This window comes from Ptiloglossa arizonensis, chromosome 3 (assembly GCF_051014685.1).
Source record: "Ptiloglossa arizonensis isolate GNS036 chromosome 3, iyPtiAriz1_principal, whole genome shotgun sequence".
NCBI classification, from domain to species: domain Eukaryota; kingdom Metazoa; phylum Arthropoda; class Insecta; order Hymenoptera; family Colletidae; genus Ptiloglossa; species Ptiloglossa arizonensis.
Genome location: NC_135050.1, coordinates 17,027,686 through 17,085,478, shown reverse-complemented (window position 1 = coordinate 17,085,478; position 57,793 = coordinate 17,027,686). Strand labels below are relative to the sequence as shown.

At 33.9% G+C, this 57,793-nt stretch overlaps 8 protein-coding genes across 16 annotated transcripts; 4 read left to right on the top strand and 4 right to left on the bottom strand.

Annotated features, from left to right (window-relative positions):
- Positions 1-11,757: 11,757 nt before the first annotated feature.
- LOC143144736 (NADH-cytochrome b5 reductase-like) lies at positions 11,758-13,472 on the top strand. The gene is made up of 4 exons (XM_076307457.1): positions 11,758-12,280; positions 12,420-12,729; positions 12,762-12,973; positions 13,081-13,472. The coding sequence occupies exons 1-4, from the start codon at positions 11,953-11,955 to the stop codon at positions 13,266-13,268; spliced, it is 1,038 nt and encodes a 345-aa protein (XP_076163572.1). The 5' UTR covers positions 11,758-11,952; the 3' UTR covers positions 13,269-13,472.
- Positions 11,946-15,926, bottom strand: Fancl (E3 ubiquitin-protein ligase Fancl). The gene is made up of 6 exons (XM_076307452.1): positions 14,722-15,926; positions 14,465-14,572; positions 14,112-14,359; positions 13,840-14,029; positions 13,520-13,747; positions 11,946-13,438 (listed from the first exon to the last, which is right to left on the bottom strand). Exons 1-6 carry the CDS (start codon positions 15,022-15,024, stop codon positions 13,340-13,342), a joined length of 1,176 nt encoding a protein of 391 aa, XP_076163567.1. The 5' UTR covers positions 15,025-15,926; the 3' UTR covers positions 11,946-13,339.
- Positions 15,448-19,768, top strand: Mfs16 (major facilitator superfamily transporter 16). The gene is made up of 9 exons (XM_076307443.1): positions 15,448-16,134; positions 16,218-16,729; positions 16,833-16,911; positions 16,993-17,128; positions 17,191-17,556; positions 18,397-18,598; positions 18,664-18,812; positions 19,071-19,373; positions 19,452-19,768. The coding sequence occupies exons 2-9, from the start codon at positions 16,453-16,455 to the stop codon at positions 19,512-19,514; spliced, it is 1,575 nt and encodes a 524-aa protein (XP_076163558.1). The 5' UTR covers positions 15,448-16,134; positions 16,218-16,452; the 3' UTR covers positions 19,515-19,768.
- A 736-nt stretch (positions 19,769-20,504) lies between these two features.
- Pen-2 (presenilin enhancer, gamma-secretase subunit) lies at positions 20,505-22,405 on the bottom strand. The gene is made up of 4 exons (XM_076307456.1): positions 22,006-22,405; positions 21,276-21,582; positions 21,096-21,200; positions 20,505-20,768 (listed from the first exon to the last, which is right to left on the bottom strand). Exons 2-4 carry the CDS (start codon positions 21,334-21,336, stop codon positions 20,629-20,631), a joined length of 306 nt encoding a protein of 101 aa, XP_076163571.1. The 5' UTR covers positions 21,337-21,582; positions 22,006-22,405; the 3' UTR covers positions 20,505-20,628.
- Positions 21,885-25,164, top strand: LOC143144731 (transcription factor YY2). Of its 2 annotated transcripts, none has more exons than XM_076307451.1 (3): positions 21,885-22,386; positions 23,957-24,512; positions 24,604-25,164. In XM_076307451.1, the coding sequence occupies exons 1-3, from the start codon at positions 21,900-21,902 to the stop codon at positions 24,716-24,718; spliced, it is 1,158 nt and encodes a 385-aa protein (XP_076163566.1). In that variant the 5' UTR covers positions 21,885-21,899; the 3' UTR covers positions 24,719-25,164. The 2 variants fall into 2 exon arrangements, with proteins under 2 accessions (XP_076163566.1, XP_076163565.1); XM_076307450.1 differs by having other exon boundaries at positions 23,918-24,512.
- Positions 25,165-26,722: 1,558 nt separating this feature from the next.
- On the bottom strand, positions 26,723-28,987 carry U2af38 (U2 small nuclear riboprotein auxiliary factor 38). 3 transcript variants are annotated; one of them, XM_076307453.1, is made up of 7 exons: positions 28,862-28,987; positions 28,693-28,776; positions 28,165-28,487; positions 27,996-28,083; positions 27,737-27,803; positions 27,339-27,627; positions 26,723-27,209 (listed from the first exon to the last, which is right to left on the bottom strand). In XM_076307453.1, exons 3-7 carry the CDS (start codon positions 28,206-28,208, stop codon positions 26,972-26,974), a joined length of 726 nt encoding a protein of 241 aa, XP_076163568.1. In that variant the 5' UTR covers positions 28,209-28,487; positions 28,693-28,776; positions 28,862-28,987; the 3' UTR covers positions 26,723-26,971. The 3 variants fall into 3 exon arrangements, with proteins under 3 accessions (XP_076163568.1, XP_076163570.1, XP_076163569.1); XM_076307455.1 differs by having other exon boundaries at positions 28,165-28,392; XM_076307454.1 differs by having other exon boundaries at positions 28,165-28,776.
- Pll (serine/threonine-protein kinase pelle) lies at positions 28,366-31,917 on the top strand. Of its 6 annotated transcripts, XM_076307448.1 has the most exons (7): positions 28,408-28,537; positions 28,660-28,764; positions 29,085-29,289; positions 29,358-29,491; positions 29,617-30,234; positions 30,318-30,757; positions 31,102-31,917. In XM_076307448.1, exons 4-7 carry the CDS (start codon positions 29,377-29,379, stop codon positions 31,441-31,443), a joined length of 1,515 nt encoding a protein of 504 aa, XP_076163563.1. In that variant the 5' UTR covers positions 28,408-28,537; positions 28,660-28,764; positions 29,085-29,289; positions 29,358-29,376; the 3' UTR covers positions 31,444-31,917. The 6 variants fall into 6 exon arrangements, with proteins under 6 accessions (XP_076163561.1, XP_076163560.1, XP_076163559.1 ...); XM_076307447.1 differs by having other exon boundaries at positions 28,660-29,289; XM_076307446.1 differs by lacking the exon at positions 29,085-29,289 and having other exon boundaries at positions 28,366-28,764.
- A 438-nt stretch (positions 31,918-32,355) lies between these two features.
- Positions 32,356-57,240, bottom strand: LOC143144728 (scavenger receptor class B member 1). The gene is made up of 11 exons (XM_076307441.1): positions 56,944-57,240; positions 53,458-53,550; positions 47,348-47,439; positions 46,998-47,158; positions 46,572-46,716; positions 44,768-44,968; positions 40,930-41,090; positions 39,910-40,196; positions 38,534-38,652; positions 36,282-36,407; positions 32,356-34,327 (listed from the first exon to the last, which is right to left on the bottom strand). Exons 2-11 carry the CDS (start codon positions 53,489-53,491, stop codon positions 34,037-34,039), a joined length of 1,617 nt encoding a protein of 538 aa, XP_076163556.1. The 5' UTR covers positions 53,492-53,550; positions 56,944-57,240; the 3' UTR covers positions 32,356-34,036.
- Between the last annotated feature and the right edge of the window lie 553 nt (positions 57,241-57,793).

Below are 57,793 nucleotides of genomic sequence, written 5' to 3'. Positions count from 1 at the left end.
CTCCTTATAGAAGAAAAAGTAATATTATTGAATATTTGGCGGCCGTTAAATTAAAGTATGTTAGAAAGGAGTGAACGGAAATATAAGGAAGTGGGGATAAGCGTTTCATCCCGGGCCTGCTAGTGGACTCGTCAGTAAGGCATCCTAGCAGGCCCTGCCTTATACGCCGGGACATTGGAAGATCGGTAAGAGGTCGTATATATAGTGATCGGAGCAGGTACGGGAACTTGCGGGAAACGGTTGGTGGTGAGTTTCCCTCTGGTGGCAAGCGTGGGTAGTGCCGCCACATAACCCCCTTGCCAGTGGTAAACGATACTTTGAAGTTCCGTCCTGATGTCCCAGTGGCGTAGGTATTTGTTCCGTTGTTCGGTGGCACAACAAGGCACAGGAGGAGGTTGTCTAGAGTAGTGGACGAGAGGAATGGTTCTTTTTCGTAGTAAGACCCAGCTGCTGTCGATTACGAACTACGCATGGCGAGCCTTGTATGCTCAAGCCGCGATTTTTGCTTGTTGTCCGACGTTGATGCGTGAGCGCGTACCGGTACTTATGAAACGCATCCGTGTGGTCGGTGAATAATGTCGACTAAAGCTGCCTGCTGTCCTCCTGGGGTTGATCCTGATGGTTAGCCGGAAGTATAGCGTCATATCGTCGCTGGCAGGTAAAGGAGTCAACCCTCGGAGAGGGGGATTTACGAAAAATCGGCCTTTACACGTTGCGTTCCATCCATCGTCTTGTGCTGCACCTCTACTGCTGCTGTGCTGTTGTCCAGAAGGTTGCGTTGGTTCTTAGACGGGGTCACCACTTTGGCGGCCGTTAAATTAAAGTATGTGAGGAAGGAGCGAACGGAAATATAAGGAAGTGGGGATAAGCGTTTCATCCCGGGCCTGCTAGTGGACTCGTCAGTAAGGCATCCTAGCAGGCCCTGCCTTATACGCCGGGACATTGGAAGATCGGTAAGAGGTCGTATATATAGCGATCGGAGCAGGTACGGGAACTTGCGGGAAACGGTTGGTGGTGAGTTTCCCTCTGGTGGCAAGCGTGGGTAGTGCCGCCACAAATATTTAAAATACGTTTATTTATCGGAACATAAAAACAATCTTCATCGAGAATTTACTTCCAATTGTATTCATCTCCAAACGTAAATAACGGTAACATAATAAATTACTATTATCTTTGTGAATTCCGTACTGTGTATTCAACAACTAAGTACCGTTTTATTTTATTATACAACAAACAACATCAACCGTATACTTTCTATTACTCTTCCTAAATTTCATATCTAAACCCTTCTATAAAGAATTAACGCTTTCTATTTTACTCGTACAAAGGGTTAAAGCGTTCTATTTAACTCGTACAAAGTGTCAAAGCGTTCCGTTCTCCCTATATAGAATATCAAAGCTTTCAGTTTAACCCCAATAACAGAATAATCTCTAATAAATATTCCTACTCTCTATAAAAAATTCTACCGTCCGATTGTTCGGAAAAATTAATTATCCAAACATCGTCTTCCTCGACTGATCCGTGCAACCGAGGTTCCACTGTGCCCTACGTTTTTCGTTAGTAAAGTAATTTCAGCGAAATGTTGTAAACGAGGGAAAATGACGATCGTACGTCGCATGTGATGTACCGTGTGAAGTCGCTTGGTTAGACGGTCTAACTAAGTTGGCACCTCGGACGGACGCCAAACGACCTTTTCCTCTCTGTCTCCCATCACTGCACCTTGACTCCTACTCGACCACGGTTTCGCATTAAGTATTCACGTTGAACCCAATTTGCGTGCAAGGAGCGTTCTAGGAAACTGAGACCACGGTACCATTTCGAATTCGACGTATTTCGAAGAAGAGAAGTTTCCGAAAGCCTTTTTGGAAACCGTCTACCGTTTGTTCCGGCACGGACAAACGACTATCGGAAAATTCACCGTTAAATATCGACCGAGTCTTCTTCGACCCTTTCGCAGCGGAGTATAATCATCGGAGAGTCTCGCGAGATATCGCGCGTTTCGAAGCCTCGATTTATTAAACGATAATTGCAAGAAAATATTTCGAGCACGAGGGTCCGTGATTTTTTTTCGTAGATCGTTGCAACAGCAATTTCGTACCTCTTGCAAGCGATTACAATTGGAACAAATAATACTGTACTATAGTCAATGTTTACAGCTCGAACGAATCGTACTCAATCACACGTGTACTCGACGTGAATTTTCAAGATCGATTTTCTCTACTAAAATTTTATTCGTTATTTTCACACCCATCGTGACAGTACGACAAATTTCAGACCTTGTATCATCGTTCAATTTTCATCGTTCCTTTCGTTCGTATTACGTTTCACTGCGTATTTTCCTAATTGTATGTGTTTCTCGAGAAAAGTTCACGATGAGAATTGAAAAGTTAATATTAATTCAATAGTTTTTAAATGTTCGAACAGTTTGCTCTCGAAACTGTTAATAAAACCTTTCGCGATTGTTTCGCGAGGTTTTGTAACAATAGGACCAAATTTCTAAACACGGTTCGACGTATGTTTAAAACTGGTCTCTCGAAGTGATATTCGTCGATGTAAAAACACTATCGTTTTACTATTACAAATATTACGGAGAATTGAATTTCGCGTCAATACATAGTAGATAATCCTGTATAACGTCTGATGGAGACTGGTAACATTTTCCGTCTCCTAAAATGATATCCAGCTGCAATTTTAGTCTGATTTCTGATGCGAGAGGGTTCGAGAGCTGGGATTTTCCTCGCTCATCCCACTCGAGTCTGCACTCGAAGAACATCCCTAATGGGAACAGGCAATGGGTTGGGATGGGTTGACAATCCTCTAATTACTTTAAAGTAGTTCTCGATTCTCCAAGCCCCGTCACGGTTATCGAGGATTGCAAGCCAGGAATTTTAGTATCCTTTGAACGAAGTCTTACGCGCACAACCAACGATCCCCCGTAGTTATATTCTCGACTCTGATAATCGAGTTTTTCCAATTTCCATCGGTCTCTGTCTTTCCGTGGTACTCGATTCTCCGGCCACGATCGCCACATCGCAACAAAATTCAAATACGTTTACCAACGACAAACACAATTATTACAGAAAATGAAATTGAATTATTGAAAATTTTATACAGATCGATCAATTTTCGTAGCTTTGTTACTTCGTAAGTAAACATCCCAAGGGTCGAATATTAGATCGATTTACGTGAAATAATATTTACACCGTGTACGCGCGATGGAGAATTGAAAATTATGCGAAACAAAGTATCGGAATTTTGTCGTGGTGAATGTAAAAAAAAAAAAAAAAAAAAAATAAAAAACAACAACCATTCACAGCGATGATAAACTTGTTCCAGGATAGAAAGAAACATGGTCGAGCTGCTCTCGTATTTTCAAAACGTACACATCTTGGTAATTGATAACGGGATGTATTTGAAAAAGTTGAACGGTAAAGTCGGGTAATACAACCGCATAATAAATGAAATTGAATAAAGCGAATTATCCGTTTCCGAGTTATCGACATAATATCTTTTATTTGCCTTCCCGAGATGTGAGCACCGCATAAATTTATGCTTAACGGGAGCATAAAGGTCTGACAAGGAATGAGTACCGAGACCTTGACTTAAATGGAGGCGAGCGTACGGGTAGTTGCTGCTACTCGTTGATTATTTATTCAAAGGGTATTACGGGCTCCACTAATTATAATTTATATCGTGGCAGTAACAACATCACATTGACCATACAGCTTCAGAGGTGGCACCATATACGCGAAAGTGCTGGGAAAACTTTAGAAGCACCATACACGTAAACTATACCTTTGTTTATAAACATCTTTGCAAACAATGCTCTACAAATTCGCATAACAAATTCGTTATCATATTTTATGCGTATTATTTATTTTAATATTCGAATATTTTCATGGAAAAATTTTCAAACATTTAGTATTTAATAATTCCAATTCGTATTTGATCGTTGGGGTTTTGTTATCGAGCTTGTGTTAAGAAATTTTCAGATATTTTCTCTACGGACAGGTAAACGCGATATAGAACACCGTAAAATGTCTACAAATAAATAACCAACTCTGTCTGCAACCATGTAAACTACTTTCTTATAGATAGAAGGCAGCCATATTGACTTTCAAGCTTCGGTTGAAAATCCCCCGTTGAGAGGGAAATATTTTTATTTTCGAACGTGCGAGAAGTTACCAAAAGGAGAGTTAAGTAGCAGAATTTTCTTGGCGAAGGTAAGTTCAAAAGTATTACTTTCCCACGATTTATCGTTAAATACGCTTCTTTTTCGTTGTTCAAGAATAATGATCACCGTCTAATTTATTTTCTCTTCGATATAATATATTCTTCGAAACAAAATAAATGTATAGGTCTGAAATTTTGTAAATTTTAATTCCCTATGTATTCCATACAATATACCATTTTTTTCGAATCACCGAAATTATCTTTAGAAATAATTATTGAGGCGATAAAAATTTGTAGGATCTTTCTCTGACTAAATCGTCGTATAAATTTCATAGATATTTTATATTTTTACTACGAGCTATGAGGTAACACACGGTCCACGATAAACCCCAATATCATACGTTGCTTTTTATATCAAATACTTTCACACTCCGATACCTCTGCTCTTCCTTCGATCTTCTATATTAAATTTCTGATCAATTCTTCTCGGATAATTTCTACCTTAACAATTCTCCGTACGAAACACTTTGTTCTAAGGACGTGGAATTTAAAAATACATAATCCAACGTAAGAAATATTTAAATATACCAATTTCTTCCGTACAAACTAACATTTCAATTTTAAATCTACTATCTTTCACACCATCGACATCTTTCGGTGACTCAGTTCATTACGTTTACTAATATTCATCGAAATAACTAACACCTGTACTTACAATTAATATGTTGTTCAATAAGTTTGGTCGTTCGATGAAACTTATTGAACAGTACTGTTCAATGTAGTACTGTTCGATAAGTGTTATTGAGCAACCTAGTACTATACTGTTCAATAAATTTTATCGAACGACAAAACTTATTGAGCAACTTAATACTATACTGTTCAATTTCTTATATTATACTCTCGACAAAACTTAACCAACAACCTAGTACTATACTATTCGATAAGTTTTATCGAACGACAAAACTTATTGAGCAACTCAATACTATACTGTTTAATAAGATTTATCCCACGACAAAACTTATCGAGCAACTCAATACTATACTGTTGAATAAGCTTTATCGAACGACAAAACTTATCAAACAACGTAGTGTATCTCAACCGATAAAAATAATTGAATATAATCCATTCCACGTACCGAAGCTTCCTCGAAAGCTATCCCGAGACTTTCGAGCGAGTGGTTAGAAATATTGGTATCGAAGGCACGGTAAACGCAGGGGTTTCCATTGAAACGGGAATGGTCACCGCGACACCCGTAAAACACCCGTACCTTGAGAAACATTTCGCTATTCAATCTCCAGATGTAAGATTTCGGTCTCGCTGGAACGCCATAAAACGTCAACGTCGGTTCCGGACAAACACTTTCGACCGGCTCCGAAAGCATTTCGGTCTCCGAACGATTGAGCCCGATGATAGAGAATATTTGAAAAGAAGCCGGGAATTCAACAAATTCACCTTCAACTCCCCCACCCGGCCACCCACCCACCCATCCCACGAACCACGAAAATCAGCCACGGTGTGCAGCTTGATTTCGATCGAACCCCACATAGGTAGACACAGAGAATGTGACAGGCACGAGAGCCAGGAGCATGTACAGCCAATCAGCGGTTTTTCCTAGACTGGCTGTCATTCAGTCAGCCAAGTGGAAGGACAGGAACGGCTTGTGGTTCGGCTTTGGCATTATTCATTATGCAGCTCACAACACGCCGTCACCTGCCACCGCAGTCCTGCATACACAGTCAGCCTGCCATTGACCACATACGTGTATCCGCGTCTCTGTACGTGTCCCTGCTATATCAGCTACGTCTAACAAGAATTTTTTTTTAGACGACAACTCCGATTTCCCGAACGATCCGTGACAGTTTGCGTCGTTTACGGTCCGCGAACCTCGTCACGAACCACGGATTTCGGTCAAAATCGGTTAAATAGATTACTGGGCTTTTTACCGTGGATATTGTTCGCGTGGGTTTCGTCTCGTTCATACCGCGATTCAACGCTTCAAAAATAGCTTGTTAAGCATCACGTGGTTATCGACTCACGGTCTTCTCACCCGTCCGTGAAATATTAATCATCCGTCGGGATTCTTGCGGTTGTTTTTTTTGTTTTTCTTTTTTTTTTTTCTTTTGCAAACCCAGAACAGAGATTTTAAAACGATCGATGCGACGGTTCTCACCGTACGGGTACCAGAATAGTTCGACGACGTAACCGAGAATCCTTTGCGCGATTTAGGTACGGGGATTCCCCGTTTCCCCGTGAAGAATCACCGTTCGAACCTCCTTGGAATATTTTCCAAATATTTTCCACGCACCTTTCGTGTAAATCGTCTGTTGCAAGACTTTCGCGCGATCGTTCGAGAACAAACGTTTCATCGCATCGACACAACCATTGTGCTTAAAGCAACAATCCCCGAATTGTCTTTCGCTCGATTTCCGTTCGAAGTTCGATCGTTCTGATCGGAAAAAATCGATTACCCCTCGCTGGATCAATACACGACCATCGTTCCGTAAGAAACATCCACCGAAACACGTCCAAGCTCGGTGGTTGCTCGCCAACGCGCGAAACGGATGGGGCAATCGTTGTTCGAGTTGACCGAATCGCAATTTTCCATAAGCTGATTGACGCACAAAAGAATGGTAAGCCATGGAACAGATACCGGGAGGCCCGAGGAGAGGCTGGATAATAGGTAGGTAGACGAGTCGTACTGGTAACGTTGCATCCGCCACTGACAGCGTCTCCCCCTGCACACCCGATTATAGTGGCAATATGTTTATACTAGACTGATAATGAATTCATGCTGTGCACAGGGCAACCTCTACTTGTGAACAGGTTGCAGCAGCATTACGGATCCGATCGCGCAGATGCTCTTTTGTCGGCAGATGAGTGAGAGCCCTAGGGATGGCGGTGGATGATATCAGATCTGTCGGGGTCGAAGTAAGAATCAAGGGAATCGGAGGATTCCCGCGTGTGTACAGTTCGTGTGACCGTGGCACGTACGTGTACGTGTACGGGAAACGCAACCGGGGGATCCCACGGATCCCAATGGGGACACCGTCCACGGGGCTTAATGACAATTCTGACCATTCTATAACGCTCAAACGCTCGTTTGCGCTTGTTTGTATGTATTACGATCATTTGTACTTAAGCGGGTGTAGCCGCGCGCGGCGTAATCGCGCAGAGGAGGTTTGAGTCTCCGAGCGGAACGAGGCATCGCGAGAAAGCATACGTCGTACGCGAAACGATACCACTCGACACCAACGACGACAAACGGGGTTCGACGAGACTCGTACGGGTCACGGAGGTAACGATCTGTCGTACAACAAGTCGCACAGTTATCTCATGGGGTAAGTCGAAGGTGAGTACGTTTTATGTATTATAATCATTTGTACTTAAGCGAGTGTAACCGCGCATAGTGTAATCGCACGGAGATTTCTTTCGTTGAGTCTTCGAGCGGAACGAGGCATCGACAAACGAGGTTCGACGTGATTCTCCGATAGCGAACGTGGAAGATGAATCAGGGATCTTCTCGCAGCGATGATACTCGAGGATTTCGATGTCGAAGATCGCAGATTTACGGGAAACGGAGCGAGGTTAGACGATGGGAACGATACGGTAGCGATTTTTCCAGAATTCTGGGAATCTCCGATCGTCAGAAGGATTGCAAACTCCTTGAAGCGTTGTTAATTCGCGTAGTTGCTCCATGGCTACGGTAATGTACGCTACGTGACTTTTCGTAACTACAATGAAGTGTATACGTTACGTATAATTGTGCGTTTGTTATATTGAGTTAGGTCTGGGTTAGGTCTGGGTTAGGTCTGGGTTAGCCGATTATCTAGCACCTGGTAGATGCAAAACGTTCGTTGAGAAATATTTCGCAATTTTTCTCGTCCGTTTTAGCTGGAACTATTAAATTGTTTGGAGTCATTCTCCATTTCGTTTTCCAAAATGGAGAATATTTAATTTAATCAAATGTTTACACACTCTGGAAAAATCGTGTTTCATTCTCACCGATAAGAACGAAATGACTTTTCGAACAACCTAACACAATTTATAAATTTGATCTATAAAAACAGATCCCTGATAAAGTAGCGTTAAATGTTCACGTATGACGGTACGTTACGATCGTGTGAACGATAATTGCAAAGTGTGCAGGGTTGGCGCAAAACATTGAGTAATGTTTTACTCAAACGCTCGTTTGCGCTTGTTTGTATGTACAATGATCATTTGTGCTTAAGCGGGTGTAATCGCACCGAGGTTTCCTTGATGGTGTCCTCGAGCTGAACATCGCGAAAAAACATAGGGGAGGGTCCGCCATTACCTACCATTCTACATTTCGTTGCAACTCGAGCCAGATGCGTAACTTTCGAGAATTATTTGTAGCGTAAATACTCGATGAAGGAAGGGAAATTTGTGCTTGGTGATTCAATAAGAAAGATTTAATTGTACGCAGAAATGAAAACGTGATTCAGCACCAGTTACTTGATTTTGGATGTCGAGGAGTTAACAATACCGGAAAGTGTGTTAACGAACGATACTCGATGCGAAATTGTGTCGTTGGAAATGATTAAAATTATTATTTTCACAAATACAGAATCGATTGATATTTTCCTGGTTCGACGTTCGTTGAATTATTCCTTAGAAATAATACATTTCTTACGTGACTTCTTTCTCGCTTATTGATTTCTCTACATTATCAACTAATCTTCCTTTCTTATTCTTTTTTTTATTTCTCTTTGATTATTCGATGGTGGAGGTGAGAATTAGTTTTGGTTGGTATCGTGGAATACCATTTTACCCTACGTTCTCAACTACCGAATGAAATAATATTATTCGTAAAGGGAATGGTGTACGACAATTTAATTTGATAAACCTAGAGAAGTAACGATCTATCGCAAAATAAGTTCTAAGACCGTTCGAATGATGCGAAACTTATCGTATCAAGAGTTTAATATACAAATTGGAACGTGTCTGGTTGCACTGCAGCCAAGTGAAAAGATTTTGGGCAAGAATTTACCTTCTAAACAAAAGAGTCCAAAGGTAAGTGCAATAGTGCCAGATTTATGGTCAATTTTTATCTCTGTAAATTCTAAAAACAGGCTTAGCTGCGCGTAGCCCCTCGATACTATCAATTTAAAATAAATAAACGTATCGAGTGTCATTACCCTTGCACTCAATATTTCTCACTCGAGTTTAACCATCTCGAGATAAACGAAAGTATAAAATTTATTTTATCAGTCAAAAACTGAGACTATTCTAAACCGAAAGAAGCGAGAAAATGATTGCTGAATATATAATATTCTCTCGTTCGTAATTTATATTTAAAAGATTGAAAAAAGGAATACAGTGCACTTTATTCGTATCTTAACTTCGCACTTTAAATATCGAACGGTCATATTCGACCATTGATAAAACATAACGACAATTTGGTTTACATTCCGTGGAAAATTACTTTATTATTTACGTATAATTGAAATTTGATTAACACATTCGAAACTACATATTTTAAAGTACACGACACATTTTTAATAGATGAAATAACGTTTAAACTCGATGTAATCCGTTTCATACGGTGTGCCTATAAAATATTCAATAATATAAATCAGATCGAGATTTCGTTTTCATATGTATGCGGTCTCGACTACTTAAAAGTGTGTTTCTTGTATTTTCAACTCTTGGATAATATATACGACTACAGAATCAGTAGGTCAAAGCCATCGGCGATAAAACAGAAATAGACTTGAGTAAAAGATTTCACGGTAAAATGAAATAGGAGCGGGCGTAAAATTAGTTATAGTATATTCTTATAAATATAGAACTTATTTCCGACAATTCGGAATCATAAAATATTCGGATTAAAGAATTGTTTCAAACGAGCCTGAAATACTCTTCGAGCACCAGCGTCTTTGATCATGGAATTCGGAAAATATGCATCGATAAATACAACTTGAATAAACGACATGTTTCGTTTATTTAAAGCTGAAAATAATGACGATCAAAAACTCAGTGACCGATAAGACGACCACTCGCATTCGACGAATACAAGATTCAACTCTAATGATATATCATAACGTAATATATTATATTTGTTTTTTTTTTTACTAAATACATTAAATAGAAAAATACATGGGAAGTGCCTTGTGCGATCGAATTAAATGTTCGCGTATTCGAGAATATATTCACAGGAAGAAAGTATCCACTCAAGCTATTGTAATAACAAAATTTATAAAATGGAATTCGCATAATTCGTTTTACGTATTCCATACGGAAGAAATGGTATTTTTTTTCATAGATGAAAAAAATATAATAATCAGTGAATATTACTAACTAACGATACAGATAATTGGAAAGAAATATATACAGTTCGGAAAACAGCTTCTATATTTATCGTATATGGTTCTAATTAAGCAATTTATATTCGGTGAATCACTATAAGATGTTAACTATCGCATCAGACTTTTGAAATAAAATTATATGCATATTACGAATTTTCATATGCAATTTCAGTAGAAAATTATTAAACCGATAAATCGGTCTATTACCGATTGTAGATCATAGCCGCGTAAAAATCAAAACAACGCAATACGTGATAAAATACCATCTGTCGGTACTGAGTATAGATTACCATCAATTGTATATAAATACGATTGAAAATATTCGTGATTCGCCTTACCGTTACCGGAATTAAAATTGAACAGAAACAGAATAATTTTGATAGCAATTAAAATAACAGATGAGGCACAACATAAACAATGAGATGTAGAAATATCGACCTTGTAATATAGCAGTCGTATTGGAGCGACACCTTCGTTAGGAATAGTGATACTGAGAACCATATTTAACTAAGTCGATAAATGTAGTAAATTCAGAATAACCATTCCTGTACACTGTGATGCTATTAAACCATTCAATCTCGGAAAATATTGTAATAATAAATTCCATTCTACACTGCATGTTCAAAATGTTAGCACTACAATGTGCATCTTATTTATACATTATAAATCGTTAATTTACCTACAGAAATAAGTTTCGATTGAATTTCAAAGTAAAAGATGTTTCGTAAAAATAAGATGTTTCGTATAAGTTAATCTAATATTTGTTTAATTCTTATAAATGACAGAATATCACGGTTATAAATTACATTGGAATATGTCAAGCTCCATCTGTGGAAATGAATGAAATCTAGTGTTACAATATTTTCTGAGCCTGAAAGGTTTGATAGAACCTCGTATGATATACAAGAAAAATTTTCTACAGTTATCAATTTAACTACTTCGTTGGTTATTATTATTATCCACGGACTAGTTATGCCCAAAATCTCATCATATCTTGATATGATAATATAGAAATCAAATGTGAAGTTTCATTGAAATCCATGCAACCATTTAGATATAATGGTATTAGTATATTCAAAACAAAATTTTGTTTTAATAGTTAAAATGTGTATAAGGAATCTTAAAAGAAGTCTCAATTTCCTTCTTTCTCGACTATCCGAAGTTGCAAAGTACAAAGCTCGCAAACACGTGGCTCCTACACAACGTGAAGTGGTGGGAGAAATTCAATATGACGTATAGCCTATAACGTGCGATCTAGCAATCATGGTCGAGATTAGTTTCGACATGCTTACACTACATGGATGTAGTTATGTAAAGCCTAGCACGTGCTTATATGTGGTGAAATGACAGCGAAGAATTTACAAAGTTTATGCAAAGTATATGAATCCATAAAAGTAATTTATTTAATAATTAAGTAAATTAAACAGCATAAAAATGATTATTAATTATAATAATGTGTATTTATTTAATTTTTTGGAGAGCTTATTTTATTTTTGTACATAAAATTGTTTTATACAACATGAATATTGATAGCTCCAGCAACAGTGAAGATAGTAGGCCAGTAACACCTTCAAAAGAAGATTGCTGTCATAATGCATGTGATCCTTGCATCTTTGATGTACATAAAAAGTTACTTGAAGAATATGAAAGAAAAAAGAAACAGAATATTAAAATACAAAATAAAAAAAATATTTTGTGTCCACTTTCATACAAAAACTTTGTAGTTGCTAATATAAAGGAAGCTTCTGAATGTTATGTACTAATCCTTTTGAAATACCAAGGTAGACTTCTTACATTGTCAAAAGAAAACCCCCAGACAAATTTTATCACTTAGAATTATTTTTAATGTAACGATTAATTTGAGTGCATTATTGAATATTGTTATGAATATTGTTAATAACAATTATCCATTGTTTACAGAAAATGAATTACAAAACGATATGAGTTTATTAATTAATTCAGGCCAACACGTTATGTTACATTTACAGAATACAACCAAACCATTTACACCGATCTTTTGGACAAATGATAGTATACAATTTTTAATTAGACTTTATCGTAATGGAAAGTTTAGTACATATTTAAGAAATATAAAAATAGGTGATACAATTCGTGTCAGGGGACCATATGGGAACTTTAAATATAAAAGTAACAGGTTTGCAATATATAAAAACATTAAAAACATAATTTATTTGTATGATAATATCGCTATTGATAAACAAATGGCAAAGTTATTTAAAAAATATTAATAGCATTTCTTAGTTTTCAGAACATAATTATGTTTAGTATGGGATCTGGAATAACTGCAGTTTATCCTATAGCAAAATCAATCGTAGATAATGAACTCGAAGAGACAAAAATTCATCTTATTGGGGGATTTCGCAATATATTACAGATACCTTTGAAAAAAGAACTACAAATCTTATCAGATTATTGGAATTTCAAATGTACCCTGTATCTCTCAGAATTGCACAGTGAGTTACATGCTTTAAGTACTTAATGATAAATTCAATTTAAAAAATATTAATTAGTCATGAGTTAATATAACTTTCATTCCAATAATATCTTTCTTATGTTTCAGGTGTTTACAGTCTTCATGGTATAAACATAAAATCTGGTAGATTAAATAAACTATCGATCTCTGAAATACTTGAAAACAATATACATAATACAACACTAATTTTAATATGTGGTACTTATAAATTCAATAGGTTTGTTGAACACTGGACTCGGTACCTGAATTATACATACATACATGTATTTGAATAATAAGTTAATGAAAAAATTGTTATGTTAAATATAGTATAATTTATTTTAAATGTAATTAATGTAAATAAATTTTACGGGTTAATAGAACATGATATACTTTCCTGGCAGTATGGACAGGTACCATGAATATGATCAAATATAATATGATTACCAGCAACATTTTGCAACCACTAAAATATAAAATATTTGAAAATATTACCTTAATATCTAATACTTTGATTATAAAATTACCTAATCTTTTTTATACATACTTCTAAGAGACAAAGTGTATGAAAATGCCTCCTACATTTTTCATTACTACAAATCTTTTTAGGTATAATTTCACTGTCTAATTTTATAGAGAAACAAATACAACATTCTTCATCAGTGACAATAACATTCTTATCTTCTATACATACTTTCTTTTCTTTTTTAAGAAATGTATCTATATTTAATAACATCATTAAATTATCTATGATATTACATTCCAGATTCCAATACTGAAAAAATATCACAGTACACAATATTGCTGCATTCTACAATAGAACTATCAATTATAGCTTAAGTATAAATTTTTACAAATATAATTTACATGCAAATTCTTAGAAACGAGGTCCTCTTTCAATTTAACTTCATCCTCACTACCTGCAAATTTAATTATTGGCAAGTCCATTGGATTCAAGGGATCTACTTCAATAAACATAGATAAGCATGGTGTTAAATAAATTTCTCGATAAAGGTGGAAAGGTTTTGGTTCCTGTGGATTTAATATCCAACATTTCCTAATAATTAAAAAATGATAGACTCTTCAGATTCAAAATTTAAAAAGAAATATTTGTTAAAATTAAATGACTTTATGTTTACTCATCAATTTGCCTCAGATTTGTCCAAGCATTTTGAAGAATTTCCACTTGTAACTTGAATTTATTTCTTGCAATGCTCAATGTCGATATATTTTTCTCAAAAGGTCCAAAGCTATGTATTTCAGGCAAATCTGAATAGATAACTGTCCAAGGATATATTCTATCCTTTGTTCTTTGTAATTTTAAAGACACATTTTTGATAGATAATTGGATTGTGTTTAAATTACTGTCAGATGATAAATGTACTTCCTTTAACAATATAATTACAATGATGATATTGTTTAACTCTTTCTAAAGACTTAAAAATATCAACATATTACAAAACAAAGTAACAAACATAGATTTAATACATACTGACGGAATCTCAAGTATATCTTTTAATTCTTGCAATACTTCCACTGCTTTGTTATCTGTTATTTCATATATATCATCTTCAATATGAATAGGATTGATGAAACTACTCTATTTAAAAACATTCTTTTTATTCATTATAATATCAAATATATATTAAAGAATAGATAATAAATTATTATATATAATGTGTATATAATTTGTTCCTTACATCAATATTATTAATATCATAGAAATGTATAAAATGTTCTTATACTTACTATAAGTGATTGTAATTGCCTTAAAAACGAAGATACTTTCGTTGTGTTTTGCATTAAATTTTTTACCTTTCGACTAAACTCTAAATTACGTATAAGTGTAATTTTTTTACCAAAAGTAACATTTGCATCGTGTAATGATGGATAATTCGGTACAATTATTTTTAATTTTACTCGGATATTTCGTCCTGAATTAGATCGACAAGAAACCGTTAAAAATCCTTGCCATGTAACTGGAATTTCGGAAATTAATACCATTTCTGGATGGCATTGTACAATAACTTCGTAATCATCAACGACCATCATAAAATACAAACATTGATAATAATAAAATTTTAGTCAAGGCAAAATTTGACATTCTTTTGATAACTACATATTTGTTCGTCCGATTGGTCGCTAGATGGCTTTTACAAAATATCATATGCTCTTTCTCTCTTTCTCTCTCATGTGTACGTACACATGTATGTATGTATATACCTACTTTTCTATTATCAAAAAATCATTATCAAACTTAGTTTTGCTTTATGCTAATAAAATTTGTTTATCATAATCATAACTCATTACATTTTCCTAAAATGATATCAAAATATTAAATAGTGTTAAATTCATTAACTAAAACAAAATAAGTACAACTCCATTTACCTAAAACAAAATTACAATATGTTATTCAAGTTCTCAAGGCTTAAACTTATACTTTTTTGTCTTTAGAAGGTAATTCAAAGTTTAAATATAAACATTAACAAAATGCTATTTTTATTAATATATTCTACTTTCGAGTTTTCTGTAGCTAATTTATTTAAACAAAATTTTGTTTACATATCTGTTCACTAAGTATGAATACACATATGTACAACCTTGGATGGAGATCGGCATTATATCTCAGTCATGTATTAGATAAAAGTGTTTATACATACATATGTGTTGAGTTTACTGCACACATAGCAACTATCGTCTGTTACTTGCGATAGTAAACATTCCACTAAATCTAAAATAGAGTTGCATTTCTTATAGTTCTTTTACGGACAGTGAAAGAAGTGACAATGTTGTATCATGACACATATGCAGTAAACTATTTTTCTTTGCCTCGGTTTTGTGTTAGTCTTCTTTGTTGTAGGTTATGAGTCATAGCCTGTTCCTTCATCAAATTCAACATTTGTAGCTACTGTATTAAAGCTGTTTCCTTTATTTTTAACTTAAAACCTCAAATGTGATAGAAATATCAGTGTGAAAGGAAAGTACAAGAAATAAATTATACACGTGACATTAAGCAGATTGAAGAGAAAGATATACAAAGTATACAAATTAATGTTATATCTGTTGTGTATATAAAGAGATGTTCATAGTATGTTAATGAAACAGAATTATTATAAAGTATTCTTATGAATAGTATTGTAAGAAGTGTGCATTATCAATTGTGTATGTATTGAAATGATTACATATTATGATTAATAGAATTGTATGTGAATGAGAATATAAATAGTTAATTTTGTAAATTCTAGCAATTCTTAAAAAGAGATATAGTATTGTTTGGACATTCTGCCCAAAGTATTAAAATAAATTATTTTAAATGATATGGACAAAAACTGATATAGTGGTTCATAAAAAGATAAAAATCAAACTGAAGAAGTACAAACAAATGTATAAAATATTACTTATGTAGTGAACCCTGCAATTCATTGTTTACAATATCTCAGTTAATAAAAGAAAAAAAAGAGAAAATATTCTTTATTGAATATGACTAACATAGTAAGAGATCAACCATGGGGACTACAAGTATTAGAATCTGCAATTTGCAAATGCTGCCGTCATCGCAATTGCAATCGAATAGCATGGCATCAAGGAAGCATTTTGGTTCTTACATATTTGGCATATACCTGTTACCATATGACACGAAAACCTATATCTGTTGTGAAAAACATATGGGTTTTGAATTGTAGCGGTCTAATACCACCTCAGAATATTTTAATTGATAGTGAAAATAAAAATACATGGTGTGATTGGGCTCCATTTGGTAAATACAAATTCACCATAAAAAATAATTATTTTGAAAAAAATAACTTAAAAATGATTTTTATAAGAGAGAATCATGTTTGAGTAATATATTTTATTTACAGATACTGCTGATGCATCAGCAGTACTTGGCATGTTAGACTCAACATTTTTATTTACATATGCAGCGGCTATGTTTCTCAGGTGACATATCGAAGTGAGCTTAATTATGATGTAAAGATTACAAAGCCTACTCTGATAATAATTTTATATTTGTTTGTTCAGCGGCTTCATAGCAGAAAGGGTAAATCTACGGTATTTTCTTACATTTGGTATGCTTGCATCAGGCATATCTTGTTACCTTATGGGTATTGCTCAGGTGTATAATATCCATAATTTATGGTATTTTATTCTGGTTCAAGTAAGTGTACAAATGGGAATTTATTGTTTACAGAAATATGTTTCATTATTAATTCTATTTAGGCAATGGGTGGTGTCTTCCAAACGTCAGGTTGGCCAGGTGTAGTCACAGTTGTAGGAAATTGGTTTGGAAAAGGAAAACGAGGTTTAATCTTTGGAATATGGAATTCTCATACATCATTAGGAAACATTTTGGGTACTTTAGTAGCTGCTCAATTTGTGGAATCTAATTGGGGTTTTAGTTTTATGGTACCTGGAGTTATAATGGGCTTGGCAGGATTCATAATATTCCTATTTCTAGCACCCAATCCTATTGATATAGGATGTGTTCCACCTATTCCTCCTAGGTATAGAAAAGTTGATGCTACTGACAGTTCAGATGAGCACAGTGGTGCAGATTGTGAAAATTATAGTTCTGATATTGAAGATGTAAGTTAAAAATATTTTTTACTATTTAATAGGATTTTTGTATGACTATCAGCATGAAGTGTCTTAATAGATGTACTACATAACCACTGTTTTGTTAATTTGCATTTAGCACTGGAATGTAGATTAATTTTTTTTCTAAATATTGTATAGGCGGCATCTATACTGTGTTATGAGGCTTATGGAGAGAAGGAATCGTTGATAGCTTGGAAAGCTTAGGTCGGAATCAGTTGAGAAGAAAAAAATGTTCATTATTTTGATGCTCACCTGATTCCGGCCAACTTAGTAGTTAGTGCATCCGTCCGTAAATAAAAAATCCGGATTCGAATTTCGGTCCAATAATCCAAGTGACCGATTCTTTTTCTCCTACATTTTTATGCATATAATTTAATGTATTTTGAAATGTTATCAGCACAAATTCAATATTTCTTTTTTCTAATACTTATGTTACTCGCTTTTCACTTTTATATTTTTCTTAACTCTTTAATTCCATAACATACAACTAGTTTTTTAGTATGCTGTATAAACTTTTACATTAGAACATTTTCATATTTTTTTTTTGCACATGTTATGTGCTCACTAAAGATAACCCATTTGCTGTACTTAGCGTCTCATCTATCGCTGTGTCTACCGCGAACAGGTCGGTGTTGAAGTAAGTGCATGCTTTGTTTTCTACATAATTAATATTGCACTTTATATAATTGAATTAACAAAAGTTGCATTCTATTATTTGTATTACTTAAATATTTTCATTATCACTTCAGTATTTCTTGCAATAAATTAAAGCTTTAAATATTTTTCTATCTATTTCTATTAACATTAATAAAAAATTTACTTTTAAAGGATTTGGCAAGTTTACGGTCTGAAACTAGTCCAATATTAGCAAGGCATAGACGTGAACAAGAACTTCATACAAGAAATGTAATTGGATTTGCAAGAGCTATGCGTATACCTGGAGTCCTAGAATATTCTTTTTCTTTATTCTTTGCAAAGCTTGTGAGCTACACATTTATATACTGGTTACCATTGTATATTGCAGCATCAAGTTAGTATCCATTATATCATAATTATGTGTTAGAATGCATTACAAATACTTCTATCTTTTTTTAGCTACATATAGTACAAGCATTAGTGCGGATGTCTCGATTTTATTTGATGTTGGTGGTATTGCGGGTGCAATTATAGCCGGTTCTATATCCGATCATAGTGGTATGAGTGCACTAACATGTGCAGTTATGTTTGGGTTTGCAATTCCTGTGGTATGTACTACTTTGTGTTGTGATTCCAATGGTAATACTATTTTGTGTACTAAATATTGGAAATATTATAAGTAATTTTCCCTGTTCAACTAATGAATTAAAATAGCAAGAAATATAAAATATACAAAACAAAATAGTTAAGCAAGAAAAATATAGAATAATGTTTAGTGCACACTTTCAAAGTATAAACTATATATATATTATTTGGTTAGTAATTTTTTACCTCTTTAATTTTTGTTTATATGATTCATTGTATAGTTATTTATGTATGACTACATTGGAAGCACTGGCTTAGCCATCAACATTGTGTTATTACTAATAGCAGGACTATTAGTTAATGGACCTTATGCTTTGATAACAACTGCCGTGTCTGCTGAGCTAGGAACTCATCCTAGTCTAGGAAATAATTCTAAGGCTTTATCTACAGTTACTGCTATCATTGATGGAACAGGCAGTATCGGTGCTGCTCTTGGTCCATTATTAGCAGGCTTAGTATCACATTGGGCTGGTTGGCATAATGTATTCTATATGCTTATGATTGCAAGCATGCTGGTATTATTGGTAAATTTACTTTATATTAAGTGTTTAAGTAACAATAAATATTTCTAAATATAATTAAATTTTCATTATTTATTTCAGTTTTTATCAAGATTAGTTTACAGGGATATACAAGTATACAGACAACGAAGGAGAGTTATCTAGCTTCATTCTTTTATGTCAAATAATGAATGATGAATAAATATGAAAATAAATCAATTTTCAGATTTTGCATTTGCAATTTTAGTTTTTTTTACAAACATTATAAAGTATACATATATATAAAACCAATGTGTTATTATGTTTTAGAAATATTTCATTTCAATACTCTAAAATAAACGATTTATTTTTTATAACATTGAGTATTGTGATTTATTTATATATCAAATAAAAGTTTTATTTTTATAATCTGTATATTAAAAATATATTATAATAAAATAAACGCCAGTTACATTGGACTGTCGAAGTCACTTTCCCGCTCGCGGCGTTATATTTTACTTCCTCTCTTATGCTATCACCGCGGACCTCGGCTTTCTTATTATGTGTGGGAGCACGATTGGATTTATAGGAGCACAGTCCACCTTCAATCAATCGTTTTATATTTATTTTTTCGTTCTTGCTTGGTCCAAGCAAACTTTTGCTGATATGTGTTCAATGGTTGTCAACAGAATTATATTTAGTAATGAAAACTTTAACTGTTATATTATTCATTGAATCTCTTTGTACCTGTTACTAATAAATAGGTGAGATTTTTCGTATGAAAATAAATTTAAACACAACCTCATTCTTATTAATTTTAATTATATGTAATATAAATCACTTTTAAATTTTGTAAACACATGTGCCTTAGAATGCAATCATGTTCTGAATTAGCATTATCGGCAAAACCTCATTAATGCATTAATATTATATAAAAAAGTATAATCAAAAATGTTTACTTTCATTAATGAATAAAATCTGATCCACATTCATGAATTATCACTTCCAGCTGTCAACCCTTGAACACAAGTAGACAGACCTATATTCTCCATTGTTTTACCTCACTCATTCTTGGTATATCCTACTTACTTTCTAAGTTTAATTCTTTCAACTATAATACTCTGTTGTGTGGTACAATCACGTCAGCCAATATATTGATATTTGATACAAAGATAATGTGCTTTTAAGTTTATATTTTCTGTTTTTTAAGTAAACAATCTGATGGAATACCTCACCAATTTAATCAGAGCTTACTTTAGTTATTAATTAATAACTAAATAAAGATAATTGTATCACAATGTTATGGAATACCCATAGGAATGATGTAACTAATAGAATCTGCAAATTCATCCCATGCTGCTCTTTGTGTTTGAAATGTAATAATCCATGCTAAAAGAGCAGCAGACCATAAAGCTGCTCCTATGGCAGAGAATATCACATCTGAAAAGTGTTGTTTAACAAAATAGCCATTATATACATATAGATAGATATAAACTTACTTGTGAAATGTAAACATGTCAATTTAAATATAAAATATAATTTACAAGAATTAAATAAACCAATATTTTTTTTTAATCATACAATGTAAGATTATCAAGACACATCCTATACTTAAAACCAATTTGATAAAAAACAGATTGCTAAAATAAATTTAAAATGCAAAGTAAAAATGCAACACAAAGCTTCGTTTTAAACTTGTACAAATTGCGCCATTCAAAGAAGTAACTCTACAAACTTAAATTAAATAATAATAAATTAAAAACTTACATCTTTTGATTTGTTTTTGTTCTTCATAATGCGGTGCAATAAAAGCTTCTTTGGCAAACCAAACAGCATTCACAGCCCAAAGAAATGGCAGAAAAACAAACCCAGCTATGAAACAAGCAAAATATTTATATATTTTTATGTATACAATTAAAATATCGTTATTAAACACATGTCACTTACCACGAAAATACCATTTACAAAGATATAATTTTTTGTCATTCGGAATTTTTGCTAAATCCATCGTGATAACAGCAATCTCAAATTAATAACCTATATTTTTATTTTAAATATTCGAACTTATGCATGCAATATTATTCTCTATATTATAAGGATATATTTGTGTATGTCTAAAATAACCAATTAAGACGTTAGGAAAAATTCTGGAATAATGCACAAAATACATTTATGATGTGTCAAAGTAAAACCTAGCATTTTCTTCTGCAGTGAAAATGTTACTCACATTTCCCGGAAGATGGCATACAATGTACTAAAAAGAAGAGAAAGGGTACACTTTAATGGTTCTCATAAGGAACATACTAAACGTGTAATGGATTCAAAGCAATAAGCTATATTATATAATGCAGTTATTAGCATTATGTTTCTATACGTCGTAAACAAAATTTATAATCCGTGTATCAAATTGAAAAAAAAATTTCAAAAAGAAAATTGCTTTAAAAAAGTAGATGGAATTCTGAATGAACACCACTTTAGTGATCGTAATGGTGGGAGTGAATCACGTGATCAGCTAACTTGCCGCCCCGCTTGTCGCGCGAGTATCCGGGGCCAGCCATTTTGATTAGTAACATGGCGTCAGCGGAGATTAATATGGCGTCCTCGGACATAATAACCGAAGTGGAGATTCAACCAGATATCCAAGAGGTTGAAATAGAAACAATACCGGTGGAAATACCTTGCGAGACCGTGGAAACTACCATCGAGGGAGAGGATGGGCAGCCGATGATAGCTCTACAACCACTTCCAGAGCCAGGACGCGAAGAAATCATACTACAGACGCAAGAGGAAATCGTCGGCAGTGATCCGCTAAGCGTATACGATCAGATCCCGGTCCCAGAGAACGATATTTATGTCGAATCGAGTCCCGGTCCATCGCGGAAGGGTCCTAAGAAGGCCAGAAAGGGCGGTGCATCGAGATTCAGAACGTCCGATCATACGATTTTTGGGGAAATGGGTTCGGAAACGAAGGCTAGAAAGTGGGAGCAGAAGCAAGTGCAAATCAAGACGCTCGAAGGTGAATTCTCGGTGACGATGTGGGCTTCAGGTACCGACGACGGTAAGTCTTATGTTTGTTTCTAACCTTTTGATAACTTAAATGACACACACAAAAGTACTTCGATGAAAATCTTTGCAATGAGTATCTCTCCGTGTACACTGTTGGTACGCACTTCCGGTGGGCTTGAATCAATACCGTGGTTTTCTTATAGGATTGTCAAATAAATCTACAGTATGCTTTCGGATTTTTTTTATTACCGATGATTTCGTTGACAGTTTGCGTTGTTTGTTTTGATCGAGAGAACGCCATTATGCTGCCAGGGGGCAGCCATATTTTGAAAATGGCTTCTTTTACGTGATCTATCCTCTCGAATGATAATGGCGGAGATGTGCTTATAGCAGAACGTATAGAACTCTTACGCTCGCGTTATCTTTCTTTTGCTAAATATGCTCCTTTATTTAATTTTTTGCTTGTTTTCACTACCTGTATTAGTTTTTGCACATTTCTATTGAATAAAATACCTAATTCTTTGTTTGATGAAGCAAGTTATTTAAAAACTTAGATTTATTCTTTCAAATATAAAGCGTGTTTTGACTTCTTACGTCATTCAATGTAAAATCCATAATTTTTGTCGAGTATTCGCAGATACATAAATGACCTTAAAAATTAAATTAAATTTTATGTTTCTTTTTACGAAATTATACAATAAATACTTGAATTATAATAGATATGAAATACCATTTAAAAATAAATTTATAATATAAATTCATAGGTACATAAATCGACTTCATCTTTGTCGCGCCTCTTTATTATATAAATGAATGATTGGTTTATGCAATAAATATATCCTAATACTTCTGTGATATAATAATACAGTAGAATTTACAGATCATATTCGTACGAATTTTCACTTAAAAGTTTATTTTTGCATTTGATTTTTAACAATTCTGATTTTTCAATAATTACAGTACTGAAATATTTATATTTTTTCTATCGCGTATTACGTATTTGATTGAAACTTAATATTAAAATTAATAATTAAATACATTTTTAATTAATTTTTCGTATATAAATAGTATTTATTACATTAACTCTTCTTGTAGATAATACTTCTAAATTCAAATTATTGTAATCAATTTTTCAACATTTGTGTAAATTTTATATTCCTTAATTATTCATATTCTTTGTAGAGTATCGCGCGCGCGGTGTTGCGTCTACGCGCGCGCGCACACAAACTTAATGTGCGCGCGTGTGTATATATATGTATATATATAATGTGTATACATATTATGTATATATATATAATAAACGCAATAAAAATAAGTTCTTTCCTTTTTCTGTGTAAAATGTACATTAAATTGGTGGTAAATAAAAAAAAAATTAGACTGTTAAATTTATATATTTTGCTGTTTGTTTTATTATATTAGATACAATATTACCTATTGCTTTCTGTAGTTAATAAAAGTAATATTTATGTTATTATGTGATAAAAGTTTTTATTAATAAGTACAAATAAAAAATATACAATTTTCGTAACCAAAAATAAATACAGTAGCTTTTGTTTGGGACTGCTTGTTTGTTATTGTTAAAGGGAGTGTCCTATTAGCTCCTCACCTGGTGGATGTTCCAGATGAAGGCTCAAATCCAGAGCCTGATCCAGACTACACAGAATACATGACTGGTAAATCGAATGCCAAATTCAATCATTCTGGAAGCTCCATTTCTGATGGAATGCCAGGTCTTGACCTTTCGGATCCAAAACAGCTGGCAGAATTTGCTAGGCCTGGTCACAAATTGAAAGTACGCAAGCCACCTGTTTTAGATGGTGTTGAGCGTACTATAGCCTGTCCACACAAAGGATGCACAAAAATGTTCAGAGACAACAGTGCGATGCGTAAACATTTGCACACTCATGGGCCAAGAGTACATGTGTGTGCAGAATGTGGAAAAGCTTTTGTTGAAAGTTCAAAATTAAAGAGGCACCAGCTGGTTCATACAGGAGAAAAACCTTTCCAATGTACATTTGAAGGATGTGGCAAAAGGTTTAGTCTCGATTTCAATCTTCGTACGCATGTTAGAATTCACACTGGAGATAGACCATATGTTTGCCCATTTGATGGATGCAGCAAAAAATTTGCACAATCAACGAATTTAAAGTCACATATATTAACACATGCAAAGGCCAAGTAAGTATATATTTTTATTTTATAAATAAAAGGTGGAGTATTTTTCATATAAAAAGTGATTGTGTAATATCATACAAATATTAATTTGCAGGTCGCGCAATGCAATTGGAAGACAAGTACAACAAATACAACTTCAACAACCTCAGTTTGTTCAAGTTGAAGTTGCGGATGTGGATAACCAACAGTTCATTGTTTATGCTGATTAGCCCCCCTAAACAATGATCTCATATCCTACTAAACCTACTATGGAGTATCGTAATCATTAATTAGTAATCTAAACAATGTAAATATTTTCACGATACAAGTGATGCGGGCAGGACATTACTGAGAAGCTGTTAGTTATCTTAAAAGATGAAATTAATTAATCGATTTATACCTCTGTGCTTAGACGCAAAGTAAATGGATAACACGAGCACTATACTACCACAAAAATAAAATAAAACTATGCTAAGGAAGGTAGTTCTTATCTTCTGAGACATGTAAGGTAGAATGTTGCGCACTGCTCAATCTCATGTCCGAGTAACTAAATGATACCTAGTGCGCTGTCATAATGAAACTGTATATATTTATACGTAAAGTAAAATATTGTATACAGTATATTTTGGAGAAATTCTGATGAGAATAAACTACAAAATACGTCTTTTCCGTCGGACTTAATTGTACCACTTTAATATACTTTTTACACTATATAATGATAATTGTTAATAGTCATTGGAAAAAAGGAAGAAACATAAATGCGTCTATTGTATATTATAGTTTAATGTCCGCAAAATATGATATCTTAATTCCTGTAAAATTATTAAGATGTTTTTAAGTACTGTCTATTGAGATAAACACTAAAAGCATTGTAAAATCAAATGCGTTCAATATTGTCGGAATTAAAAAGAAAAAAGAAAAAAACGATTAATTCGAAGGACGTACGTTGACATAATATATTTTATCCGTGATATTCACGAACACATTGTGATGTATACACGTGCATCGATACAATGACATTAACGAAGTTGTTAAGAAATTCGTGTCATTTTGAAGTAAGAAGCAATAGTTTATAGATAGATTTATAATATCGACTGTATTAAATGGCGATTGCGTGCATCCCATTACATCGTTATTCATTAACATTCGCATATCACAATTTTATACATGCAGCTACAACGTTAAAACATATATCTACAATTCGATCTATATAATAATTCTAACATTATTTATAAAAGGAATTTGGATAATTTATTTAAATTGTGTAAAGTATATTCTTTCATAAATATTTCTTTACAGCTACGTATTGCATTTTTATAGCTGTATTCACCAAAATATGAAATACTTTTCAAGTTTTTGTTGAAAACTCATTTTCCAAGCATTAACACATGATCTGTTGTATGAGACTACAATCTTGAATTTCTTTCCTATCAAGTAACTTTTGGGTTTTATATGTTCTGTATATTCCAATAATTCTTCGTATTTTCTATGCATATTTGTTAAGTATTTTAAATTGATAATTTCAGTTTGTAATAAAATATGCAACATTAGTATAAATTCAGCCAGTGTATAGCATAAAATGTAATTTGGCCTATATAATTAGAGATGTTTGCTTATGGAAAGAAGTTTGAGAAATCGTTGTAGAATTTTGAATGTCTGATGGAAAAATAGAAGCTTAGTCTGATATTAGTCTGCTAATAAATATTTTTTATCAACACTTATACTAGGAGCATTCAGCATAATTTCTAGCACATTGTAATAATATTTGCTTCATGTTGGAAGTAATGTTAAATATAATGTGAAATGTATAAAACTAACTTCCTTGTGTTCGAATATTACTGGTGTGTTCATATTATGTAATAATTTTTTCATTTAAAGTTTATACTAATGGATTCAAAAAAATAAGTAAACATGATTTTCTAGTTCTTTTATTTTTATTATTACACATGCAAAATTATTTTATACTGTGATAACTTTATACAGTCACAATAGTCACATATAAAGATTCATTAATGCATTGGAAATTATAATAATTCAGTTTATGTTCAAGCATATCTATTTATAATCATATAGCAATTTAGACAAATTTGAGTGAATATAAAGGAAATTATTTATGTTGATATGAGCATATAACATTTAGAAAGAAGGGACGCTTCCTACGTTTTTAATTTCAACATAATTATATACTAAACAATTTTACATTATCCAACCCTTCAATCGTCAAATTCCGAAAGCAATTGTTTACATTAAGTTTTATTTCTTTTTTAGAAAAGTACATTTTTTGTTATCTTTTATTAATTTCATACAACGTATTGCTCAAGGGAAGAAATTAATGTTTCCAGAAAGTTTATTGTACAATTAATGAACGAAAGTTTAAAAATGTATTAACGTATACATTTTGTTTGACAAGATAGTCAAAGGATTGAGAGATCAATTTAGATCGTTTTATTATGAAGAGTTATTACAATTGGAAATTAATATAATTAATACCTCCCGGATCGACCATCTCGGCCTTTATCGTCTCTACCTTTTCGACGATCTTTGGATCTGGATCTCCTATCACGAGAACGTGATCTTCGCTTGCGATCACGACCGCGAGATCGTGAACGTGATCTCGATCTACCCTTACCACCTTTCTTTCGACTGTACAAATAACGTCTTAATTCTCGTGAGATAGGTTTCAAATGCATAAAGTTACAAAATCCTGAGCGTGTACATTCTCTGAAACAATATTAAATTTTGTATTTAATAAAAAGTATTTAAGTTATTGGGAGGAATTAAATTTTATATATAATATTTTATAACACTGTTAAATCAAATATTCTAAGCTGCATTTATACGCATACATACCCCATTTCATATTGACGGCAGCAAGCTTCTCTGAAATCAGTAACTGGTGAAAGTTCAGCATAAACTGGTCTACCACCAAACCATCTATTATTTAAGTCATTTACAGCTCTTTCTGCATCCTCCTCCCTTCGAAACTTGATGTAAACATTTCCAACCAAATGATCTCCAAGATTGTCACAAACATTCATTTCTTCTATTTCACCATACTTGTCTTCACATTCAACAAAAACATCTTCAAAGAAGTTATCATAATGTTCTTGCATTTCTTCATCGGATACATTGGCAACCACTATAAAAAAATATAACATAATACTTATAAAATTATACAAATTATTATTGTTTCAATATTCATAAGTCTTTAAACATATATTAAACTACATCATTAATAATATACTCACAATGAGATCCATCTGCACTTTTCGCTGAATTCTGCGGGTTTACATAAAGATTCTGTAATAAGCATGTCTGAAACAAACACATATCCTCATTAGTTTATTTTATTTACTACCGTATCAAACATACACAATAAAAAAATCAATAAATTCCACCTTTATAATTTTAATTATTAATAAAAGGTAAAAACAAATAAGATCTATAGATTTCAATTAGCTTTAGAAAAATCAGAAAGAAATAAAAGGTTAAGGAAAACATTTTTACCTGACTGAAAGTTGGCTTATTATGAATTCGTGAGCATCGATCTCCATGTCGACAGGCACCGATTTTGAAATAAAACGAGCAATTTACTCTGTAAAAATGAAGAAACGTAATAGTGTTGAGATTTAGTACGATAAATTCAAACAAATATCGATTAAAAAATTGAACTTACTTGTCTTTTTCTGTACCAAAAATTGATGCCAAGTATTCTGCCATTATCTGTTTTTTCTTGCTATTTCGAAACTACGATGTTATGGTTTTTAAAGCGTGCAAAGAACCGCTTTTCCACAACATATACAACGTTTTGCGTGCGACTCCGATTTCAAAATGGCGTACGCGGTGTTATAAAACGCTCACTTAATAACTTTGCGAGTATTGTTAAAGATTTGAAATTTCACCTCTAGAGGGCACACGAATTTGTGTATTGTAAAACATCATTATGTATGCGAGTGTGCATGTGTGTAGTCAAGTTGTATTGAAAACGTTGTGAAACACCTTACATAAAAAAGACAGAAAATTGATGGTTTCCAGATAAACAGCCTCAAGTTAGAGAAGTGCACAAATTGTTTTAAATTCTGATTAGCAATATTCTAAATTCCGGTTATACAGCAACTTAACCTCACTTTCTACCGCTCGAATAAAGTAACTACGATTTGTTCGATTACAGATAAAATAGATGTAAATAGTACTATCCGCGTACCTTCTAATTCCATTAGCCCGTTGTGTCGATAGTGTCGATCAGTGTTGACTCGACACCGTCGTACGGAATACGGTAAGATAATGTCTAAAAATCAATAGCAGATTATTTATTGGAAATGATTGCAAAGTTAGTAAGAATACTGATATTATAAAAACTTGTCCATACTAACTAAATGCGCAGAAATTATCACCAATTAGTTTATTCAATCAAATGCAATCTACCAATCGGAACTCAATGCGCGACGACACATTTGTGAAGTATGAACACTTCATAAAAAAGCAATTACATTTTTGTACTAAATTAAACCAAAGACTTCGTGAAAGTAAAACCACGTGACTACACAAAGGGATATGACCTGAATAAATACGTATAAAATAGAATTTATATTTTAGTTTTGGTGCATATTTTATACAAGATTGTTAACAGATGAGGTCTGGATAGTACTATAGATGAGATATAGAATAGACGTTTCATTTTTGAGGGTGATGTTAGAAGATCTGTAATACCGACCTAGTAAAAATAGTATTTGTGACCTTATCGATAAATTTTTTAAATCTTGCTTAGCAACTCATTGACAGATGGTACTGTAATTCAAACGTAATATTTGTTTTCTGTGGTATGAATCGTAATAATTTTCCTTGAATCAATTATAATTACAATTTTAGGAAATTCCTGTTATACGATATGACGTCATTAAGTTGTACAGATAAAATAAAATATATTTATCAGTTACCATTTTTAGAACGATCAGAACTTTGTAAAATACTTAATCAAAATGACAAGTGGGAAGAGCTTGCTGGTAAGTTGTAAAAATGAAAATTTCGACATTATTTGTTGATGCTCTATCAAAGTTATATATATTTTTACTGTCTACATATTATATATATATGTTCACACAAGCTTATCAAAATTTTCTTTTTGTAGGAATATGGATGAATTACGATGCTTTAACAATACACAGTTTGCGAAAGGAAAAAAATCCAACTGATGAATTGTTAACAATGTGGGGCCATCATAATCATACAATATTTGAATTGTTCATTTTATTATCCAGAATGCACCACTATCAATCTATGTTGCCATTAAAACCATTTGTTGAAACAAGATTTCATATATTACTTCATAATGGAGAGGGTAATCTTCAAAGAGTTCTTGGAAAACGACTCAATAAAAACACTAAAGATTTAAAGATAGGCACACAAAATTTTAATCAAGTTGTACCACCAGAACCAAATGTACCAAAAATTGTTATTAAAGCAAATACCAAGGAGGAATCTCATAAAATATTAAACCAACCAATGCAAGCTATGCAAATTGGAATTACTCCAAGCAATTCGAACAATTTACTTGTTGCTTCTATGGCAGCAGCATATTCACCTTCTGTACAGCATGTTCTAAATGATGGAAAAAATAATAATGTAATAATTCCTCGTACAGAAGCTACTCTACCACATGCAACTTATAATGAATTATTCATAGCTACAAATGAATGGAATAAGCATAATATATTAGGAAAAGGTGGTTTTGGAACTGTATATAGAGGTAATGAAAAAAATAGGATTATAAAATTATTTAATCATTAAGTTTTGTTATAAATAAAATATGTTGGTTTTTTTATTGTATAGGTACTTGGAAAAATACAGATGTAGCTATTAAAAAGATAGAAAAAAGAGGAGCTGATTCAGATGAAAGTTATATACTCCAGCTTCAACAATCACTTAGAGAAATAAAGATTTTAAATTCTTGCCCACATGAAAATATTTTACCATTGTATGCATACAGTTTAGATGGCAGAGCACCTTGTCTTGTGTACCAACTTATGAAAAATGGATCTTTGGAGGACAGATTATTAGTGAAACAAAAAAGTCAACCCTTAACTTGGATACAGCGTCATGAAATTGCCAAAGGAATTGCACGTGGTTTACAGTATTTACATACAATTGGAGGAAAGCCATTGATACATGGTGATATAAAAAGTGCTAATATTTTACTTGATAAAAATTTTGAACCCAGAATTGGTGACTTTGGTTTAGCAAGAGAGGGTCCTGAGAGAGATTCCATGAAAGTATGTATTTCATTTAAAAAACATGTTGTTATAAATTAAGTTTAACCCTTTGATGATGGTAGACAAGTAATGAAAATTCAACTTGGTAAAAGGCAAAAATTTAAGCAATTAAACTGTTATTTAACAGTATTTAGAAAATCTTGTTTTAAGGTTTTCTCTAATATGTTATGGAGACCATTATGCATTATTGTGAACATTAATTTTCTACATTGATTATTATTTAAGCAATAGAGCAATTAGTCAGTGTATTTCTTACCAATGCCAATGAAATGTGAAAGATCCAGGACATCTACAAAATGCAGAATCCAATGTCAAAGAGTTAATAATATATAATGTTTTTTTAGGTAAGTAAAATTCATGGTACTAGACCATATCTTCCAGAAGAATTTTTACATGGACGAAAGTTATCTACAAAGGTAGACACTTATAGTTATGGTATAGTTTTGTTTGAATTAGCAACTGGTTTACCAGCTTATGATGAGTCCAGGTTGGAAAACAAATTTTTAAAAGATTTTATTGATAGTTGGGAAGATAGAGATCTTCCTTTATTAGTAGATAACAAGGCTGGTGAGAAAGATAAGCAGGTTTATAATAATTTAATGGTTTTGGGGAAATGGTGTGCTAATCATATGGCACAAAATAGACCTGAAATGGATTATGTGTACAAAAAATTGAATGATTTATAATTTTGTTGTGCCTTTATTTCTATCATAAATTGCATAAAGATAATATAATTTAACTGTAATCTCAGGTACTTAAACAAAAGTATAAAAAGAGATTTTATTTATAATAAAATTTATATTTATGTATAATATATTAATTTTTTTCCAACTCTTTTTCTGGGTATAGAAAATTATACAAAACATAATTATATGTTATACTGATGCGTGTTAAGTATGTAAATAAATACATATACAAATAATTTATGCAACAAATGTATAATATACTGTATTTTAAATTTTTATTATGAAATTTGAATCATCTAGCAATATATTTTTTGAAGTTTGTACAATTGTAGTTTTAATGCTATATTTCTATCTCTATTGTATGATAAATGATATGTGACACAAATGACACTGTGGTAATGAGAAAACAATACAACAAAGAAATTATTTTCTTACATTTCTTGTTGTTATGTATATTTAGAAATGAGAATAAATGAAATGTTTTATAGAATTACGAAATACAGATCCCTTTAAAAAAGGCTTAAATATTATGTAACCTTCTATTATTTTCTAAGAATAGACACTATTCATCTAAGAAACTTATTATTAATTATATTATTAATGATAATATAATTATGAAACATATTGTGTATATTTTGAGAAAATTATAAAAACTGAAAAAAAAAAAGATAAATTAAAAATATTGCGTAATACATACATTGAATTGTATTTTAAATATTTTTAAGTTACAATACAATAAAAACTATTCAAACTTTTGTTTAGATTTCGCAAATATATAGTTTATTAATGTATTGATTAAATTATAAAATGTTAATCAAAGGGGAGGTAGCTTTATCTAAACATTTCTTTCAATATGTACGTGAAGTATTTGCGATATAGAAAACAATATTTGAAAATACATACTCTGTTGCTTAATGTTAAATACATAATATATTCTTATATTTTAAACATGATTGCTTGTAACAATTAAAAAATAGATTCAATTTTTCATATTTGCTAAAAAATTAAAAATTGTTTAGTAATACCCTTTTAGAAAAGTAAACAACATACGAAATGTAATAATACGTATAAAAATTGTTTTATGGGAGTAGTATAACGTGAACATTTCGGCGTTGCGAATTGAAATCAAATAAATTAAAAAGTGGAAATTTTACAAGACAACTCATGTTTCGACAAGGAAATTAACAAAAATAGGATTTAACTACATCAGTGATCATTACTTTTAGATTTTTAGTTCTCGTGATCGCGTAGATAGTAATACATACATATAAATAAAGTCTTTTATTTTCAACAAACCATAATATTCGTCGTCATTTCGAAAAAAAAAATGAGTCGAACTCGTTTGTTATACGTACTCTCACATTCGAGTATTAGTTACTAACGTTCATTTTTTTTTTTTTTTTTTTTTTTTTTTTTAATTCCTCGTATACATATAGATACATTAGTTATGTAACAATGTAACGTAATCTTCAAAGACACGTATAATCTTATATAATAATGCCCCAAAATGATGGAATAAATCAAAACATGCAAATTTCTCATTCTAAGAAAATAATTATGTATATTCTTAAGAGCGAAACATCAGATTGCAAAATGGTAAAGTTTCGATATCTCTAATACGAGAAATTGTTACACTTCTGTTTGTCTCATAAAACACGCATGGGGCACTATGTAATCTGTCAAGTGTACACAGAGCATTAAGAGAAAATGTTTACGAATTTTGAGGGCGTGTAGTGCTCACTAAATTGACTAAAATGTATCAAGTGAACATAAATAGAAAAAGTAACCCTGTTGGGTTACATATAAAAATGTAAAACATACGTGTAAATGGAAAGGGAAAAAATAAAATATCCACTAGTTTATAATAGCATTGAAAGAAGATAACAATAAGACAAATCCCTTGTTTAGAAATAGTACACGACAAACTCTGACAACATTGATTTTTCGATCTATGTATATTGACTAAGCAATTTTTTTTCTTTTTTTTTTTTCTTTTACTCGTTTTAGCGAGTAATAGAAAGCCTTCAAAGTCTGTAAATATTTTTCCTTAACACTTTGTATATCGCATAATTTATATTTAAATGCATCATTAATATTTATGGTATTTTTTTCCTCCTAAAAAGTCAATGTTGGAATAGTTTCGGTTACCTCAACTCGGCAGATACAAACGAATGGGTTTACGATATTGATAAAAGAAAAAGAAAAACAAGCTCGATTTTTATAAATCAATTACAACCGAAAAAGGGTTGCGGCACATCGTAATAACGTCCTGGGAGAATAATATCGATCCATAAAGGGAATATTTTTAGCACGAAACCCTGAATGTGTACCGCAACGTAGAATACCTTATACCTACCTCCGTATTACGAGTTCGTTAAAAGTAGGCGAGAGCACCGGCACCTTTTCTTCTCGCGAGAGCAAACGCGTTCGAGTACTCTCGTTTCTCTCCTTATCGTTATTGTTATTGTTTTCTCTCCCTCTCTCTCTCTCTTTTTTCTCTCTTTCTCAAGGAACACAGACATTCTTCGTTATTTTTAACGTTGTAATACATTCGCGTGACTTCGAGTCCCGTAGATATCCGCAAGGCAGTCGGTTAACTGAACAGATCCGTTTTCGAAGTAATCTTTTTAATCGCCGGTAAAATACGTATTGTCGTGTACTGGCCGTAGTTCAAGGGTATTCTTAAATCGCCGCTGTCTCTTCTCTCAGATGGAAGTGCTTCCTGTTGCTGATTGATGGTCCAAAGTAGGGCAGGCATCGATAACACAATCATCGTGACACCGGCTATGGCCAGTAGCCAGATTAGTATTGTCTGCGCTATCGGAAGTACTTGAAGGGCCAATTTCAATATGAGGAGCAGGTGGTCCGGCACCGAAGGTATGTACTGAAAACAAAATTCGTAACGATACGGTGGATCCTTCGAAGATTTCGTAATCAGGTTTGCGGGATCGAAAACACTGCACGTGAAACGCGTTCACGTTGACAAGGATTTCAACGTTTTGTCGACATTGTAGATATTTCAACGCTAATATTACCAACGCGAATTTTTCGAAAGTCGATATTACGTCGACGAGTCAAACGACCAGTTTTGAACTTGTTTTAAAATCGTGCGATCATTAACCCTTGTCTTGCCACTTCTGAGGTCTTTTCAGACCTAGAGAGACTTTTGCATTGCGTAATTATACCATTCGTGTAGATTCTCTTGGAAATGAAAAAAAGTACGGTAAAATGGTAGAATCTTTATTCGAAATATTCCTTCGAGATCAAGTTAGGGGTCCGTTTGGACCCAGGTGTTGTTTCTCTCGTTTAAATCGCTGGTATTGCGTGGATTAACGATACTTTCGTTAAAGACAGAAATCATATATTACTCGAAAAAAGACAACGTATCGTCCAATTGCGTTTCATGGCTCTCCGTAGATCAACTTCGAATGTTACACGATACACTGACAATATATCGATTTCAAGAAAAATATATACTAGGAATAAGAAACATTATTACGTACATTTCATTTATTTAATTTACTCGTGTTCGTTGTAATGTAATATTTTTGTACGTTAATGCCCGAGTAACTCGAATGCAGGTGATCTGTGTTATTTCTTATCTATTTTATATTTTCTATGAAATTGGTACATTATTAATGAATTATCTAACATTCGAGATCGATTCGAAGAGGGATGCGATACAGTAATTGCTCGAAACTTCGTCGTTCTGGAGAACATTCTTTCGTACATTTTCGTACGAAAAGTTCAGTTCAAGGGAAAAATAATTGTTCACGTACGGTGTATAATCTGCACAAATGAGAGTGTGAATAATGAGAGGGGCACGTGACATTGCTGACAAAATTACGATACACGATTATGCATGGGATTGGAGTAGGTCGTGCAGAACCCAATTTTCAAGACCAGTTTCGTATATTTTCATCGGTTATTATATTGCGTGTAATAAGCACGGTGCCGCGAAGGGCGAGAAACGTGCAGGTTGATTGGCGATCTCAAAATGCGTTTCATTCGAGGAAGATCGTCGTTTAGTCGAAACATTTGTTTTTCAGGTGGAGGTGGGAAGGATATCCCAAGGTCAGCTTCGTCACTTTAAAAGGAATGTTGTATCGTTTGTGAAACAAGTTCAATGATTTGTTGCACAAGGTCGTTGGCAATTAGAAGTGCGCGGTACGAAACGATGCATCGAAGTGCAACTTATGTCAGCATTCTTCGTAACAAGTGCTCAAAGTTTCGATCAAAGTTTCGTCCCGACGGACGTAACTCGAGTTCTCTACGTATCGTGCACCGGGGAGCACAGAACTCGCTTTACAAACAGTTATTATACCACAGGGTAAACATTTAACGTTTAATTTCAGAAAAGCAATTTAACCTTGAAATCCACTTTGCGTGGACGAATAAAGAACGCTTTCAACGCGAGCTAGAACCCCTTCGAAAGTGAACAGTTTTCGCACGAACAATTTTCCGATATACCCTCAAACATCGAGGATAATTTTAGTCGTTTCAACTTTGAATAAATATTAACACGGATAATACATTGCATCGGTACAGGATCGGTTCGATTAGAAAATCCTTGTCGTTTCTAGTTCTTAAACTTTCGAAATCATTTCCGGTCGTTTCTTTCAGATCGACACCAGAACCGAAAAATAGTATTCTCAGAGCGTCGAGTCCTCTTTTGAAACTCCAAAAATTTCAAGTTCGATCTAATGTTCGTCGAGATCGCCGTAACTCGAGTAACTTGTACATTAGACACACGAAACAGTATTGTTTCGTTATCGTTGTTTCGTTCGTTGATTCCGTAATGGAATCACACCTGAACGGCTACCTTAAATGGTACTCACCAGATCGCTCCAGAATAATGGCACCGTCATGCCGTTGAAAGCCTTGATCCTGGAATTGTAGGCCGTAGGGTGCATAACCAGGTTGATCTGTATTCTCGAGTTAACTTTTATTGGGATGCCAACCGCCTGCGGAAAAGAAGGCGATATGTAAAACCGTGAATCACCGATACGGGAAAGACCCGAGTAGTTTAGATCGAATCGGGCGGTGTTCTCTGGGTCGTTTGAAATTTCTATAAAGAATCGACGAGGTCGATACTGTCATTGATCTTTAATGACCGATATTCCTGGTTCTATAGACAGTTATGTAGGTATTATCCACGTTCGATTAGGTAACTATTTAACAGACGTCGACCGGCTTTCAAATGCGTTCTTCTCGCATACCGTGACTTTACCTTGTGAAACACTTGGTAATACCACGAGTTTCTCGTCGTGGAGAACGTGCTCTTGATAAAAAAAACTCGGGTCGGTTCCAGGCGTCGGTTTACATAAATTTTAAAGCGAGTGACAAAATTAAAGGAACAAAAGTCCCCCTTTACTTCATTGAATGATCGCGCGTGACCAGTCACGCATTAATCTCTCGCGAATTGCATTAAAATATTGGGTTGTAAATGTCCCCTCCAGGGTTAAGAGAAAGGTACTTCGGATTGGATACTTGATAACATCAATTCTTCCGAGGTTTCCGACTTTACCAGTTTCTTCTCGGTGGCTGCGAGTTATTTTCTCGTTCCAGGTTCTCTTGCAATTAGGATTCCGATTGCCGAATGAAAACTCGAACGTTGGGAACGAATTGAACTCGACAACGAAATCGGGTTCTTCGATATTACACGTTACCTCGGCCACGTTGGTACTGAGATTCAACTTGTTGGGAAAAATAACGCGAATGCTTATTGTACGTGTTTATCACCGTACTGCGATAATAGTATTCGAACGGTTCTAACATGTTGGTAGATTGTCGTGGTCGAAGAAGCAGAATTGGTAACGAAACTTTCGACATTTGTAATTTTAGCGAAAGTAATGTTCATTAATCAAGACAAATGACCAACGTAACGTAAATGCATTTATGTGTCTTCTTTAAGAAAATTTGTGTCCTTGGATAAGATAAAGTCCTTGATTGCACTTCTCGTTACGTTTTCGTAATTAAATTACGAAATTTTTCGGTGCATTGTCTTAACTGAACTTTTTCTTAAAGAACGATTTAAACGTTTAAGAATCCTGTATTCTGTTGGAATAGGGAAGAACTTTATATCATAGTTCGTGTAACTTTCGAAACGTTAAGACACGTCAGGCCTGGCGTTATCTGTTTACAGAAGCAAGTTGTTTTTCCACGTAATTTTTCATTTCTCGCAATTCCGTGCAATATCTATTTAAATTTACGATTTCGCCAATTTTTAAACAAGAATTAACGGATAACGGCTACTGCAGACCACTGTACCGTAACCATAACTTTCCTTGGACGTAGGCTGGGTTTTGGTACACGTTTCGAGGTTTCATTAACATTGAACTATTGAGCTGCACGTCGACTATTATCGCACAACATCTATATAACGTATATAGGTTGAAAGTATCCTGTGTAAAAATGGATTTGTTTGATTACACGCGGAGAGATTTCTGGTTCGTTAAATCATGCGGAACTCGTTTGTCTAACTTTTTCGTTTTTCCGTACACTTCGTAGATGCCAAGAAACCATTGCATAATGAACATCCAGTTTTTCTGCACGAATGCATACACTCTGACACGCGTCGTACTCTATCCGAGCCTTTGACTCGTTGTTCTCGATCATTTCTTTTGGTCGAACGAGCTTATCATTTTTCAGATTCGTATCTCCGGAATTCAATTTGTGGAACCAACGGGTTGTTCTTTCACTTACGGTAGTCGCCAATATTAATTTTACGAGCAACTCTCGTTGCACTCTGTGACCAAGTTCAAACACGTACGAGAGACTGACACGTATTTGATGCACGTCTGTGCTTCGATCTGGCTCGCGATAGGCCGTATTGCGATCAAATAATTTACGAAACAAGGTATCGTTTTGGGTCAGTTTCGCGAGTCTTTGCCTCTATCTTGAAACAATACTTTTCTAACCGTTAAATCGGAACAAATTTTAACGCGTTTGCGAAATGGGTCATTTCATCTGCGACGACCTTTTCGAAACGAAGACGATTCAAGAGAAATTGCACAAGACGTGAAACATTCTAGGTGAACTGTATCGTTAACCGGGTTCGTTTTTTTTAGACTTTTTTAGACTTGCTTACCGGTTGCAGAATGATCTTCGAACTGTGCTTCTCGGGATCCGGACAAAGGCCTTCGACATCATCGAGTAAACTCGGGTCGGCATTGAGAAAATGCGGCATAGACATTGCTGCTGGGATAGCTGTAAAAACGATCGAGTCGTTTATTTAATTTACAAACGGTCGTGTAGTTAATTACCCTATAATTAGTCGTAACGTAAATGTCAATTTAATGAAGCAACCCGTTGCTTCGATTTGGAAAATACTCAAAGTGTAACGTTTGCTTTTATCGACGTGTGTCTCTGTCGCGATTTCGTTCAATGGAGTAGAAGAAACGACGATAATGATACTAGAAACGAATATCGAACGATGATCGAAGTCAAAGATCATCGAAACGTATTCGAACGATAAATTGAATGTACTTCGTCTTTTCGTAGAACTATTGGACCAGTGGTGCGAATCGATCGACAAAAATGTCAAGCGCGCAGACAGTGCAGCAAACTACATTGGTAAAGTTCAAACTTTGACATTTGATGTTACAGTCTGGTGGACGTTCGTCGTTGGAGGTCCTCCGTTCCGTTTAAGACGCTAAATGTGCTATTCACTCGATGAACTCGATAAGTGGTAGCCAGTAACGTCGTGGAACTCAACGTGCGGTGAGTCTTCACTCACCAAAATCGTAACACGTAGAAACGCGTATCGTCCGGTAAAAATGACCTTGGTTCGTGCGATTGATAAAATCGATGTGTTCGTTCGAACGAAACCGGTTGAAGCGTAACATAAACGGTGTACCGAGGAAAATAAATTTCCAATAGAGATTCAATTACAAAGGAGTAGTAGTAATGATTCTTTACGTTCTACTATCGAGTCTACGTACCAAGACAAAATTAACGTACGATATTTAATGCACGGATAACCGATGAAGATCGTTTTTAAATCGAAGCTCGAGCAACTGACGCGTTAAGAAAAATGATTTAACATTCGTGTCTCTCGATTTACAAAATTCTACAACTTGATACTTAAGTCACCTCGATCGAAGAATTTCTGTCTCTCGAATTAAAAATTCTATAATTCGATGTTCGAGTTTCTGTTTCTCGATTTCTTCAAAAATTCTACGATCTAATATTTAAGTTATCTCGATCGAAGAATTTCTGTCTCTCGAATTAAAAATTCTATAATTCAATGTTCGAGTTTCTGTTTCTCGATTTCTTCAAAAATTCTACGATCTAATATTTAAGTTATCTCGATCGAAGAATTTCTGTCTCTCGAATTAAAAATTCTATAATTCAATGTTCGAGTTTCTGTTTCTCGATTTCTTCAAAAATTCTACGATCTAATATTTAAGTTATCTCGATCGAAGAATTTCTGTCTCTCGGTTTAAAGATTCTAAAAACGCTCACTGTAATAGCACGGTGTCATGTCGGAAAGTCCTCTCTTCAGGCATTGAGTATTCTTCTTGCAGAAGCACTCGTTATCCGGATTTTCATCCGGGGGATCCAAGAAATTGTCTGCCACACTGTAGAGATAACCGTCTAAACCGTTGTCCAGCCATACTTTCTCTTTGAAAACGATCGGTATCGCTCTGCAAAACGCTTTTCTGAACACTCTGAAAGTGGCGTGTTCGTCTAAATTCGTCGGGAACAGTTCTCCTTCGGTGCAACCCTTGATGCTATTGCAAATGGTGTTCCTGTAACGCAAACGACTCGCAATGTTTATTCTCGTTGCAAGGATAAACTTTTCTATAATTTTCCTTGCAGTCGTTTATAACGAGGGATACATTTTCGTAATGGAAATCGAATTTGATACAACGAAATTTTCATTCTCAACCCTTGTGTGAACAACCAGCTAACCATTTCTACATTTCTTTTAATAATTAACCGTGTTCTTGCAAAAATATTGCAAAATTCTTCCCGATCTCCATTCTTTGGACATTTTTACGTTCGATGTTTTGTAAAGAAAAATTTATGCTCATAATTTGAAGTAATCAATGTTCAAATTTATTATGTTGTACAACCGAGGTATCTATATAAAATGAAATATATTTAATTGAAGAAATTATTAATGGAAGTTTTATAAAGAAATTGTACGAGGAATATTCGAGAATATTTGAGATAAAAGTAATCGTTAAATATCTGATGTATCGTAATACTGAGTATGTAATTTTATAAAGAAGTTGTACAAGGAATATTCGGGGATATTTGAGATAAAAGTAATCGTTAAATATCTGATGTATCGTAATACTGAGTGTGTACATAGGTATTTACTTCTCTGGTTGTACCAACGTTGAACATTTTATTTGTCCACACAAGAGTTAAGTGAAACAATTTGTTGTCGCGAGAGGTAACGGTGTGCAACAGCTTTTACTTAAATAATCTTTAACCGTGTTAAATTCATGATTGCAATAACGCGTGTGTACTTACTCTGGATAGGTCTCGTTTCCTTCTGGGTTTTGATATCCCCATTGACTCATTCCTGGACTCCCGTTGTAAGTTTCGATGCTGAGATAACGACCATTTTCGTCCGTCATATTCTCATTTTTCCCAACGTTCATGAATACGATATTGTCCCCTTCGTCGTACATCTACGTGCAAAATGTGTTTCTCTTATTCTTCAAATAAGAAGACCACAAATTGTGAAATACGAGCGTCGATAAATATTTTAATTGGTTAATTAAGTATACGATCGATTTATTTGACAAATGAGGCTGTTATTTTTCAGTTTTATTATCAACTACTGCGATACTGACACGCCGATTCACTGCACACTTAAAGCTCATTTTTTCAACAATTCTTTCGAAGCGTTCGATAATTCGTATCGATCAGCGCATCCCTACCACGTGAATTAATAACAATGGAATATTTAAGTCGGTTTCAATTTTTAATTTTTCAATGCCCAAAAATCTACAAACTAAATAACTGGTCGGTACCGAACGACAATTCTTCGTTTCGCCACGAATTACATTTTCATTCTTGCGAATTATCAATCCCTGTTATTGAATTTACAAAAATTAATTCTCATCTTTTGATTAAGTTCTCAATAATGAATAAGATCGTATTTTACCGACACTGATCCAGATTACGTCGAAAAGAACGTTAAAATATGGACACTTTTTTCTGTATCTTTCACAAATGAACACATTACGTCGCAAAAGATAAAGATACGCAGAAAGGATATCCTCAATTCGAAAATATAAAGCGATCGAATCTGTAAAAAGATCGTTAACGCGGTACTCGACAATCGCCGCGATCACGGTCGTAATTAATTCGAGACATCTGTCACCATCGGTTTTGTAATTAACCGCAATTATAATTTCACGGATACCGAGCGACAGGTTTGCTCATTTTCTGCGTCTTTAATAGCATCGCAGAAAACAGAAGTAAAACAAATAATACATTGCTCGTTTCGGATATCAACGTCGAATTAACCGTCTGTTTGATGTTCGATAAAAAATGCGGCGAGTTGGCTCGATTAATGATCCATATCATTTCTGTACTGTATATTAAGTTGGCGGTAGTACGTCTTTAACGGTTTGTTTTGTCAGGAAATGAATTACAACATATAGTTCGTATGTAAAAAAAATGTTCAAATTTTGCGAAACGTACGAACACCTAACGATAACCGTATTCGTAATTGGACATTTCAACACTTCGCGAAACAATTTGGCCGAATTCCGAGCAACTTTTAAACGGTTCAACAGAACGAATTTATGATCGTGTTTTTAGAAATTTTTTGCTACCGGAAAGCCAGACCGACTTCTTCGTAGCGATCGGTTCGCTAACGGTGAACGCTGGAGTCGCTGGTTTACCTTCTACTTGTTTTTTAGCAATGTAAAAAAAAAGAAAAAAGAGAAGAAAAAAAACAGTTTTCTTTTAAATACAACGGAGAACTTTCACCGACCGTTTCTTTGCAACCATTCGTTACCTAGTGGGGGGTAAAAACAACAATCGTCGTTCTCCGAAAATATTTATAACGGCACGTGACACGTTTCGGTTGCTATCCTAGGAACAATAATTTCGTTCTACTTGTTCTCTAGCAATGTAAAAAAAAAAAAAACAGAAAAAAGGCAGTTTCCCTTCAAATACAACAGAGAACTTTCACCGACCGTTTCTTTGCAACCATTCGTTACCTAGTGGAGGATAAAAACAACAACAATCGACGGGAACCTCGTTCTCTGAGAACGTTTACAACGACACGCGACACGTTTCGGACGGAACAACAATTTCGTTCGAATGAATTTCGAGCCGGTATCTCCGGGAACGGTTACTCGGTTACCGTGTCTGTCATAATCGCTTTTTGTGCGTTTAGAAGTCGTTGACACTAACCCCGTGAACCCTGAAACGTATGCGTAAACAGTGAAAGGATCAACGGCTAGAAATAATTGCGAAAACTGTCGACAGTTCGGGACAGTTGTGGCACCAGTGTGCTGGTACGCACACCTAGCTGCAGTATCACGTGCGCCATCGTGGTTTCAGTTTCACCGGAAACGTGTGCGTGCCATTCACACGGGGAAGGCGTGCCGACACCGTGCACCGACACACGCGTAGGAAAAGTTTAGCAACAGGAAACTTGAAATGATTTGGTCGATTCATGCGTGGACAAGGTTAGTCGGTTGTGTCGATAACCGGTATATTTTTCTGTAGTTCAGTTTTTTTCGGACCTTTTTCTCAACATCGACAGTCCAACTCGTACGCAATACGCGTCGCCTCTAAACCTGTGCATTTGCGTCAAGTTAATGGTCCGAGGCTCGTGCCTCGATTCGCGACTAATTATCGTCATTTTCTATGCCCATTTTTTTTCACCCGTTCTCCTTTCGATCCGGACGGTTCGTGTTCTTGATAGTTCACCTAGAACGTTACATCTGACACTCTCGTTACACCGTCAAGTGTCATTAACACCGTAAAATCCAACTAGGCTACCGAAGCACGCGAATCTCGCGTGATTCCGATCGAGATGATCTCGCGATCGTTCGAGCAGCATCTGGTGACTTTGATCGCAATTATTTCAGGGATCGATAGTTTCATCGAGCGGATGTTGCGAACCAAATTGCCCTCGTTGTGTACAAGGGTCAGACGATGGTGATTAGGAGACGAGTCGATGGTGATAGTAAATGGAAAATGGTAATAGAGGTAGGAAGAATGTTAGTTCGAAGTGCGAGAAAAGTCGATCGATCGTCGTCGTTGTGTATGCACTGGTTTGGGTTAGGTGTGTCCGAGCATGTCGTAATTTAGCTTGAAAATAAATATATGGTCACTGTAGAAAGATTCAGTATTTTCGAGATAATTACTCCCTAAGTAATTGAAGCGGTTATTGTCTTGGAAGAACAGGCTGGAGATTTTCGATAAGTTTTACTGTACCGTACTTGTATGTATTTGAAATTAGGTGTACCCTAGTGTGTCGTAATGTAGCTTTAAAACAAACGTAATTTCATCGTAAGAAGGTTCAACATTCTTAAGATAATTTCTCTGAGTTAATTACACCTCTCTCCTAGAAACAGACACTCCAAAAACTATGTTTCGAACGTCTCAAATACTCGAATCGATCATATTACCTGTGCGTTTGTTTAAAAATACTTCACTCTTCCGATATTCCGTTTTTCCACGGAAGGAAAAAGTGTTTCTATAAAATATTTTGCCGCGAGGACACAAACGTGTTCGCGAATTTCCGTTCGACGAGGAAAAATCCTTTTCCCGGAAAAACATTTGTAAACGGTAAAAACGTACGATAAAACACCGCGTAACACTTGTTTCTTCGTTTAACGGATTCTGCTGTAGACTCGCGTCACTATTGAAACAAAATTAGCAATCCGTGTACATTGTTTGTACACGATACGAGGACTTAATTAAAGACAAACCGGTAATTGTACAAGTGAATCGAAGACAAGTAAAAATCAACGAAACCGCCGCGATACGCGTAAGGAATTATCAGCATCTCGGGTAAATCCGTTTCTCGATGTATCCTGCCTGAGAAAAAAAGTCGAGCAGAAGTAATTTGTGATTATTTAACGATCCTTTATTTTTTTCTTTCATTCGGTATATGAAATTGTATTAGTTAAAGATCTTGTAAACACGTCTTAAACAGATTTTCATAGAACAGAATGACGCACTAAAAGCCGGCCTCTTTTTTCTGTTTTTTTTTACGCTCGGATAATGTGTTTATAATTGCTCTCGACTGTGCGCCTTTGTCGTCATCGTAGCTCTTCTAAGTACATCTGATATTATTTTCCTTTACGTACAAACGTCGCGTAGATCGATTACTTACCCTATCGAGTAAACCGAATTTGCGGAAGTTTATGAAGCTTGGCACGATGCTGCTCGCTAGATGAACGAGAGAATCCTCGTAGCCCCAAAGGTAATCGTAAACGGTCAGATTCAGAATCGGTTTGCTATCCAGCATATTCACCAGTCTCGCCCAAGAAAAAGTTACAAAGAATCCAGCGTTGTGCAGCGTCGAAGAAAGACCCTGTGATAAAAATGATCGTTAAGACGTAAATAGGATCGTAATTAATGGAACCTCTCGCGTTCGAATGCTCTGTTATTCGAACACTCTACTACTTGAACGTCACGTTGTCCGAATAATTGGGGATCTCCTCTACTGAAACGTCCGACCATAATGGCACACTACGCGATATCCGAACAGTTACAATTTCTCGCATAAAAAAGGTCCGAAGACATTAGAGAAAACGATTAAGTATCTTGAGATGAGAAAAGAAAATTTATTTCCAGGCAATTAATGGTTAATCGAGAAATTTTTACGATTGAAGCAATACGAGATCCGTGAATTATTAAGACAATTTTTATACCATCGTTTTTCATTTATTAGAATATAAATAACGGAATTCTACTCTGGTTAAAAATGTCTAGTAGCACGATATAGTCGTCAAGATGTAACGATTTATCAACGATACTCCCAGAGACACCGAGACGAACAGAATGAAAAGAATAGTTGAAATATATAATCAAATTATATATTTCAAATGATAAAAACGTGGCATTAATAGTGTGGCATTCTACAAAGCATCTCAAAAAATTCCAAGTAATCACGGGCATGCAATTTAAAGAAAACAATTTTTTTTTTAAATGCAATTATCATGGTAATGCATTCTGGGGACTCTATTTATGTTTATCACGCTGCATCTGTTGATCTTTGATTTTAGATTTCTACTATACTTCCGCCTATGATTCTACACTGATTACGACAATTATTTGTTTTACGCGTAACTGTACTCTTCCTTATGCGTACATTATCATTTACGCTATTTTTTTCGACTCGTGTCAATAATTGTTCCTCGAGGAAAGAAACCTTGGAAAAGGAACTTAATAACGCGAGGCGATGATAGCGCAAATTTATTATGCAGAAAATGATTCGTGAATAGTAACCATGCGATATTAGTTGGACAATTTATACAATTAAAAGACTGTCACCTCGTATATTTTAGTTTCTATCTATAATTCTCTGGTGCCCGGCTCTTACGATATTACGAATCAATTGGAAAAAAATAACTAGACTTGGACAAATAAAAAAGTAACGTTAGTGTGATAAAGCATAAACAGGATTCTATTATGATAAATTTAGCGTTGATTACAACCCAAGATTCGTCATATCATTCTGATATCCAGACGCAATCGAGACACTCATTAGTAACTAATTATCACACTTTTTTCATTAAAATACATTAATGACAGATCATTTTTTTCTTCCATTCATTACGCGCTTTAATCTTTCAATCTAACGAGATTTTTTTATTCGGTACGTGTTATAAAAATTATATCTTCTGTATAAAATATTTTTCAATCGTTTATCAAAGATGGAAAGTATAGTTTTGCGTGCAGTTTTTAATATTACAAATTAGACGGGTATACTTTTATACGTTTCAAAACTATTATAATAGAACTCGAAGTTTTAATCGATTTGCATTTATTTCTCGTGAAGATTACACTGCGATGCACGTGTGTAACGTAGCAAAATAAAAATAAAGTTTGCTCTCAGCGATTTGCGTTATGATTTACGTTATGGACGATTTTATGAATCTTAGAAATTGTATCGTAAACGTGTATTCGCTTACCAACATTGGAATATTTGGAACAAGCACCATATCTATTTCTGGATCACCTACTGACATTTCTGGAACGTATACTATCGTTCTTCTTGGTATGTACGACATTGTGTTGTTCTCGTGCCACGTGACATTTTGATTTTCTAATAGTTCTCTAAAAGCAGAAACGTTAACACACGTACACGTATAAATGATTTTTTGTTTTGTTCCTCAAGAAAAAAAAAAAAGAATAAAAAGTTAAAGGTATGACATTAGAATGAAATTTTTCCTTATTCGAATCTCCCTGTTCGTAAATTGAAAAGTGAACTTTGTTTTACGAAGAAATGTATGACACGTTAAGTAAAATATCAAAATAATACAATATCACATATATTGCATTTACGTTTTGATAGTATAATCGATGTTGCACTTATACTTAAGAATTATATTACTTACTGATATACGTAGGGTCCGACTTCTTTGACTTTCAATTTTTCATTACCATCGAGGAATTCCTGTGCATTGGTAATGTTGAATATGTATACTTTAATGTATACGTTAATGGGGGGCTTCTTCCATAATTCAAAAAGCAGTGAATTTGGTTTCATTTGCAGTTTCTGAAAATAGTTTTGTAATAATCTCAATGCTTCTTGCATCCAGCTTGATAAAATTTGGCTTAAATCGTTCAAAGAATTTTCGATGATAGTAGTATAACGATTGTGTGAAAAATTCTGAATGATATCGTAAAAAGGAATTGGTCATGTTAAATACAATGATACAGTTATGTAAAGTGTTCAAACACTTACAGAGTCTATTATTATTTTCACAGGATTAATTATATAGAAGATGTAAGCGCAGATGCTGCAAGAAAAACCCAAGAGGAATAATACTATACACTCTGCAACAGAAAACAATAATAGTTAACAAAAAAATTCTTCAAACATTCATTGTGTTTAACTCAGCTTCGATAATATATTTTAAATACTATTTGTAAACTGTTTCGTGATTAAACTCTTATTATATTACTTTGAAGATACCATTTTGTTTTGTTAATTGTGGAAAAACATTTTCATTCGTTCATTTGGTTAAATATATATACATTATATTAAATTCAATGAAGCGATATATTTTTCTCTTTTTGTAAAAGAAATGTTAGACATAGAAATTACGGTTTAGAAATTTACATATGATTTTCATTTTCAACACGTAATGCCAGTCATAGTCTCTTGATATTCGCCAATTATATTTCTCATGAATTTATCTACTCGCGAAGGATACTTAGCGAATTGATAATTGTTTAATAAATGGTACAAAAAAAAGCGAGAAAAAATAATGTGACAAATTAAGATCAATGTATTCAGGAAGTGGTTTTAAATCATTCGAGTTATAATGCATTAGTCAGCCCCGTCAAATGATAAAAATTATTTTACATCTGAGATCGGGCAAATAAATTTATTATTCCAAACGTATTGTAATGAATAAGGTCAAAGCTGCTTCTTGTATTTTCTGTCGTAAAACAGAACGCTGGAGTATAATAAACGGAGGTTACCGATTTAATTATCGCTTTTTCCATGAAAATAGGAAAAATATTGTAGTATGTTTTAGTGTGTATTTCTGATTCTAAGGTCACTACGATGTTAAAGTCTATTCAATTTATGACCGGTTCAATGAAAACCCGCGATACCTTGACAAAACAGTTATTCTTATCGCATTGAAAATCAGTTACTATCCGACATTCTCACACCAGACAATCTCACTGTATAATATGTGTATAGTAATTACAATCATTACAATACAATTAATTTCGTTAGAAATACAATCGTGTATTGCGATCAATTCAAAACGAGAATAATTTCTTCGTGAGATTAAAAAACTAATATAATCGAATATTTTATTTTACAAGTTAATTATTAAGAACTCGAGTCAGTTAACGCAAATACAAAAATAGTATATTGATTTAACCTCCTGAAAGATCTTCCAACATTTGTATTGATTTAATTTCCTGAAAAATCTTCCAACGTTTGCATCGGTTTTTATCACCAGATAAATTGCAAATATTAATTTCTCTAAACTTACGTTGATCTTGAGACTTTAGTAACGATTTGATAAAATCAAAGACCGAAGGATCTCTAATGACCCTAGAAATGTGACTCAGGGAAAGCAACATTTTTAGAATTAAATATCGAATTTTATTTAAATTTAAACGGTACAATGCTTGGAATCTGATAAATTAATATCACCAGTGATTAGATTTTTATATGGTATCCAAGGTTGGATTTAACGACAGATATATTACAGAAAAAGTCCGAAATTCAATTTATAATTCGAACGAATTCGGAGTTTACAACTTCTTGTGTCTCAATCGCTGAATATTTATAACGGATTTTTCGATTAAATAGTGAATCACGAATGGTGTATACATCGAAAATGTGTCGTCATTGTGCAACGTTAAATTATACCATATACGAAATGTGAGAAAATATTAAGGGATAAAACATCCAACAACCGAGCAAAAATTAATTCTTTGGATGTAGTGATAAAATTCATCTTCACGATCTCATTTGAAATTTATTACGCGTTTAAAGTTGTTTAATTTCTCCAATGATTGTAAATTATTTCAAAATACGTATATTCAACACGGTAGATTTTTAAAGAAATTTCTCTATTTTACGCTCGTTGTTTCGCTCGTGCATCGATACGAATGTGTACATTGAATAAATATTTAATTTCGAGTGCTTCTTAATTGGCAGAGATTTCAAGATTTCAAGATATTCTCGGAAAAAAGAATTTAAGAGTTCAAGGTGTGAACGTCGTCGATGGGCGTCGATCATGCCCTACGATACGTTACGTGATTCACGGATACCCGTTTACCTTGACTTAAATTCTACATTATTCGACAAGTAGTGATTAAAGAAGACTTGTTTATAATCGAAATCTTTGGTTTTACCGGTTGCTGTCGGAATGGTGAAAAATTATTATGCTTCGTCACAAGGCGCCGGTTCACTGGTTGATCGGTATTGGGTTATACTTTCATTCTCAGTACCTTTATTGCAATTTAATGGTAACACAAGCCGAACGTTTAAGGACAACCTTGATCACGTTGAAGTACTTACTTTTTTCTTTTTACTTTAAGTGCTCATTAACTATGACCGATTTTTTTTTCATATGTTCTCTCAACGTTATGATTTACGATTACTTTCAGGGAACAGTTGTCCTACATATTTCGAGTAATTAAAAGATGACGCAATATTGCAATGGGTTCATGTTTAATTACGATAAACCTTGATAAATTGATCGCTATTTCACACGAGTAAAATTTTTATAATCTTCGATACACCGTGCTGTACACCCTACGGTAATTACGTGTCGTGGTGTCAAAAATGAATACTTTTAATTGCACAATTTGTCATTTCGTCGACCGATGTTCGTAGTGCAACGAGAGAGATCGATGAAAAGGAAATTTTTTTCCGCGAAAACAATTTTTCCATTCGAATATATCTCTCGATCCGATAAACGCGGCAAGCGTCACGTCTGGACACAAAAAGTATGAAAAATTACAGACACGAAGCATAACTTCACAACTTCATTGATGTCATTATGCAGTGAGTTGCCATTTTAATTCTAAGAACGCATCGAACGAATGCAAATTGAAGATAGGACGGAAACATCGTTCCACTGAAAATCGTGTACATGGTACTCTGTCGTACATTTATATGAAAAATCATTAAATCATAAAATATTCGTATAGGATCTTCCCGGAGCACGAATTATTCGTATTTATTGATTCGTTTATTGCGGTACAATTGTGGGAATAAAATTGAAACTAGACGATTCTCGAATTCGACAGTCGGTGAATGAAAAAAAAAAAAAAAAAGAAACGAAGAAGAAAAAACAGACAGCGAGGTAAATATCTACATGTAATCTACATTCGTACGATTTTAATTATAGTTCTGTTAATGTGCTTGCGTAAATTTGAATGATAAAATAATTGGTGTACTTACGAAAAACCAATGTACATATCTATATATATCTAGTATTTCCGGTCGAGCAGCTTTTTTTTAACCCGTTTTGTTATCATAAATGATTACCAATGCATAGAATATGCAAAAAAAAAACAAAGATGCTGCAATAAGTGACTTTTATTCCTCGTTCCTTGGATCATTTTTTTGTTTTCTTTTTAACGTCACGTTTGCTATCTCAAAATGGTGTATACACACAAATACACACACATATTATTCTAAAGAGAGCGATCGACACACAGTAACGTTGCAGCATGCAAGCGTTCGCGTTACCTTTCCGACATAACGAAGTCTCGGCACGTGCTGTAACCGTTTGCGTACGCTCCGATCTTTAGTGTCATAGCGAAAGCGCGATATGCTAATGTCATTGTGCTTGATCTTATAATTGGCGCTACGGACAGATGTCATTTACTTTTTTAATACAGATACGTGTACCGAATAAAAAACACTTATCGATCAATATTCGTTGACTACTCGCGACAGAAAATTATAACTTCTGTTATTTCATTAAGAGACCGAGCCGTTGAACGCAGCTCGTTACGCTCTTTGCTATCACTTTTAAAGTGTTCTCGTTAAAGAGAAAGCGTCTGCACGGTGGTAACGTGTATTTTCGTGGAATTTGCATCGGGGCATCGAAGGTTCGTTCGATATTTTTATTGTAGCAAGTGTCGTAACCTTGAACTCGGCTCGTGACTCTCCTTGATATTACCATGAAGTAATTCTATTTAAAGGAAGAAAGAGAAAAAAAAAAATGACAAATGCTCACAAACGTACTTCTACGCGAATTTTCTAAAACAGAAACTAGATTTTGTATTGCAAAATTCGATGTAGCAACGACGTCGTAAGAAGAAATAAAAAACGCAATTCACTTTTTTGTTGATTCCTGTAGAAGACGTGGTAATTCAGACCTTTTTTTTTTTTTCTACATCGAGAAAATGATCACGATTGTGAATCCTTATCGAAGGCAAAGTAAAAACGGAGTTTACGAAATGTCGTTAAACGTTATTGGCACATCTAAAAATAAAACAGTACATTTCTACGTAATAAATAATATCGTTCTATTCTTGGATCTTCTGCGACACTCTATCGTTTTCGTTTGGTAAACGATACCGTTTAAATAACAATGTTACGTTTAAGTGACCCACATGATTTCAACAATTATGCATTTCTAGTTACGTAAACGAAATAAGTGCCTCGTGTCGTTAACCAAAGTTCAGCTTGTTCGCGTTGCGGTTCACAGTTATAAATTTTAACCACTCCTTTTTATCGTTAAGATAAAACTCGGATAAGGGAGTGCGGAAATATTGACGTTAAAAAAATGAAACAAACATTCGAAGCAAAAAATTATCTGTTTATAAGATGTTTGCTATTTATTAAATTATTTGACGGAAGTACAGAAACATTTGTCGTTGTTTGTAACGATGAAATTGAGTGTAAATATGAATTGAATATACGTAAAATGTTATCAATCTGATCCTGGGGTCAAGGTAATGCTGTATCGACTTTCTGTGCATACGTGTCCCTTTTTTTAAAAGTTTTTATGCTGATCGATGGTCGAGACCTTTAAACAGTTACGACGACATTGTTTAGTCTACTTACTTATTCAAAAAGTATACTAATAGACCGTGTCATCGTTCGATCGAATGTCTCAATGTTTCAATGGGGATGTTCGTTTGGTATAATGACCAGCAGATTCGGAGTTCGTTGAATTTATTAGCAAATATGTAACATAAAATTGTGGGGAAACATGTTCTTCGTGATTCGCACAATTTTAACTATTCTCAGATTCTGTGTTTGATAATTAATGCAGGTTCCTATTAAGCAACGATTCAAGGCTACAGTTGCTCAAGACCTCAAAAAATGACATTTCCTTCGAGATTGTAACATCTTTAAGATTTCGAGATTACATCCTTAAAAGTATGTTGTGTACGTTTTACATATGATTTATAACCCATATACGTGGTATAATTTTACAAAACACTGAAACATATGAAACCGATGTTCAGATAAATGTTTGAATTAGATTTAACAGTCGGGTCAATGATTCCTGTATCGTACATTACAAACGGTGACTAGACTTTATATTTGTCGTCAATGTTTATGGAAATGCGCGGTAAATGATCGATGAGCAATGATTTCCATCCAACTACGTTAAATCCGTCTTGGAACGCCCCGCTAAGATAGATATAGTAAACACTGTATATGGTTCTATTGAAAAAAAAAAATGAAAGGAGTGTCACAATTTTTATTGATGATCTTAAAAAAAAAAAAAAAGACTCAAATGCAATATTGTCTCCCATTCCAGATCGAATTTACACATTGTTTTTTATCTTCGATAAATCGAAAGATAATTGCTAACGATGAATGACAGTCAAATTTATTTCATTCACTATCGAAGAACGAAACGAACTATACTCGTGTAAGATGAATGATTTCCTCAGAGTTCAGTGTATGTAAATGACGAAGAAAAGAAACCTTTTAGAAGAAAACCAATTTAAACGATTATTTATTTGCAATTATTCTTCCTCGGGGCGAAACTGGTGTAATTGTCGACTGCTTGCTATTGTGTAGCTTATTTTATGTGGTGTACTTACCACCGATTTTTCTATTTGCATTTAATGTCTTTTTTAGACAGTAATTTACATGGATCACTTTGTAATTCAAATCTCCAAGTACGTCGCACAAAAACAAGAATGTGTAATTATTTTGATTAATAACCTTCCGGTATTTATAATTAAATTGTCCGGCACCGTATCCGAACAACTTTTCAAAGCGTGATCTTGCATTTTAATGTCGAATCGAGCATCTATCGTCGATGGTTCTGTTAACGTTCGTGTTCGTTCACGTTCTTTAAACGTTTACAATGCAAACATTCATACACTCGAACGATTACTCACTCTTGAATTGCTGTAGCGGGATTGTGAATTTCATGGTTGTGACCTGATTGTTTCACTTGTCTTCTCTTTTTTTGTCTCCTTGATTGTAAGGTCCTGAAACAGAAGCAAATATATCTTCGATCAACATCCTCCTACCTCGATCCCATTACCTAATTTATTGCTACTTAAACGCTGTGGAGTTAATTAATCGACCAGGAACACACTTGTTTTTATTTATTCTTTATCGTTTCGAAGCTACAACAGTGAATTAATATAACTATCAAGATCGAAGTATTCAATTTTGATGTTTTAAAAATTTACAAAATTACGGCAGATGTTATTTCTTGCACATTTGAAATTCGGTGACGGCTATTCCATTCATTGTTTATTGGAATACAATGTGGTCTTTTACAAAGTCGTTGGAACCTGTTAGCGATTTCATTCGTTTATGTGCGAACGTATATAAACGTGTCCTGTTAAAAATACGTGTTAGCGTTCCTTAAAGGAATAGGACAGAAAGATCGAGGAAAGAAAACGAAGTGCAAACACGTCGTGGCGTGTACGAGAGGACGAAATGTTAACTAAAATTCTTTCCAGAATGTACAAAGTACGTATTTAACTGTAAAGCAAGTAAAACATTTAAACGATTCACCGCAAAGTTTGTCGAAGTTATTGGCGCTTAGCCCGTATTTGCACGCCAGTCAGAATGATTCCTTCTTTTCTTGGTTGGAATTTTTGTTTCTTAACTTTTGTCCTTTTTCGTTTTCCTCTGTCTAAATTCTTACGGTGACTCACGACACGGAGATGCATTTACGTCGCGTTAATGTAGATCTTCGTCGCTAATGTGTATCGAGAATCTGCAATGTTAATTGCAGCTGGTATTGCAGCAATAGCGTACGAAACAGTACTCGAAGAAAAGCTTCTGAACTTTTATTGTGCACATGAATAATGGATCGTTTCGTAGCGAAGATTCGATCAACTGAACGTTAAATTCATTAAACAATCTTTGAATATGCATGTGTGCTATTGATTGCTGAAATCATAACTGAGAAACAGAAGGATGAAATTGTCGATATGAAGTGAAAAGTAATCGAGTGATTTTGTTTCTTTGATGATTACTGTGTGAACGATACGTTTTCGTTCAATTGGGAATTTTGCAAAAATAAATAAGCGGCATTCTTAATCGCTATAATGAATTCAATGGTCTTTATTTATCTTAAAATGCTATATCGAGGTTACATTGTTTGGGAAAATAACTTATTTACTTTCTTCCCTTTCTTTATGGAAGAATAGAGTATTGTGATTAATTCATGCAATACTATAATGTTTCAGAATTTTGTTTACAGTTCATTACTATTCAAAAATTTGTCACCCTGCTAAATCTTAAAATTTGCACGAAACACTTGTTTATTATTTTCTGGAATATCTGTAGTTAATGTACTGTAAGAAAATACCATTGAACACAAACTTTTTGCTTTCGAATATTGTATTATAGTAATACAATGTATCGTTATACAAATTGATGGAAAACTTCTCACTATTTTCTTTTTACTTCGTTAAAATTGCACGTTTCAATCCATTTCACATCTAAACATTCAATTTCAAAATTATATTTCGTTACTCTGTATCATCTAAATTATATTCGAGTATAAAATTTTTAATATGACATTAAATTTACATTGTTATTTCATTTACATATTAATAACTTAATTGCTGTAAATTTTGTTATAATATTCTACCGACAATATTACTATCAATAATTAATTCAATTTCATAATCATTTCAACCTCGACTCTTATAATGCTAATTAATATTTCTTTTGCATATATTGCAATGATTTATATATAGAAGTTACAGTATGTATTGCTCCTATCGCGTATCGCTATCTATATCTGTTTTTCAATGCACTATTTTCGTTTTAATAAATGTCGAAGTATAAAATAATCTTTCATTTCGTAAAGAAACTGGAAAAACACACATTTCATGTTTCTTCTGAATATGTGTAATCAACGATATTAAAATGTAGTAGTTGCAATACTCAAAAATGCAGTATCAGTTATCTTGGCTAACATACGCAATTAATCGTTATCAAACACGTTATTTTTATTTACTTCGTTTAATCCCCAAAACACATATGCACACGTTATTTAATATAAATTCGCAGAATTATGCGATCCACTTAAACGTTAAAATCGATTATATTTTATTTTGAAGTTCTACGGTTAAATTCGTCTAGTGACTTTAACGCTTGGTCGGATGAACATTATGTTGAGACGCGTGCATGCTATGAAACACGATTGAGAAATCGTGACAATAGGTTATCTCACGTTAGGTATTTCAAATCAATATCGTGCATCTTGGTAGTACATATTTTTAATAACGTTAAAAACTTGCAAAGTTGGACCGTGCATTGCGTGACAAAAAGATTTTTTCAACTGTCCGGAGATAAAGATTCGTTTCGTAGCAATTGAAAAATGTAAGGTACCTAACAGCATTTTTATTGCGAATTGTCTTTGAATTTTAAGACGAAAAAGCGTAAAACATTGAAAAAGTTGATTCAATTAAAATATTTCCTTGGTAGATTTTCTTGTACGTAAACAAAATAGCGAATCATCGATAGCACTCAAATCCCACGTGTCAGAGTTATTTTTGCGTCGAATGATGTAATTTTCATTCGAAATGTTTAACTTTGAATCGCCGAAGTTGAAATTAAAAGAAAAGAAGAACTATTTCCAAGTATCAATAGTCACTACTCTCAATTATGAAATAAAACAAAATAAACCGGCTTGTTAACGCACGTTGTTAAACGCACACGATCGATACGTCTTCGAAGCACAATAAATTAAATGGGCTGACCAGAACACGCTATCTTGTCATCTTTTGTTATGCATCTTGCATTAATACCAGAACATAAAGGGAAAGAGAGTGCATAATGCAGAACCGTGCGTGACACGAGTATGTATCGTGATCTTTCCGTGGAATCAGAGCTGATCAAAGAAAGTATACTATAAACTTGGTCAAAGATACATACATATGTACTCGTACGTTTAATAAATTTAACGAACTTTCCTCAATTTGTCCCTAACGTTTACAAAATTTATAACCGCGAACAGTGCACCCTATCGTCTGAAGTTTCAGAGAAAAATAATTCTTGGAAGATCGAAGAACATATTGCAAGATCGTCAAAAAAAAAAAAATACACCTTCTTTTTCTCGCGATTCACATTATCAAAATAACAAATTGATATCTCTATAAGGACTGTATCCGAGAGAAGATTTTGCGCAGGAACACCGACCGGTTTATCTTGTACAATGCATTTATCGATAAGCTTGCAACCTATTTATCGATCGTTCAATACTTTAATGTAAAATTTATTTAACGGCCACGGTGTGCATTTTGTATCTCCAGTTTTGTACGATGTCACGACGATATATGGATCGATCTTCGAGATAGGATTTCGCGATAATTTTCAAGAGATGAACATTTTCTTTAGGCAGATTTGCTTACCAAGGAAATAGTATCTTTAAACGAGTATTCACTAAAATAAAGCACTTGAATGTCGAGTGAAATGATCCATCGATGGCACTGCGTGTAGAAACAACACTTTTCACACTTCTATGGTGTTATCGCGATCGTATGGTTGTTAACCTTTGAAGAAGCGAGACAGAAGTCGATGGTCTAATCTCGCGAGAAACGCAACGCGGTGTTGCGCCGAATACGGAAATTGTAAATTCGAAGTGTCTTGTTGCAAGACGTTTTATATCGTTTGTAAGGTACACTCTCCCTCCCTATCTTGTTATTAGTGAGCACGAGTCTTATGTTCACTCTGCTTTATACCGTCTCCTGATCACTAACCCCCATACGACGCCGATGGAGACAACGTCCAAGACTTTTCTCTTCTCTTCGCCATCGGTACCGATAGCATATGACTCGATACGAACAAGAAACGACGAATCATATATTTTTCTTTCCTCAAGTAAATTAGGAAAGAAGAACAACGCGTTCGACGATCCACGATAAATGCGATCATCAGTCGATATACGCGACGACTTAGGATCCACGAATCAAATTTGACACGAAGATCGAAAATTTCGAGAATGTCGCGACTTCGGTTTCTTCTACAAAATTATCGATAAAAGAACGTTTTTTTCTTTTTATAGTTACATAGCTTTTTTTATTTATTCACTCTTTCGTACGACGTACATTTTTATCGAAGAAAAGGGTTTTGCAAACTTTTGTGCGTCAACTTTCGAAAACGGTAACTTTTCACAATTGTTCACTTTAGTCGTTCGTAAACGTATATTTTAGGAGGAAGGGGAAGTTGAATGAAAAATATCGTTTTGTTATTTTAAAATTT

What these genes read in the sequence shown, in the direction of transcription:
- Fancl (XM_076307452.1), bottom strand. Translation starts at nt 15,024, where the DNA reads ATGATGGTCGTTGATGATTACGAAGTTATTGTACAATGCCATCCAGAA. An exon ending in GGCAATTACAATCACTTATA is followed by an intron (nt 14,573 to 14,721) that starts GTAAGTATAAGA and finishes GTTTTTAAATAG; the next exon opens with AGTAGTTTCATCAATCCTAT. An exon ending in TCGTTTCTAAGAATTTGCAT is followed by an intron (nt 13,748 to 13,839) that starts GTAAATTATATT and finishes ATATTTTTTCAG; the next exon opens with TATTGGAATCTGGAATGTAA.
- LOC143144728 (XM_076307441.1), bottom strand. Translation starts at nt 53,491, where the DNA reads ATGAAATTCACAATCCCGCTACAGCAATTCAAGA. An exon ending in TGAAAATAATAATAGACTCT is followed by an intron (nt 47,159 to 47,347) that starts GTAAGTGTTTGA and finishes AACTATTTTCAG; the next exon opens with AAACTGCAAATGAAACCAAA. An exon ending in CGAAGATCATTCTGCAACCG is followed by an intron (nt 36,408 to 38,533) that starts GTAAGCAAGTCT and finishes TCTTTTCCGCAG; the next exon opens with GCGGTTGGCATCCCAATAAA.
- Pen-2 (XM_076307456.1), bottom strand. Translation starts at nt 21,336, where the DNA reads ATGGATTTAGCAAAAATTCCGAATGACAAAAAATTATATCTTTGTAAA. An exon ending in TTGTAAATGGTATTTTCGTG is followed by an intron (nt 21,201 to 21,275) that starts GTAAGTGACATG and finishes CTTGTTTCATAG; the next exon opens with CTGGGTTTGTTTTTCTGCCA. An exon ending in ACAAAAACAAATCAAAAGAT is followed by an intron (nt 20,769 to 21,095) that starts GTAAGTTTTTAA and finishes AACACTTTTCAG; the next exon opens with ATGTGATATTCTCTGCCATA.
- Pll (XM_076307446.1), top strand. Translation starts at nt 29,377, where the DNA reads ATGACGTCATTAAGTTGTACAGATAAAATAAAATATATTTATCAGTTA. An exon ending in CAAGTGGGAAGAGCTTGCTG is followed by an intron (nt 29,492 to 29,616) that starts GTAAGTTGTAAA and finishes TTCTTTTTGTAG; the next exon opens with GAATATGGATGAATTACGAT. An exon ending in TTTTGGAACTGTATATAGAG is followed by an intron (nt 30,235 to 30,317) that starts GTAATGAAAAAA and finishes TTTATTGTATAG; the next exon opens with GTACTTGGAAAAATACAGAT.
- LOC143144736 (XM_076307457.1), top strand. Translation starts at nt 11,953, where the DNA reads ATGTGTATTTATTTAATTTTTTGGAGAGCTTATTTTATTTTTGTACAT. An exon ending in AATCCTTTTGAAATACCAAG is followed by an intron (nt 12,281 to 12,419) that starts GTAGACTTCTTA and finishes CATTGTTTACAG; the next exon opens with AAAATGAATTACAAAACGAT. An exon ending in ATTGATAAACAAATGGCAAA is followed by an intron (nt 12,730 to 12,761) that starts GTTATTTAAAAA and finishes AGCATTTCTTAG; the next exon opens with TTTTCAGAACATAATTATGT.
- LOC143144731 (XM_076307450.1), top strand. Translation starts at nt 21,900, where the DNA reads ATGGCGTCAGCGGAGATTAATATGGCGTCCTCGGACATAATAACCGAA. An exon ending in GGCTTCAGGTACCGACGACG is followed by an intron (nt 22,387 to 23,917) that starts GTAAGTCTTATG and finishes TTATTGTTAAAG; the next exon opens with GGAGTGTCCTATTAGCTCCT. An exon ending in TTAACACATGCAAAGGCCAA is followed by an intron (nt 24,513 to 24,603) that starts GTAAGTATATAT and finishes ATTAATTTGCAG; the next exon opens with GTCGCGCAATGCAATTGGAA.
- Mfs16 (XM_076307443.1), top strand. Translation starts at nt 16,453, where the DNA reads ATGACTAACATAGTAAGAGATCAACCATGGGGACTACAAGTATTAGAA. An exon ending in GGTATTTTATTCTGGTTCAA is followed by an intron (nt 17,129 to 17,190) that starts GTAAGTGTACAA and finishes AATTCTATTTAG; the next exon opens with GCAATGGGTGGTGTCTTCCA. An exon ending in TTGGGTTTGCAATTCCTGTG is followed by an intron (nt 18,813 to 19,070) that starts GTATGTACTACT and finishes TTCATTGTATAG; the next exon opens with TTATTTATGTATGACTACAT.
- U2af38 (XM_076307454.1), bottom strand. Translation starts at nt 28,208, where the DNA reads ATGGCAGAATACTTGGCATCAATTTTTGGTACAGAAAAAGACAA. An exon ending in TTTGGTACAGAAAAAGACAA is followed by an intron (nt 28,084 to 28,164) that starts GTAAGTTCAATT and finishes TCATTTTTACAG; the next exon opens with AGTAAATTGCTCGTTTTATT. An exon ending in ATAAGCCAACTTTCAGTCAG is followed by an intron (nt 27,804 to 27,995) that starts GTAAAAATGTTT and finishes TGTTTGTTTCAG; the next exon opens with ACATGCTTATTACAGAATCT.